The 71841-nt window shown below is 36.9% G+C and overlaps 6 protein-coding genes across 16 annotated transcripts in view; 2 read left to right on the top strand and 4 right to left on the bottom strand.

Moving 5' to 3' along the window:
* The window catches only part of tn (tripartite motif containing protein thin), a 30759-nt gene extending 11258 nt beyond the window's left edge, over positions 1-19501 (bottom strand). For 2 of the 11 annotated variants that reach the window (XM_068288921.1, XM_068288923.1), the window contains exons 1-7: positions 19041-19497; positions 17170-17263; positions 9752-9892; positions 7801-7936; positions 5133-5275; positions 3798-5066; positions 1-278 (exon numbers count right to left, since the gene is read on the bottom strand). The exon at positions 1-278 is cut by the window's left edge and continues 435 nt beyond it. In XM_068288921.1, the coding sequence (XP_068145022.1) occupies positions 1-278; positions 3798-5066; positions 5133-5275; positions 7801-7936; positions 9752-9886 (1961 nt within the window). In that variant the 5' untranslated portion in view covers positions 9887-9892; positions 17170-17263; positions 19041-19497. Of the gene's footprint in view, positions 327-1266; positions 1282-3371; positions 5067-5132; positions 5276-7800; positions 7937-9751; positions 9893-13701; positions 14025-17169; positions 17264-19040 lie in introns of those variants that run through there. The other 9 variants (XM_068288919.1, XM_068288927.1, XM_068288924.1 and 6 more) reach the window with 9 other exon arrangements.
* Positions 19502-27917: 8416 nt separating this feature from the next.
* LOC137577670 (E3 ubiquitin-protein ligase Topors) lies at positions 27918-29097 on the bottom strand. The gene is made up of 2 exons (XM_068291211.1): positions 28902-29097; positions 27918-28840 (listed from the first exon to the last, which is right to left on the bottom strand). The coding sequence occupies exons 1-2, from the start codon at positions 29012-29014 to the stop codon at positions 27991-27993; spliced, it is 963 nt and encodes a 320-aa protein (XP_068147312.1). The 5' UTR covers positions 29015-29097; the 3' UTR covers positions 27918-27990.
* A 1162-nt stretch (positions 29098-30259) lies between these two features.
* Positions 30260-35407, bottom strand: Topors (Topoisomerase I-interacting protein). The gene is made up of 4 exons (XM_068289815.1): positions 34492-35407; positions 33957-34426; positions 32394-33889; positions 30260-32257 (listed from the first exon to the last, which is right to left on the bottom strand). The coding sequence occupies exons 1-4, from the start codon at positions 34909-34911 to the stop codon at positions 31380-31382; spliced, it is 3264 nt and encodes a 1087-aa protein (XP_068145916.1). The 5' UTR covers positions 34912-35407; the 3' UTR covers positions 30260-31379.
* Positions 35408-35835: 428 nt separating this feature from the next.
* On the top strand, positions 35836-37041 carry LOC137576849 (uncharacterized). The gene is made up of 3 exons (XM_068290177.1): positions 35836-36177; positions 36242-36665; positions 36732-37041. The coding sequence occupies exons 1-3, from the start codon at positions 35989-35991 to the stop codon at positions 36905-36907; spliced, it is 789 nt and encodes a 262-aa protein (XP_068146278.1). The 5' UTR covers positions 35836-35988; the 3' UTR covers positions 36908-37041.
* A 715-nt stretch (positions 37042-37756) lies between these two features.
* On the top strand, positions 37757-39543 carry prod (proliferation disrupter). The gene is made up of 3 exons (XM_068289250.1): positions 37757-38089; positions 38173-38800; positions 38873-39543. Exons 1-3 carry the CDS (start codon positions 37877-37879, stop codon positions 39124-39126), a joined length of 1095 nt encoding a protein of 364 aa, XP_068145351.1. The 5' UTR covers positions 37757-37876; the 3' UTR covers positions 39127-39543.
* Positions 39544-53853: 14310 nt separating this feature from the next.
* On the bottom strand, positions 53854-69419 carry sano (serrano). Its single transcript, XM_068290276.1, is given in 7 exon segments — positions 53854-55329; positions 55589-56287; positions 56289-56343; positions 56427-57412; positions 57414-57699; positions 57801-58966; positions 68860-69419. Coding segments are annotated over 5 exon segments (2808 nt in total). The 5' UTR covers positions 58832-58966; positions 68860-69419; the 3' UTR covers positions 53854-55329; positions 55589-55837.
* Between the last annotated feature and the right edge of the window lie 2422 nt (positions 69420-71841).

Below are 71841 nucleotides of genomic sequence, written 5' to 3'. Positions count from 1 at the left end.
TGACTATGCTGTGGCAGGAAGCGGCTTACAAATGGCTTCTTCTCTGGTGTGGCTGGTGTTGCTGCAGCTGCTGTTGACTCGCGCGCTGTGGAGTAACGATTCGTGCTGGCGGCCTTTTGTTGATTGCTGCTGCTGCTACTTGGCGCCGCTGCTGTTGCAGCTGCTGCTGCTGCTGTTGCCGAACTGGCAGAGCTTTCGGTTGAGGCACTGCTATCGCTGCTGCCGGAACGCTGAGTTTTCTTCACGGCTGCCACGGGAGCCGCAACGGGCGGTTTAGACTGTTGGGTAGGAGTAGGAGTTGCATCAGAGTCTGTGGCGCTGGCTGTCTGTTAGTTTGTTTGTTTGGTATTGATATTGGTTTGGCAAGCATCGAAAAGAGAAAAAAAGACTTTTGTATGTATGGGCAAAATGATGATGTTGCTGATGATAAATGAACAGAAATATGCATGGCATGGACATGTAACATATGGGAACAAAGGTTGGGGAGTGGGCGGAGGGCCAAGGGTCTATGCAAATGTCATATGCAGATGCACATGTGCAACATGACGTTCAATAACAAGCACTTGGCATAGCTTAAGTGCTCCGAGGGTTGCTCCATTAACTCTTAAATGGTAAAACAAAAAGCTTCTTCAATAATGTTTTCTAATTAATCGAGCTTCCACAAACAGAAAAAATGGCCAAAAGCCACTCGACAAATATGCAGCAAAGATGTGTGCCCATGTCACACAGCACAAAACAAAGAGAGGGTGCGATAGGATAGGAGATTGAAACATTGTTAAAATGACGGAAGTAACCTCGTTGCTGACAGTCTCATGATTGAAATGTTCGCCATCGAATCTCAACCCTCAAAAAAAAAAAAAAAACAAAAACAGGACAGGGACAGGAAGATATGGAGGAAGCAACGTCGGCGAATGGGCAGGAACAGGACAAGCAACAATGTTGTTAATACTGGCACGATGGGTGGCTACTTGAGCTGGCTTTGGCTGTTAATGGGAGGAGAGGAAATCTCCAACCCAAATAAAATTTATATTTATATGTACATACACAACAGAAATATACTATATATATTTACAACGGACATCAGAAATTTGCGAAAAAAAACTTCAACAAGAGCGACAGTGAGAAAGAAAGTGATAGCAAGAGAGAAAATGTCACTTTTTTTTATGTATCTTTTTTTCTTCTTCTGATTTATTTGTCAGTTGGCTGATGTCGAGAACCAAAGCCAAATAAATATTTAGTTAGTTTTAAGCAAATTAACATCAATACCACATCGTTTGTCCACTTGCATATAAAATAAAAGAGAAAACATTGATGAGACATAGAGAGAGAGAGAGAGAGAGAAACAAAAAGAGAGAAAATACTACAGATATATACAGATTTATATATATTTCAAAATATAAATTTCGATTTATTTGTTTCATACACATAACTAAACACAGACAAAAAATTTGTATCATTTTTTTCTTTCAGTCTCTAACTAACGATAAGGTAATGGATGTTAAATTACTAATCAAAAGAATCAAAAAGGTCTGCAATATTGTACAATACACAAAAAAAGAGAAAGAAAAAAAATACAATAAAGACAAATTTTCTGATGTCCATGTTTTGGGTCAAAACTTTTTACACTTATTCCATTTGATATAAAATTTACTAAACAAATTATCCATATACCCTTGCAGAGGGAGAGAGATGTGTTCAAAAAGTACATACATATATTATGAGATTTATGTTAATTCTATAAAGTTTAAAATAATAAATAACTGAGAGCTCATTGAATTTGAACCTCTTTTCGAATTGTCCCGCCATGTCGTGCCCTCCATGAGATATATGGAGGTGAATCTATATTTATTTTCACTTTCTACAATCGATGGTTCACACTATTAATATTTCGCCTAAAATTAAAAAAAAAGTAACCTACGACTAAAGAAACTTTAGTAACTTCATAATACAGCAGGCTGAAACTAATTTCCTTTATTACTACTTGAATGAACCCTAAAATTAGTATTTTATATTGTTGGGACTATAGTGGTTAGCTATCCAACAAAAAAGGAAGCGTTTAGATAGATAGATCAGCTTGAAATAGAACAAGTTCGAATTGATAGTCAAAATTTGTAGACTCAGTAGATAAATATGGAACATAAAAAATTATAGACTCATTCTAAGCATATTGATTTGAAGATTATAATAGATCTGGAAATAACCTTAGAGAGTTATGCAAATGGGCGTTGAAAATTGAAAACATATTTAAAGAAAGATATAAAAATATAGAAAATAGTACGTAAGTAGTAGATAAGGAAATATGACCGATCTAGATCATAATTTTTGGAGAGAAATTGTGCTCTTTAATGGAAATTTTAAACCTTGTATAGTTTTAGAGTTAAAACCTCTAGTTTTACCCCCAAAAGATAGTATATTTTGAAACTAAAAGAAGTCTCGGTTGAATAACAAGAAAACATAGAATATTTTAAAATGTTTTCAAAGATATCTCAGCTCATATTTACTCCAACTTTGTGAGTTTGGAGCTCTATAACGTAAATCGTTTCCATCGAAGTTGTTTCTAGTCTAAACTCTGCAAGGGCATAAAACCTTCGATTCGCCGATAATACAATGTTATTTTATGTATATATATGTACCTATGTATGTATATATATTTTTCTTTTTGACGCGCATTAGTCGATTAGGTTTGATTTTTTGTTTGGCATTCTGTTTTTGTAATGTTTATTTATTATTTCAAAAAAGGTTTGGACCCAAAACAGCATTAAGTGAAAGGCGCTCACAAGACATTTAAAATAAAAATCAAATAATGAAAATGAAAACAAAGGAAAACGAAACGAAAAAAAAAGAAACATAAATAAATGGAGACAAACTTAACGTACACATAAAACAAAAAAGAAAAGTTCCAATACAGTGGGCGGGGGTGTGGAGTAAAAGGAAAATAAGTTTTTTTTTTTTGTTTTGTTGGTATTTCCAAGGAAATGTGTTTGTTAGGGCAGAAAATGATAAGATTAAGTTAAGTAAAGGTAAAGGTAACGATAACGATAACAGTTAACGGTTAACAGTAAGTAAAATTTTTGGTATCTTAGGTTTTTTTTTGGTTTTTTGTTTTGCTTCATATACAAATAAGAAATAAGTGGTAAGACTTACGGAGCGGAGGGGAAGTGTGAACGATGGAACACAAATAAAGAAGTTTTTTTTTTACAGGACAGAATTATGTTTCTTTTTATAGACTACAACAAGAAAATACTGTGCAGCAACAGTGGCAGTGATGGGAACTAATCCTGATCATCCTTATCCTCATTCTGATTCTCCTCCTCATCTTCATCTTCATCCTCATCCTCATCCTCGTCTTCATCGTCTTCATAGTCAGTTACCTCTATCTCTATCTCTGTATATTCACTACCACTAGCATCTTCGTCTGCTGTTATGAGATTAGGATTGATCAATTCTGCCTCTTCTCGAGATTCATCTGATTTGACTACTAGTTCTTGCTCAGGTGGGAAGACATTAATCACTGGCATAGCTGGAGGAGGAACATCTTCCACTTGCTCCTCCTCTGACTCACTCTCAGTGGCTGTAACCTCTTCGTATTCATACTCTGATGAGGATGTTGAAGCTTCCTCCTCATTTTCCTTTTCCTCCTCTTGTACCTTTGGCACTTCTACATTCTGTTCATCTACTGCATTATCTTCCTCTTCGTCGTCTTCCTCCTCGCTGCCACTGTCACTGGACAGATCTTCTTCTTCATTTGCCTCATTCACACTTACCTCGGCCCGCGCGCTTGTCGTGGCTGTACGCACTGGAGATGCTGCCTGGTTTGTGCTGCTATCGCTATCCTCTCCGCCACGGCTCGAGGCTGCACCACTCTTAAGGGCTGCCACTCGCTGATCACTGGCTGTCGTTTCACTGCCACCGGCTCCCGAAGATGATGGTCCAGCATTTTTACGCTTCTGGCGGGCTAGTTCATCCTCATCTGCAGTTGCCGCCGCTGCTGCCTGTTGATTCTTTTGCTGTTGTCGTTGCATGGCTGCCTTTTGTGCTTGGATTGCTGCCTGAACAGCTGCCTTGGCTGCCTCGGCGGCATCGGATTTCTTCTCCTTTTTCTCCTTGCCTATGTCGGCCAGACGTTGAACGACACGGGAACAATCACTGAGTCGAATGATGCCACTTAATTGACCACGAGACACATCTTCGCTATCCAGCACGCGATCTTTGCGTTCCTTCATCTCTTGCTGGCGCTGTTGTTGCTGCTGCTCGCTGTCCGAGTCATCGTTCTGATGTGAACGCACAAAGCGGGAACGGAAACGGGAAGATTTACCAGCACGTCCAGCCGGTTCGTTTTCATAATTGTCATTGTCGTACTCATAGTCAGAGCGACCATAACGACTACTCTCGCCATAGCGATCATTGTTAGCTGTGCGCTGAGGACGCTCACCGAACTTTCGGCCACCCAGAACGGGCTCATCGTTGTAGCCACTACGTTCCTCCTGTTGCCTGAATTGTGTGGCTAGGCGATGATCACTCTTGGAACGCATCAGACCCGGTTGAAGGGCTGTTGGTGGTGCCAAATGGGAACTGCTCACTGAGCCACCAGGTGTCGAATGCGGCGCAATGTTAAGATCACCAAATGTAGCCAGATTCATGACCAACTGATTAGGATCAATGGAGACCAAAAACCGCACACGACGACTGTAATCATTATTCTCATATTCAAAGTGACGCAGAAATTCCACTGTCTTTAGGAAGATCTCTTTGGTGTCCATTAGCTCACAATCATCCCATTCGACAGTCTCATTCATGTATTTGTCAACAATGTCACAATTACTCGAGATATTTGTAATCTCCAGATCCAGATTCTCCTTCAAGGTGGTCAAATTACGTAGCTCCACAGCCAAATAGCGATCAATTTCACCCTTCAGCTGATCTGAACGATCTTTGATGGCCTTGGTAATGCGACGATAGATCTCATCGATTTCCTCTGTCACACTGATGGCATTCGTTTGTAGACTCATTGTGTTCTTTTCGATAATGGCCAACGAATCTTGCAGACGATGTAAACTGCGGCGGATCTGAGAGTTAAGAGAGTTAAGAATGAATATAACAGTTGAATTTTTAATAAAACGAAGTAAAATTACTTGTGAATTGAAGCGGGTAATCTCGCGACGCAAAATGTCCATATGGGCACTTTTGCAGTCCTCGCAAATCTTCTTCTCACAATGGGCACAATGCGAGAGATAAGCCTTTTCCGAACACACACCGCAACGTTCCATTATTTGACCTATGTGGTAAGAAGGATAATTGAAACAGTTTTAAAAAACAAGCTTTGATGATAAATATTCAAAAGTTTCTAATTCTTGATTATAATCTTTCAAAGCTTTGGGCAACAATAAATATCAAGAGACTGGAATTAAATACTTTATTTAAAACTAAACTTCAAGTGTTCTAAGATAAGCTAAAATTTTGCCTCAATGTCTCTATGTTTTCTTTCTCTTTATGTTGCCCACCGTACTCAGTTGTAATGAGATAAAAGTCGCTCCCCTTTTCAAAAAAAAAAATTGGCTTTTTGGTGGTAATATCCTATCTACTGTCACTCTGATTGTTTTTGGCACTGTGCACTCAATGCAATGCAATGTCAAACGAATGGAGATTGACAAGCCGCTAGCTCATCAACTGGCACTCTCGGTGACAATGCAACCAAGCATTGCCACACTTAAAAACGCATAACATGCTGCTGATGCTGCTTGTGATGCTGCTCCTGTTGCAGGCGACTAATGCGATTTCGAGAGCAACGCCAAATGCAAGAAATCAGCTGCATCTAAGTATGTACATATGTATGTACAACGGTGTGAGTGTGAACATATTTCTGTTTATGTGTCGATGGCAGGCACACATCCTGCTGGCATCCTGGCATGCTTTCATACTGACATGCTGGCATCCTGGCAATGCAAATAACGAGCCGCTAGTTGCCGTTGCCGTTGCCAACAATGCAAACATTTCGAAGATGTCGCTGTTACAGCAGTCACAGCTTGAAAAGTAAACTTTTCTGCATCAATTGCTGATGAACCCGACCGCCCTTTTCGTTTCTAGTCTCTTTCTCTTTCTTTTTCTGCTTTGCTTTTTTTTCTCTTGTCTCCATGCCACATGACTACAATAAAACCTTCCTTCACACAGGCAGACAGACCCACTGATAGGGCACGGGGTGTATAGCATGCCAAAAGAGATCCGACTGCCAATAGTTGGCTTCTGTACTTTGTGTATTTTCTTGTGTAATCATATGGAAAAGTGAATTTGCAAATACTTATATACATAAGAGTTGGTCTAGCATGGAGTCCTTCATAGTTCCTTTAAGCATGCCGTGCTATGGTTTATACCCAAGCATATCCATAACACAACTGGCAATTCTGCTCTGCTCCTTCTATGTGTACATACTCTTGCCAATTGGTGGTGTACACTTAATTCAGTCAGTAGTTTGCCAAGGCATCAGACCAAGTTGGCAAGTTAACAAAATATTAATATGGCAATATCAATAAATATAAATTATAGAGTAAAGATAATCTCACGCAGCTTAACATATTTGACAGCTGCATTTTGCTTTATATCTTATTTTTATCCTGCACTTTTCTTTATGAACAAGATAAGTAAATTTTTCTACTTTACATATTTGAAGTTTTATCCACAAGTTCCTGTACTATTCTTGTGAGTTTCTTAATCTACGCAAAAGTAACCAAGAACTTACTAATTTCAATCAATAACTAAAACGAAACTATGACTAGAAAAAGGGATTTGCATCGTGAAATGGAAAGAGTACATAAATATCGTTGGAGTCCAATTCGCATAAGTTTCTCAGCACTTGGTTTTAAAATTTACATAGCCGATTGTCAAATAAAAATAAAAGCATCCAAAAAGAAAAAAAAAACAAACTTAACTTAAACCTTTGTCTGCTTATTAACTCTGATTGCAAAATGAAAGGAATTTGAGCAAGTTTTCGCTTTTATTTTTTTTTTTTTTTTCGTTACTCCTTCAGCCTTAGCTCGTTTCGGTTATTTGCATTCACTGATGAGTCTATAGTTGGTTGGTTTATAGTTGGTACACATTTGCAATTTACCATCTGACTATCAACTTTGGCAAGCTATTTGCATAGTCATGCTTACAACCTGGTCGAATGCAAATTATTCAAATTGCAAAAAACAAAAAAGTGAAATATTTTTGTGAACTGAAATCAATTTGCTTTTGCTTAGTTTTAATTGCTGTCTCGAAAGGACTTCTCTCTTCCACGCCCCCTCTGCCAGTTTCTCTATCGTAATTGGATAGCAAATATTTTCGCTTTTGTGATCAAATATTTGTTTTTTTTTTTGTGTATGTTTACGTATTTTGTCGAGAGGAATTTAATTACAATATATAAATTTTATTAATATCATTACGGTCAAAGAATGTTGTTTTTTCGTTTGTTGCTGTTGTTTTACAAAAAATATATATTTGTTCAGTCGTAAAAACTGAAAGGCTGGAAAGGATAAAGGATAAACTGGGCTACCCCCAATCTCTCGACTGGGCTGAACTGAACTGGGATAGAGTTTGCTTTGTTTGTGTGCAAATTGCAATTTTATATTCATGGCCATTGCACAGAATATTAAATAGCGACAGAGGCAAAGATTCAGTGAATCAAAATTCATTTGTTCTACAACGACTCTCAGATTTCAATACTCAATTCGTAGTTTCAAGTTCCGCCCTTTCCCCGATTTTTCTCTAGATAAGCAGAGCCAACAATTGCAATATTGAAATTTTAATCAAGCATTTCAATCTTACCTGATGTTGGATCTGGCAATTCGCCGGTAATTTCGATATGCAATTCGAGAAAACGCTGCAGGGTGACATTGGTGGGAAAGGCTTGAACTCCATTGTAGGGTATGCGATGTTCGGCACGGCATTCGGGACATTTGACCTGTAATCAATTGATAATTTAATTCAAATTTAGTTAATGGTTAAACAGAAATTCTCGTAGAGTGCTTTGTTCTTTGTTCCATAATTATTTCATTTCTAAACTAGACAAATATTTTAATGAATGAAATTGATTAATTTAAGGTCTTATCTAGTGCTATAAAATGTAGTGATAGGCTTGAATAGTTTTCCTTCGGCTTCACCGACATTTTAAATGAAAAACTTAAATATATAAGTATTAATTTTTGTTTTACCCACAAGGATTCTCAAAATTTTATGATTTGTTTGATTATTTAACAACAAAAACACCATTAAAAAAGTCTACACTGAGCTTCCTTAGTATTTCGAATGTAATAATTGCAATACTTTCTTAAAATAAGACTTTAAAATGACACTCTCATTTGAGTAAAATTTGATTTACATAAAGTATTTCAACAACTTAAGGCTAACACCGTCTACGATTATCATAAATCAGTGATTAAATGACTCTAATAGGAGTCGACAATGATTAAAAGAAGGGATCATTTGGACCTCATCAAAAGGCGTCGGATACTAGAGTCAGAATATAAACTCATTGATGTCCATTTTGATCAATTAATCATTAGATAATTAAAAAATATTCATATATAAATGAATTCGTATTTACGATGAACTTTTGGTATGATTGATTGGCTGATTCTTGCATAATTTAGAAGGCAATCCCACAATATCACAGATCCGTCACTAGTCTAAAGAAAGAAGCAAGACTTCTTTTGAATATTCCTGGAATTTCGATTTCGATAATTGTTTGTTTTTTAAGTTTTTGGCATTAAATAGTTGTCAAGTTAAATACATAAGCAGTTTCATCATGTTTTTATACATGTTTTCTTACTCTACTTAAAAAAAAATATTAATGAAAAATAAGATAAGAGGATAAGAGATCATGTTCTTAATATACATATATAAAGAAAATACATAAATTTGTCAACTGATATTTCTAAGGCCATTAATATTATTTTTTTGTTTAAAATGGGTTAATGAAAAAAATGTTTAACAATAAAAATTGTTTAATTGCCAATGGACCATTCTCTTCCAGCAGAATCCAAATTTTATGTTTCAAAATTAATTACAAACAAAAAGTAGTCCAATTTAAATTTTTACATATTTTTACTAAAATATACGCAACTCTAAAAACCAATTCACATTTGGCAATATCACGTGAAGGCATCTTGAGGGCGCAATCAGTTTAATCTCTGTCATGGATTTTCCAACCAATGATAGTGCTTTGGCTGATTTTTCTCGGATATTCGCATGACAGTTATTGAAAGGGACTCGCGATTTGATCATTGTTTTCTTGGCTCTACGCCTATTTATACTCAATTTTTGTATGTGATGGGATGAATACAATGAAAATGCTTACAAATTATTTGCGTGGTGTTGGCTTTGGGCCAAAAGAAATCTTTATAAATACACACAGACACAGAGTCATACATATACTTATACATACATATGTAGGTAGGTACGTATGAGTGTTGATATATATATTTTAGCTATAAAATTCTTCTACGCAAATGGGCCTCAAGCAACAACAAGAAAGATTTTCAACTCAATGTTTTCGGCAATTTGTATATATATATATGTACACATGCAATATAGATGAGTATATAGGTGTATATGTTTATGTATATATATAATTTTTTTCGTTTTTATATTTTGGAGGCGCCTTTTGTTTTCATTTCCCTCAAGCAATTTTTGTCTTTTGCTTCTTTCTTCTTGTGTCGATGTGTGACGTAGTCTTAAGTAAGAGATTTCGGCTCATGCATTATGATTTATGGCTTACCTGACGTCGCACATAGTCGACCAGACCCTCCATGCAGGGCTCCATGCAGAAAGAGTGCTGGCATGGTAGCAATTTTGGTATGCGATACCTATCCAGGCATACGCAGCATGTCAACAACTGTTCAAATTGTTCCATGGCTTACTGAAAGGACAGAATGAAGAAAAAAAAAACGAAGCAATCATTAGACTTGATTTGATTAGACTCCGACAAGGCGGTGCAGCAGCGGCAGCATCTCCTGTCAATTTGATATTCATATCATTATAAATTCGCATCTTCCATTGCCAGCGTCTAAGCTCATCATAAGTCGCCAGCCAGTCAGTCAGCCCACCCGCCATCTAGTCAGTGTATCGTTCCGTCGTTCGTTTACTTCACCAAGTCTCTTCTTGAAGTATAATCCCACCCAAAAGCAAAATAAGAGGAAGCAAAACGTAACGAAACGAAGGAAAAAAAATCGGATTGCCGCATAACAAGCTAAGTAGGAGTTTCTTGCATTTGAATGAACACGGACCGAAAAGTCAGGCAATAAATTGACCATTTCGTTTTTGGTAAGTCGCGATACGCCTCCCTCCCCGTCCCATACCAGCAGCATCTCCCACCTACACACCTGCTTCGTCCCCACTGCTCATCCGCAATCCTCCCGCCATCTCCCTGCGCTTCATCGGCCATGCGCTTCATTTGTCCTGGGCAAATATACTAAGCCACAAATCTGCTTATGGCTGCTGCTTCATTAAAAGCGGCTCGAAAGCTCAGTTTATTTAAAGAATGAACTCGAAATGTTACTGAAAATGAGCCACTCACATGTACCTACAGATAGAACCAGAAAATGCTCTACTTATCCAATCATCTGTATTTGTTGACTCTATTATAGATCTTCTATATATGCCCTAAATGTTTAAAGTTTTGGGTTGGGAGCACTTTCTCCTCTTGATCTAGATTCGCTCTAATGATGCTCTACGAATTATAAATGCAAATAAAATGAAATTTATTTGACATCTGTTTAGCAATTTTTGTTGGCAAAATCTATTAGCAATCAAGTTTTTCTTTTATTTTCCAAAACTGTGTATACTATTCAAATTAGAATTATTATGTTGCATTATTGCATATATTTCCGATTTATTAATGCTTATTACATTATTCAATGTTTCAATTGTTTATGGATTCTGAATTTGATATACTTAGAGTTTAACATTTCACATTTAATGTTTCAAAAGTCTAGAAAGATACATATACAAAATGATAGAGTTGGAGACGGTAAACTAGATAGAATTCATCATATAATTGATATAGCAAATCAAAGTCTAAAAGAGTGTTAATTTTCTTCTATGTTTGGTCTACATTTCGAAATTCTGCTTAATCTACATGTTGTCATATTCAGTTTAGTTTTAGCTTTAGTTTAATTAGCTCAACTATTAAAGTAAGCTTATGATTAATTAACTCTCCCATTTTCTATAAAAAATTTACTATAGACAATTTGAGTAATCAAATGTAATTATACATATATATTTTTATCATTTTTACTAAGAAGGGCAACCTCAAAACGCGACTATTAAATCTCAAAAATTCTTAGGACTTAACTAAAGCTATTAAAGTACTTGCTTCTTATTTTTCGGGAATAGCGAATATGATAAAACATTTCTAAAAGTCTTTATGGTTTTTTTTTCAGATTTTCCCCCTAATTATTTATAAACTTTTGCATTCTATTGATCTATTCGGGTTTCCAAAAGATTGTTATTGATCTCTTGCCTCGCATTTTCAGCTTTTTTTCTTTTTTCTATCAATTGTTAGTAATTCTCAACTTGTTTTAGCATAAAAACCATGGTTTGGTAATTGTGATTCTAAAATTTTCAATAGAGTCTGTTGATAATAAAAGTTCTTTAATTGGCCATATGGACAACGTGGTCACCATCTGTGATAGTTAAAATTTTCTAATGTTATTCATAAGATATCCAATTAAAACTGCAGACTTTTAATTAACTTTCACTTTGACTTTAAACTGTAGATAAAAATTTAAATTTTTGAGGAATTTTCAAGAACATTTGCCTTTAAACATGTAAGCAATATTACGATGACAAAGGAAACTCTAACAATAAGAAAAAATTGAACTAAATAACATCTAATGGATAAAATAAGAGATGAATCGAACTAAAACCTATTTACGTATAACAATGTCAAAATAATAAATTATAAAAAAGAAATATTAATGAAATAAAATAGTCGAATATGAGCTTTCACATTGCCCAAGTCAATCTTGGCTTAAATAAACTACTCCTTTTGGGTAAAATCATTCGATTGATTTATTTATAAAATCATTTGCAAAGCTTTTATTAATTCCACGGAAATTATATTCTATTGAAAAAGTAATAATATATAAATATTTTTGACAAAATTTCTCAACGGAATGTTGTTCACACGAATAAAAATGACACAGATTTCCTACAAGATGAGAAAAGCCAAAAAGTACAATTTCATCGTGTGTGCATATAAATAGAAAGATACATTCAATTTTCGCCGCTGCTGCATCTTTTGCTATCGCCTACACCCTGTGCTCGAGTGTAGCCCCCCTGTGTTTTTTTTTTTTTGGTAGTGCGCACTTCCTGCTCGTAAATAATCAGCCAGCCCCACCATACAGAAATTGTATAGATACATTTTTGTCTATATATGTATGTATGTATGTATCTGTTTCTGTATCATCGTCAACATGGCCTATGGTATACCGCTAATTGTCGTATGCCTGTCTGCCATTATTGCTTTCGGTCTACATACATATATTTAAAGCGTTGCTTTAATGCGGCCAAAAGTTCACACAATGTGCGACACACCCACACGCCCATTTATATATATGTATATACATATATAAATTTATATGTATGTATGGATATGTAATGCGAATGGCAGGCAATTAACTGGAAAATGCGCTTAAAAAACAAATTGAATAGAAATTTTGTCGCACGCTCAAATTGTGTGTACTCGAAAATCTACGGAAGGCTAAGAAGGTGAAGGAGAAATAGGAGGAGGACAAAGTATGTATGCCCTGGTATAGAAAAGGTGGTGTGAGTGAGTGTGTGTGTGTGTGTGTGTGTTGGAAACTAATTTCGCAATTGCATTTCTGAATTGCCAGTGAAAGGGATTAAAATTGAAAAGCTTCGCTTCAACGAGCAAACCAAACTACCTTTCCTTTCACTCCAAACTGGTTAAATTTTTGCACAAACATATGTATATATATATATATACTTATACATACATATACCTAGTATATTCTGGCCATTGAAAACCAATTGCAGACCATCAGTGGCATCCCAATGGCATTTAATTCCATTTAATTTTGCTAACTAATATGCCAAATTAAGTGGAAAATTGTATGAATGAGCGAAACAAAAAACCAAAAAATAGGGAAAAAAAATAAAATTGGCAATATATATTAGCATTCTATTATTTATCTTATTTCGTCAGAGACAAATCAAGATTGATGCCGACAGTTGTTCAATGTTTTGTTTATAAAACACACACACACACACAAACAACAACAAAACGAAATCATTAACCTTGAATCTTAATTTTAGCCAATTATGTGACAGACAAGAGCATGGCTTTGGCTAACTTAACAGGAAACAGTAAAGGAAACGCATAAGAAGCAATGTCTGGCCAAGTGCAACTGCAACTCAAGATCATTATGACGATGACCGTACATCATTATCATCATCAGCAAACAAACTATCCATCAATTTACTCAAGAAAAAACACACACATTTTAAAGACTAGGATAGAATAAAATCTAGGTCACACTTTTTAGCAATGGACAAAAAAAAAAAATAAATAAAACTGACAAAGTGACGAAAAATGCCGGATAAAAGCATTTGCCAAAAAAGAAAAGGGAAAAAACCACAAACTAAACGCAAGTCAAAGATTGAAAAATAAATACAAATCGATTGAATTTGGGTCAAATGTCTTACCAATATAGAAATCGGAAACTATGGTATTTGCCCAATGTTGTTGCTGCTGCTTTTCTTGTTGTTGCCGTTGCTGCTGCTGTTGCTGTGGGATGTGTTGTTGCAATCATAAAAATGCAATTGGTTTGAAACTTGACTAGACTAAGAATTGGTAAAAAAAAAATCTATGACAATTTTTCACAAAACACACACACACACAGACACACAGAGAGAGATAAAGCGAGAAAAATGAACACAATTCTCCTTTAAAGATATTAATTTCCGATCGGGCACTTTATAGGAGTAGATTCAATTCATATAACTCTTTTTTATATATATTTTTTCTTTTTGTTTTGTCGAATTTATAGTAGAGAAATAAGTTTTTTAGTTCGTTGCCGTCTCGTAGAATACGATTGGAAATGTAAAAACCGACTGAAAACTCAAGTGAAAATTGCCAAGCACATGAGGCGAAAATACAAAAAAAAAAAAATAAAATAAAATAAAACGGAACACACACATACACACACACACACGAGAAGAAGCAGTGTATAATATTTTAAATATATACAAAAAAGAAATCTTGTGCTGTGTGTATCCAAAGATATATGCCCCTACATATATTTATATATTTGTTTCTATGTGTAAGTGAATGAGAGAGAGAGAGAGAAAAAGAGAGCCGCTATATAAGATACAAACAAACAAAATACGCGATCGAAATACAAACGCAAAAGATATATTCTTGGCATCAAGCAGTTTCTTTGTATATGTGAGCTACATGCACACACACACATAATATATAACTATATACATACATACATAGGTATATACACAGGCCATTAATGAGTTACCAAATATATGTAGTTGCCTTTGTGTGCTTGTGTGCGTGCGTGTGTTTTTGGGAAATGAAGTTTTCACATTGTTTGCTATAACTTCAGGCCACAAGCAAAGCATTTCCCATTGCCGTTAGCAGCCACAAAGTAATTTGCTTATCTGACAGATACATTTAACACACACACACCCATATACATACACATGCTCACACTCAACTCTTTGACGTCATTAAATGACTTGGTATTAATATAGACACACGCCGGCATTTTCCATCTAATTCTAAGCATCATGGCATAGGGCCTAAAAATAAAATTCATTGAAAATTGGAGCGTTTGGCTGAAATTACATTTCATTTACAATTTTTACTTGTTCACATTCCATTTTGATGGCCCGAAAGAAAAAACCAAGTACAAAAGGGCCTTATTAAGTGCCTTCGATTGGCCAAGCAACCAAAAAAAAAAAAAGCAGAAAACAAAAAGGAGTACTTCAAATTGGCCCTCTCACAACTTCTTCTTGTTCATTCTCAAGGTCGTATCTCTTGCCCTGCTCTCTTACTCTCTGGGAGTCGAGATGTAAGCTAAATATAATGCTATAGCCCAGGAATTCACTGGCAGACTGCAATGATCTAAAGATAGAATTGCAAATGCTTCATCCCGAAATAAAAACAGAGAAAATGCAAATCGAAACTTCGCCAGGGGAAAAATTGTGTTTACTTTCGTTTTTTTTTCTTTTTTGAAGACTTTGCATTTGAAGTAGAACGATCTAAAATTGATATCTTTAAAGTGGGCTAAACGTATACTAAAGATACTAGAATATTACATTTCAATTAGCGGCAGTTGAATTATTCAAATACTGACTTAAGCCATTTTTGTATGAATTTAGATTTGCCTTGAATTGTTTATGCTAATTATTCTCTTCAAGTTTGTTTGCATTAGCATAATACATAGGTATATTTACTTATATCTGCAAATAATTTGTTTATTTTTCTATTTATGACTTTAATTACTTTTTCTTTACCTATCATAATAATAATTATGGTTTATCTTTTAAATTCACTTTAGTAAGAGGGCAATATGAATATGATCTCAAATCATAATTAGTTCTTATTTATGTATGAAGTCCCTTTCAAATTTTCAAAATAACTGGTTTGGAAAACATCATCATTGCGGTTTTTACTTTTTCTATGTAAGAATGTTTTTATATTTTTTCGTTTTTAAATGTCAACTTTAAGTTTTTAAAAGATCATCGAACTAGAGTTAGATTTTGTCTTTAATCCGTAGTTTATATCAAGGACCACGAACTTTTTTCATGGGCAACAAAATAAGAGTAGGATGTCGGCATAACAAAGGCTATAGAGTTGTTACAAGAACATCTTCATCATTTTGTTTGTCATTATAATTAGTGCAGACCTTTCGTTGTCTTTAACACCCTGTTTTCATTTATTGGAGACGAGAAATACTTTTCTTCGAAAAGCGGAAAAGTTCCTATAAACTCTTTATTCACTTTTGCTTGTAAAAAATTGTTTTATGGATGATAGAACTTAAGTATATATCGATTAAAAACTTCGCAAAAAGCAACCAAATTATACGCAACGGTCATTTCCGACAATATTAAATATATATATTCTAGTCGAGTCGATCTAGCCATGTGCGTTTGTATAAACGTAACTCATAACACTTGGATTGCCTTCCAGAATTTTTGAACTATTGCAAACAAATTGAAAACACTAAATACTGTTATTAACAGGCATACCAAATTGAAGTTCGACAAGAAATAGCCAATTGAATTAGTCTTTACTAGGTCTATAAAGACGTAGTTAACAGTTGATTAGGTGCGACGCTGCACATCTAATAGTGTGAAAGATAACATGTCCTTGCTAAGTAAGTATAAAGAATCTTCTATACACTCATCTCATCGTATAAATTTCAAATATTTGCTTCACTTAGTTAAAGAAAGTCGGCCAGGCGACTTATTTAAGCTTTTTTTCTTTCTTCACTGATTATAACAACTATAATAATAATAGAATATAACAAAAATATAATATAAAAATATTCGTACTATTATAAGAAAACTACTTAAAAGTGATTCGAATATTTTAAAATTTCTGATTGACCCTAATTAAGTATATAAATATTGCTACATACATATGTATATAACAGAATAGAGATACATTTATGTATATATAATAAATGTGAATCGACTTGTCGATAGAAATGTTAAGTAAAAATTTATTTATATAGGGTTTGCATAAATATTTGTGTTGCTAATACTTTAATCTTTATGAACAAAAAACAATTGTAAGAAGTGACCAAATAAACATTGTTTTAACCTCTTTCATTTAGTGTAGTTTTAGTTTTGTCATTTGCTAATCTCAGAGTAGGTAATCCAAACGTTGTTAACCCAAATCCTATCGAATCGCTGACCTGTATTACGCACATTGAGTTAATTGCCATAAATTATTACATTGCTTTGGATGGATATTGATTTTGTGGTTACATGTTCAAATAATTCACAGTGGAAATGAACTGAAATGCATGTACATTATGTTTGTCTAATCTTTGATTATAATCGCAATCCGCTTAAGGTTGGAGAGGGACATAAGTCAAAGACCTGAAAACTAAGTCACAAAAGGTCCGGGGAAAATAATAATAAAATACTTACAGGTTTTCTCTTGAGACGTCTGTTGGTTGCTTTTCGTAGATATCCGAGGCACCCTTTCCGGGGCCTTATCTATTTGCTCTGTTAACTGCGTTGCCTGTAAGTAAATGTATAGAAACAATAAGCCAAATGATTACATTGACAATGCCAAATTGAATGATTAATCAATTGAATTCGCATGCGTTTATTTTGTTTTTTTCTTGGCTAATGCCCCAAAATCAAATGTTGCATTCAGGAAACAGACAACAAGGCTCCGTGCGAATAAGTAAATACCTACTTAAGAGGTAAGCAGTCAAGCGAAATAATGCCATAATATATATATTGCGCCTTGGATGAGAAGAGATATCTTTGACTAGCCAGGCATTAATTCATTGTTCAACACCTGAAGAAATGTAGCGATGCATTGTCCATTACCATTATGACATTAAGCCACAAGATGAGAACTTAATTATATTGCAATAAAGGAAACCGCATTGACTAACAAAGAGTCCGATGCGTCCGTATGTATGTATGTTTGTGTGTACATAATGAGAGTAAATGTGAATGGGTGAAATAAGTTAAGCTTCAATGCGTTTTTGGCCTGCGTTGTGTATGTGGGCAGATAAATGGTAAGACTTAATTAAAATCAACTGCAATTCCATTACACTTCTTCCTCATTCTTTATGTGTGTATGTGTGTGAGTGTGAGTGCATAAAGAACTTGTTGAGTAATTTATAATTAACTTGGCAAATTACAGGAAAGTATCTACAGTCTGTTTTTCCTTTGTAAATTAACTCAAAAAGTTGCACTTTGCTTTAACACCTGGCAGCGACCTTGAACTTCCTAGCCATACGTTGCTTTTCATTGAAAACACACACACCCCCACACACACACACACACATAAACACACACAATCCCACCCACCATCTCGAAAAACACACATTTACTCACACTATTTATCTGGCAAGTGAAAAATCATTGCCTACTTTCAGGCGAAACACACAAAATCCTCCTCATAAATTTTCATGCTAAAAACAAGCAGAAAAAAACCAAAAACCGCAGGGGGAAGGAAAATTGAAATGGCATTTTAATCTTTTGCATTTAATTTTGCACAACAAACAACAACAACAACAGAAAGATGAAATGAGAAATGAAATGAAAATGAATTGAAAATTAAATGAATGTATTCAGAATAAACATTCAGGTGTGAAAATAAAAATAAATGGCCAAATAGAAAAGAATTTTAATGGCCGACGGGAAACCAACTCAAAAAAAAAACTGAATAATCGCAATGAAAAAGCACAAAACATAGCAAACCAAAAAAAAAAAAAGACGAGAAGAAAAGAAACAAAGCGCAAGTCAAATATGCAAGAAAATCCGAAAATTAGTGGAATGAGGCAAAGCAAATGAAGAGCTTGGCAGCAAACAAGCAAGAAAGAAGGGGAAAAGCAAAGAATAACAAGCAAAGAAAATGTCGCTGATTGAATAGAACTAAAAATAAGGCAACAACGCGGCGTATGAGCAATGCCAATGTGTGTGAGATTTGAGTGTGTGAAATTATTGCCATGCTTTTTGATGACTATCTACATATAAAAAATAGAAAGCACAGAAGAAAAAAAAAGAATATCTAAATCTGAGCAACAACTTTTGTGTGTGTGTGTGTGTGTGTGTTAATAAAATGTTGTATCTATATGCATAAATTTCAACAGCAACAACAAATGCCACCAAGATGAAAATAATTTTGACAGCTCTTGGCAATAGGTGGGCGTTAACGATGGGCGGGCTACGTGGGTATGAGTTTTGTCAACCAGATGACATTTTCAGTTTTTGACATTTTACATAATCAGGCGAAAACCAAGAAAGGTGAGGGCGAAAAAAGAAAACTCTTCACTCACTTGAGGATTTCACTGCAATTCGAGGATAATTGTTGTAGCCGTGGCAAATTTATTCGCATGCCTCGGCGGTTGGCAGAGCAACACCACCAACTTTTCTTTTATTTTGCTCTCTCTCTCTCTCTCTCTCTCTCTTTCGAACTATGCAAATTTTGTTGCCTTATTTATTATTATAATTTATGGCTTTTTTATATTTGATTTTGTTTGAGGCACACACACGAGGGCAGAGTTCATGCGATGAACCCTTTTCACCTTTTGTCGACACCCAACGCACAGGTGTAAAGACCCGATCACGTCAACTCTCTCGCTCGCTCGCTCGTTCTTGTATACGTTCTCGTTTGATCTATATGTGTTTTTATTTTTCTATTTTTTTATCGAACTAAAAGGCTATTTGCTTAATTGGTCGGTTGCGTATACGTCCACTCGCGAGCATGCCAGAAATGAAAATGAATGTGGGGCTCTCCGTTGGACGACAATGATCAGCCGTTCTTCCTTGAGGTGAATTTTATAAAAATAATCTTTTGCCAAGCAACCAACAAATAAATATTTCTGTTTTGTCTGTTCGCATTCCCTCTCGAAAGAAGAAAAAAATCAATCTCCCCCGTTAGTCCCCCTCTCCTTTTTTTTCACTTTCACAGAAGCTTTCTTCTTTCGCCCGACCCCAATGAACCTGAATGTGTGGAAATTGTCTACATATTTGCATCTCACTCTCCCTATCTCTCTCTCTCACACTATATATAAATATATGCATAAATACTCTTGTATAGATGCAAAAAGAATTTAACAATAAATGCCATTTACCAATTTTTTTGTCGCGTAGAAAACTGAAAAGAAAATTATGCGTATTACCTGCAAGGTTTTTCCTTATTCCGCAGTTACTTTTCATTCGAATGATCTTTTTACTTTCTCTCTCTCTCTCTCTTTCCAGTTCACTTGTTGAGGTGGAAAAGTAACCCACGCATTTAATTTAATGAATCATTTTCGTTTCTTCATCGTTCATAACTATTTATAACAACAATTTTTAGGTATTTATTGATCTAGTATATAGCTAAAAATATCCAATGTGTGAAAATGTTTAGTGTTGATTTCTGTTTTTAAATTAATTTACTATGTTGTCTGTTGCAAAAAGATGCAAATTGAATTTCCTTTGTGGCAATGGCCTTTCGTCTGCATTTGGTTTTTTCTTCTTTTGTTTTGTTTGGACTGACTATTAGACTGTTTGTCTTTTGTCTAGCCACACATGACAGACTGACAGAATGCCTGACTGACAGCCCAGTCTATTGTCAATCCCAAAGATGATGAATTTATGGTTCTGTATTGTGACTTTTTCCGCACATCCAAAACAAAAAGCCACTGCAATTTCTGACAATGACATCCAAGGCATAAAGTTTTCATCAGCTGAATTGTCAACGCCTGCAAAAACCAAAAACAACAAAAAAAAAAAACCCGTTGATGGACTAGGTCATCCTCAGGCTGAGGAAAGAAAGCACTTCCCATTCTCCGTTTGAAAAAAATAAGTGCAACATGTGACAATTATCTCACATTCTCAGAAGCAGCATTAATTTATTGCACATTTGAAGTGAAATCATTAAGCAAGTAGCATGATTAATTACAACTGATGGATGGTTGGATAGATGGATGGATTGATGGGTTTGCCAATTGGCAGGAGGCACAAATAGGCAGTATTGATGGGCACCACTCATCCCTACAATTCGTACATACATACATATGTACATACATCCAGTTGAAGCTAATTGTTCAAGGAGCAACAGCAAGGATAAGCTGTATATTCTGGACATGGCAATATGCTTAAAGTGGCAATAATAATGAATTAGTAAACAATTTCAAGTATTAGGCAAGCACAACAGGCCAAGTAATAACTAACCAAGAGGGTAGATATAACAGTTATCAGTAATGTCACTGACTGACAATCTTTACGTTCTTACAGTGATCATTGCTTAGTGGCGCAACGAATGATGGTATCGGTAATGAAAATTCTAGACTCAATCAACAAAGAATTCCTGAAACGATAACAGTAACAAAAACAATCGATAAATTGTCATCTCTAAGCTAAGACATTAATCTAAAGCTTTATTTACGCAATTACCAATTATATATGATCGGTAAATATCGTTTAAGAATCGAATATAAACTATGATATCGTTAGACTATCGATAAGTTCCACAAAGAAGTTACATATAGCATTGCAGAAAAAAGGGTTTAATTTAATATATGTATATTATATAGCCACAATGCGTAGTACTAGGCGAATAAAGAAAACTATGGTTAACTTTTGCCAAAATTGCCTTACCAATAAATAGACACTGTTAACAAGCTACGTTTATCCCATAAGAAGTGAAAAGTTCAAGCTTTGGCAACTTTGTATGTGGGCCCTCGTTACTTGGCAAGGCAAAGACAAACTATTTCCAGTCAGACACATGGCGTTAAGCACATAATAACCAATTTCTCTAAATACGGCCATAATTATGAACGCCTACACACACTCGCACACACAAACACACAGAGACAGAGAGAGAGAGAGATAGAGAAAGAGTATCCTATTTGTGTTTTCTTGTTGCTGTTGTGCTTCATTTAGGCGCGTTTGTTCTCGCGGACTTTTGGTGTGGGGAAAAGGATGTTTTGCTGGGGAAAGCTATGCGAATGGCCAAAATGGTAGGGGATGTGGTGTGGTGACTGGGAGGGGTTGCTTTTTGGGCAAGGATTTGTCGTAATTAGCCATGCATAAGCATATGCTGTCGTCTGAGCTCAAGGCTGACTGCCTTTCTCTCCTTCTATCGCTCGTATCCTTTTGTACTTCTTTTTGGCAAACATAGACAGAAGCAAACACTAAGCAAAATGTACATAATTAATTGTTTTCGGTGTGTATCTGAGTGAGTGAGTGTGTGTGTGTGTGTGGCATGTAGGCAACCGTAGGAGCTGCCATAATTGATTGCCCCTTGCACGTCACAGGCTGAAGCCAAAATGTTTATTTCGGTACAAGTATTTTTAAATGAATATTTCTTTAATTAGTTTGCTCTGCCGCTACTTTCCAAGCAGCAGCCTTTTCACTGCCTTTCAGTCCACTCCTTTACACCAAATCAGTCTCAGAATCGTCGTCAAGGGGATTGGCTTGTGAAAACTAAATGTCTAAAGCCTTGACCGCAAATAATATTTACCCCAAATGTTGCCCGACCGCAAGTGTTTCCGTCTCGCCTCCCTATACCACGCATGTACGTATGTATGTATGGTTTTTCGGGCCTAGAAATATTTTCTTAAATTAACATTAGCAGCATTTGCAGTTGCCATTAAGGCCAAAGCCAGAGAGCCAGACCCGAAGCCGATGCCACAAAATCACCTTGGTTTGTGTTTTCTGCCATTTATGCGCCTTCGCTCAGCCATAATGGCCAACAACTGCCACAAATAATGTCCTGTGTCCTTTGCTGGTTTTTTGTTTTTTTGTTTCTGTTTATTTTAGTCGGTTCTTCTTTTTAAATTATGAGCCAGAGCAACCTAAGCAAACTAACTATAACAGTTAGTTCTTGTTTCAGCCAGCCAAACCAGCCAGTCAAATTAGCAAGACCGTAAAAATTACGTATACGCACCATTTGGCCGACACCGGGCAACCACCTTTGTTGTTGTTGCACGTGTTCATAACCCGTTTACTGCGTTCTTCTTCGCTTCTTTTTTTTGGCCATGACAAATGTTTTGTAATGTCGGACATTAACATTTAACCTTGAAGGTACAAATTACCAGATTTTTGTTGCTGTTGCTGCCCCCAAAGTGACATGCATGCACGCAACACCAAGAGAGGGAGACAGCGAAGGAGAGTGAAAGTGACAGAATGGCAGCGTAAAGTTTGTGGCAAACAAACTTTACCTCCATAAAAAATCCTGCGGCGAAACATATGAGCCCATACCGCCAAAGGCGTTACCAACTTCCAATGATGATAAGACCCACGCAGAAAACTGAGACGGGAGATGGAGATGGAGCTGGAGCTGAGGCACCACATGACGTCTCTGTCGTCGTCGTCGTCGACGCGTTTTTTTGATAAATAGCTTGATTCTTAACGGCAACAGCGGAAGCTAAGGCGCGGGAGCAGATTTATGACACATGCCAAACGAAAGCACAAAGTCACATGAAAAACGAGCCTAACAGGGAAATGCCGAAACCATTCAGTTCAGACTTAAAAATACCCTTTTAGCAAGTAGTAATTATTTTCAATTAAACTAACAATGCATCTTCAATCATCCTGGTAAAAAAAAAATGTTGTTTATTCGACTTTTAAGAAATTTATTTGATATATTAAACTTTAAGTACCGAATAAATTTTGCGAAAATACAACTTTAACAGTTTCCGGCCATAAACATAACTCATCATTAAATCCTATCTCCCACAAACATTTTTAAGAGCTTTAAATACCATTCTACCCTCTGACTTTATAGAGTATTAATAGGACAAACTGAAGAGGCCATAAGCAAAAAAATATAACAACGACTTATGTAGATGTTCTAAAAATCTTGATAGACTTATTGAAAATTCGTTAATTGCTTTAAGTTTGAAAACATTTTCTTACCCACTATACAAAAAATATTTTTTTGTCACTTTGCAAAAATTATAGAAGAAGCTTCACACTTCCAGCACATAATTTAAAATTATGGAAAACCTATGAAAAATTCTTCAACCTAAATATAGGTTTCAATTAGCCTTAAAATTTATATTTTAATGACGTTAAAATTTCTTTAATTTCCAAAAATTTGCCAAAATTTCTGAACAATAAAAACAATGAACTTTTAGCCAATATGCAGAAAATAAAATTCTTAAAATTAATTAATCAAATAATACTTAAAAATGACGACAGAATGAAGAAAATAATTAAAGAAGACAGTTTAACTAATTATGAGTGGATTTTTCTATTAAATCATAAGAAACTTTTATGCCATACTAAAAATGTCTAGCTTCTTAATTTATAATTAATGCCAAAATATTGGCATTTTATTGCTCTACTGTTTACGAATAAACAAAGTTTTGTTTATCAAAACACAAATTGAAATATAAACATTGATCGAGAAACAAATATATTTGTTTACTAAAGAAATATTTGGAGTAAGTATTCCAAACAGTGATGGATCCAGGGGAGTATTACAGAGAGTCCGGAGCCTTTCCTAGATCCGTCCCTGATATAAAAATATTAGAAAATCGTGTCAATTCGAATTTCCCGTTAAAAGATTAATCAATGAGATATTTTCGATTTGACTATTTTGTTATATTTCAGTTCAAAAATATGCTATCTTCTATAATATTGTGAGATCTTAGTTCTTAGGCGATTTAAATGAGAAATTTCATAAAATGTTTATTAAGTTTTTAAATGTTTCTATAGTGAACTCAAACAAATAAACTGCGCACCACTGTGCCTAAGCAGGTTGAGCTATCTTTAAGCCTCTTCACGTCAAATTGTGCTCACATTTTAGCCAATACTTTGTAGGGGTCTCAAAAAGAAGTTAAATGGCTTCCCGATCACAATTCGTTTAGAGTTACGACCCTAAAAAGATGCCAACGTCAGGGTTTATGTGAGTTTTTGCAGCGGTAATGTTTATCGATTTTATTCCGCAACTTAATTTATTTTCCTGATTATCAATTGGCCAACACTTGAGTCATTCGAGTTTGTCTTTATCGTTTACCCCCACCGAAAAAAAAACGACAGCAACTATTTTGAGTGCTCCAAGCCAATTCAAAGGCAAGTGCAATCGAATCCAAGCATTAAATCGCCAGGCACACGCAATTTACGACCCCCTGCAAATACTTTTTCCTACACCCACCCACACACACACACACACACACAAATGTATATTCAGTATATAGAAAATGTGTATATATAGCGTATTATTCTTTAAACTTTCTGGCGCTTCTCCTCGGGCTTGAGTTTGTGCGTAAATTGAGTCATTGCTGGCTGATTTCTTTCTCCCCTCCCCCTCTCCTTCCATAACCATCCCAAATCAAGTTTGCACATTTATAGCGATGCTACGCAAAGGATTCAGTTTTCTTACCTGCTGAATGCTGAATGGATACTTTATAGAATTTTTTAAGGTTTTGAAGATGGAGTATACATTCGATCTGCTTAGGATGGGTGACAGGTGGCCAAACATTTTCTGGCAACATAAATCAGTGGCTGCCTTCATTAGGGTTAAATGCTCACTCTCATTCATTCATAATTCCATCGGACCGCAATATCATTTGGGGCTGGCTTTGATTAATTGCTTGGCAGCGGCAAATGTGGCAATTATTTAAATTTCTTATTTCGGTTTTTTTTTTTCTCCTCCTCATACTCACTCTCCTAGTATGTTTGTGTGTGTGTGTGTGAAGCATTGCGCATAATTTTTGAGATAAGCCAGAAAGCTGAGAAATAAACATTTATGCGCGAACTAAGAGATCAAAATCAGCCTCATGGGTAGGTCTCATTTTCATAAAATTCTCATAAAAGTCTCAGATTTTTTGGGGTGAGGAGTGTGGATTGGGGTGCGTATACTTGATATCTGACTGCTTTAATTTGTTGGCTGGATAATTTACAACTCAAACTGAAAATCTGCAGCGGTCATGAGTCGCCAATTGTCAGATTGTCAAAAATGTTCTCCTACCACTTCATCCACCCAAGCCAATCGTCTCTCCGCCTGCATTTTGGGTAAAATGCAAGGAAAAACTGCGAAAGGCAAGAAAATAAAGTTTAGAGCTCCATCGTGCTTTTATTTCTTTGCCTTGCAACTTACGAATACCCTGGGCGTGTTTGAGTGGGCGTTGAGGAAGGAGCAAACTCAGCTCAACTCAAGTCAAGCCAAGTTAAATAAAAAGTTTTTCGTCAACATTACGCAAATTAGTTTGTCAGCCCAAGCGAATGCAACCCAACATAGCCCTAATGACATCTAGACTGTTGGCCAAGTTTCAAAAGATGTTTAAGCCCTAAGCTTCACCCCCCGTCTCCCTTCCCACCTTGCTCCCACTGGCATACCCAACTCATTTGCAGGGCATTAGCTTGGAATATGAAATCAAAACCACTAATAACAATTTTTCTACTCGCCGTTCTTCTATTCTATGAGTATTTAAGATAATAAACTTCAATTGTTTTGTTTAAAGTGTTGACAGCCTTTGTTTACAGACAAACTAGTATTCAATTTCCTCGGAAATCTCAGTTAATTATCGTCTTCATGGGGCTCCTTTTATGAAACTTGAGAAATTTTTCGCTCCCAACTTGTCAAAATCAAAAAAAAAAAAAATTACTACTTATAAGTAAACAGAAAACTTTACATAATAATTTTTCTTCTTTTGTTTGGATTATTAACACTTAGAAGTTATTTTTGGCTTAACATTTTATATGCAATTAAATTATAAATAAAAAATTTGAAACTAAGCTTCAGTAAAGTTTTGAGTTAGAGAGTTTATTAAACTGAAATATTATGCTTTCCCAACAAATCGATTTAAAAATGTTCAACCTCTTGTATCACATAAACTACAATAAGTCGACTTAAAATTTTAACTCTTGCACGTAATGCCCGACGGCCATAAAGTATTCACTTGAAACTCGATACAGTACTTAAAAACTAATGGCCATCAAATTCGAACTAACTTCTATATGCAGGAAGCAAAGTATATAATGAAATCCTTTTTGATATACTCAACTGAAGACCTAAAGGCTGAAAGGAATTAAGCCCATAATGCCAACTAAAAATAAATAATTAAATTTTCGACTTTTTAAATTTAAATTTAAAGTTCGTCAGGTAAATGAATATTTTTATGTAGTCGAGGGAACCAAACAGGGAAATCCGGTTCCGTTTCACCTAAATCTGAAATATTCCAAATCTAAGGAAAGCAAAATGAATCCCTTCTGAAGAATATTTACAGATGCTCCAAGTTCTTTTGTCTGTCATATTCAATATAATAGAAGTTGGTTAGTTTAGTAGAAGAAAAAAAAACCCTACTTAAGTCTAATTCAATTGAAAACCACAATTTCAATTTACTTGATATTCAAACCCAAAACTGTTCTTTTACTTCATTTGGGCCATTCATTTGATATGCATTAATGCCTTCTTTTGTTTCCTTCGCAAAATCATAAAATCAAATATGCATTGAATTACCGTGTACAGCAGGACAATTATATTATATACCTTTTGGCAAAAACAAAAAAAAAAAAAAAAGGAGGCTAAAAGAAAGGGAACTTAACTCAATTTGCTGGCCATAAATTTGCTACCACAAGCAGCTGCCCCCCGTCCACCCACTCATGAGGCACCTCCACTCCTCACTCCCCTCTCTTCTATACTCGAATCATCAAACCCTAAATCGGCCGCATTTTTCACTCGACATTTTTGCTCATCTTATTGTTGTTGTTGCTGTTCAATTTTATTTTGCTCTCGTTTATGCGCAAAAGTGCGTGTAATTCAATTTTTCATGCCCTGCCAGGCCGAGAGGCAGGCGTTAGGACAGGAAGGCCAGCGTCAGTGGCCCCATGTGACAGTGGAGGGTAAGATGCCTCCCCTTTGACGCTCGGTTACCTTTTCTCGGCAAAATTAAGACAAAAACCCAAACCAAAAACAAAAAAAAAAAGGACTGCACACAGGACAACAAGCGAAATATGCGTCAAAGGCATATTTGGCACGCAATTTTAACGTCATGTCCTTATTGATGAGCGATCCCTTTTCAGTTATTTGCCAACCGTTCCACCTTCCGACCCACCCAGTTTTGCGTTTACGTCAAAAGTACCAACTACCTTTATCAATATTTGATGCCTGCTCTTGGAACCTTTTATTATCTTCTGTCTTCTCTGCTTTTCTCCCTCAACTCGCATACATTTTTTTGTTCATTCCTTTGTTGAGCGCATTAAAAAGTTAGTTTAAATTCGTTGTAGAAATGTTTTATACATGTTCATGAAATGAAATTATAATCACAAAGGCTGATGACTAAATGAGGACTAGCCCATTGGCCAATTAAAAGTACCAGTCGGACGATCACGACGATTGCCTCGTCTGCCCATTTGAGGGCGACGTACAGTAATAGTCCTCGACGGTGGTATAGGCGGAGCTGACATGACATCTGCTACAGGAGCTGCTCCAGCTCCAGCTCCAACACCAACACCAGCACCATTAGTAGCTACTCCTGCAAGACTTAAATTTGGCATATATACACCATTCAACTCATCATTTGCACGCGATGCCTGCTGCAATCTGGCTTGTTCGATAAACATTTCATATTCAAGATTGTCTGTATATGTTGGTGGTGTTTGTGGTACCATCACTTGAGGTGTTATTTGGGGCACCTGTTGACTTGCTGCTGCAGCGGATGCTGCTGCTGCTGCTGCCGCCGCTGCTAACATTCGCGTTTGGTGAATAACCCATTCATCGTTGTCGTCATCCGGTTCCTCCAGATCGGCCTCAAAGCCGCTGCAATCATCATCATTAATTCGACGTGAGAATTCTACAAAACTATGCAGATCGCCCAAGGTCTCACTGATTTCATCAATTCCCGCCATCTTTGGGCTAAACTTAATTAAAGTGCAATACTGAACGTTGCATTCGTAGGAGATGACGTCATCATAGGGTGACCGAGCAAAGTTAATAAGCTCATGGATAAAATGATTGGTCTTGTCGTCCAAGTAAACAGATAGACTTCTGCTAAACTCTTCATCCTTCATGCTATACAGAGGCAAAAGTTCAAAAATGGTGTCATAGGCATACTTCATTTTCCTTTTAGAGTTACGTAAAAGCACGGAGAGATCACGATATACCCAAACCATGATGCGATGCAATTCAAAAGAACCGCGCCTTAAATGAGTGAACACGTGTTTATGGGTTCCAAGAAAAAGAGGAAAAGCTTAAATCTTACCTGTACACCAAAGGAGTCCATTCGCGATAGTCGCACGTGCTGCGAGATGGTAGGGAATACAAGGAATTGGCATAGATATAGACCCGCCAGTAAATCTTATAACGTGAACTCATGATCGTTCCACAATACTCCAAACCGGTCTCACTGAAACTGCAAACGAAACTGATGCCTTCTGATATGGGACAAATGACAAATTGGTTTGACAGCTGCAAAAAGTGTGGCAACCCTGTGATTAGTTTCACATTTATTTAAACATAAACAAACAACGCGACACCCGCTCAAATTGATATAAACAATTATTGCTAATACTTTAAACACAATTCTTATCAAATTGCCAGACAAAATTTATACACAAAGCCGATCCGGAGCCAAAAGGGAGAGCCCAAAGATTCAAAGTTCACTCGGCACGTGGCAATAAAAAAAAGGGCCTTTCTACACGATGACTCAGTCAAACTTGTAGCATTTACCTGCACGAGTTTAAGTTTTGTTTAAGCGGTTTTTGTATACCCTTTAAGTCTATTTAATAACTCGATCTGCACTTATAAATGTAATGTAATAAGATTTTATATTTGGAAAAAGTCCTATCTAGGCGAGAGAGTGACCTAAAATTTAAAAGGAATGTTTCGTCAGCCCTGGACTTACAAAAATGTCCGGGAAGGGCAACAACTTTCCAATAATGGAAAATTCAAATTTTAATAACTTTTTTACATGGCAGTAAAAATTTAAATAAATTGTAGTACTTTGTCGGTGATCATTTAAATTTCATCACAGTAAAAATAGACACCAAAAGTATTCAAATACATATAAAGATAACATGAACAGATATCGGAAATACTTCTGGGGTATTCGACTCAAATAATTTGGTAATATTTGTACACTACGAAAACTCACTTGTTAAGCATAAAAAGAGGCTCGAAAATCATAAATTATTTGATAATCAAATATTTTGGGCTGTCTTTACCCTGGATAACCCCCTGGATCCGTTTGTGGTAGCAGATCTGATAAAATAGTTTGGATTATAATGGTAGCCTTCCTTTTTTCTCGACGCTACTATATTTAATTATCCGATATTGATCAAGTTTGACAAAGTCACAGTAAAATATTGTAAATTCACGACAATTTTGCTACACCTTTATATCTTTTTATAGTTGAAACGCTCATTAATAAGTCTATTAAATTAACTAATTATTAAATAAATTATTTTACAGTTCCTGATCCAAAAGAGAATTCTCAACTCACAACACGTATAAGATATTAGCAGGCTGATACGGACTGAAGTAAGTAAGTAAGGTAAGAAGAAAATTTTAAAATATATATCCGACAAGGTGATAATGAATAAAGAGAAGTAGATATGTATATTAAATTTACCATAAATCTTTACATTTATTTAGTTTTTGTAATTTTTTATCTCATGTGTCGCTTTTCTTTAGCTGCTGAGTGTTAAGAACCAATTAGCTCAGCTCTATTGATCGGGCTCAACAATGTTTGCTTGTGAAAAAAATGTTTTGCCTGAGCAACTTTTAAATCTATTTTTTTGTTTAAACTATAAACTTTAATATATTCCATGTATATATTGTTATATATAATTTTGTATAGTTATATTAACTTAATTTTAAATACATTTACAATGATTATGATAAAGGGAGAAGTGGGGGATCTTTGAGGGAATCACATGTATTTAGAATTTGGCTAAAAATGCGATGCGATTTTGTGTATAATAGGGGGAGAGGGGGGTCGAATGAGTTCATGCTGGGACATTTATTATTAACTACAGGTATGTATATAGTAAATATTTAGTTGGTATTGAATTTGTTTTTTTAGTGTTACATATATGTATATACAACTTAAAATGGCAATCCTAGATCTTATTACAATTGAAATTGATTTTCTTTTTTTTGGCAAATCATTTTGTGATTTGTAGTATAAGTTTACATTGATCGATTGGGTGTAAAATGGAACTTATTAACAAATTACAATTATAAGAATTAAAAAAATGTTTCATTCACTTACGATTTATAATCTTACATAACTTATGGTGCAAATAATGATAATAAACTTAACTTAAACTTTAAAAACATTTATAACGCTTTTGCCGACATTTAAAAAGAACTCACAAGAGATTTGGGATTTTTTTTAACTTATCGTCTAATTGAAATCTTTCATTGGATCAAAGTGTGAAGTTATATTATTTCATTCAATCAACTGACTCTGAATAAAACCCGGAAGTTAAGTTGTGACATGATCATCTTACAATTCATTGTCTTTTGGAGTCTCTGCAAGACACTCAGTTAAGGCATCCAAAATAGAGCCACAGGGGAGAGCGCAAAATTATGTGCGTTATAAACATTAGATCATTATCCTTTTGAAGAGGGCATTTTGATCTTATAAAGCTATTGTGAATAAATTAATTTGAATGGTCCAAACAATGTTGTTGAAAAAATTAGTTTTGTATAGATAGAAAATTAAAAACTTGAATGCTTAATTAAGAGACGTCAAAGACATGACAGCCTCATCATCTGCCTCATTACTTTCATTGCCACCCAGTTCTAGTTCCAGCTCCTCTTCCTCTCCATCGTCTTCGTCATCTGTGTCAGCTTCCTCAGCCTCTGCCTCACCATCAACATCAGCATCAGCCTCAACCTCAACCCCAACATCCGCTTCAGCCTCGCCATCGGCATTGACATCAGTCTCACCCACAACATCAATGGTCACATCAAGTGGAAATTGCTGGCTTGTTTCGGCATCTGAATAAATACCCAAATGTGCCTCCTCTTCTAAGGTATTTGTATTGCTGCTTGGCAGTGTATGGCCGAGAAAACTAATTGCATCTTCTACACCGCCATCGGAACGATCATTGAAGAGACTAGGCTCATTTCTCTGATGCGTTAAAGTGGATAATTCAATTAGAGAATTTGCAATATCCCGTACCTCAGTTGGGGTGGCAAGACCACGCATCAGAGGATCACTAACTTCGGTAGCCACCATCCATTTAAATGGACTTGGAGCGGAACCAGTGGCTGCCGAGGATGTGGCTGTAGTTGTATTGCTGGCTAAACTAGCGCTATGATTGGATAGATTGCTGCTACTGCCACTACGACGTCTACGTTTGGACTGCAATGTCGCCAAATCGGGTTGCGTATTCTCATCTCCTTCATCTGCCACTGGCTGTTCGTCCGCCGTCTGAAGATACTTTGCAGGTAGCTCCAATTTCAGCGGCTTGCGATCCTCCAAAGCGGCCTCCGCTTTAAGGGTTGCCCGGAGAGCACTAAGTTGTAGATTCTCACTGCTATTATCGACATCATCGTCGTCGTCATCATCGCAGGTGCTGGTGTTGTTGATATTTGTGTTCTTCTTGCCTGTATGATTATAGAGATATTGATTAATGAAAGTTTCCATTATAAATACCATTAAATACACTGCTTTGGCACAAAATAAAAAACGAGTAGTTTTGTTTCTTCTTTTGTGCCATCCACAGTGAATTGAAGAACCTACCACTCCCTTCAGTGCTATCACTATTATCACTACTCGAGCTACTACTAGAGCTGGTGCTCTCCTTCTGATCTATTAGGGGCTCATCCTCTTCTTCCTGTTCCTGCTCCTCCGGTTGTGGCGGCACTTGCCGTTTACTGCGTTTTCTTGGCGTTTTGCTGATCTTCTCTTTGGATGCTCGTTTGCGTGCATTACGTTTTCGCTCCATGCGTTGTTTTCTTCGGGCAGCCTCTTTATCCGATTCACTATCGTCTTCACTGCTCGTCGAGCTGTAGTTGCTTGAGGTGCTACTGCTGTCACTACTACTGCTGCTGCTGGTTACATTGAGGCTCCGGCGGGATGCACGCTTGCGGCGTGCTTTACCGCGCAACTCATCCTCTCGCCGTGCCATCTCTAGCACCTTTCTCCAATTCTTGCCTGTGCCGGAGCAAACACCCGAACTGGTGCTTGGGCCCATAAAGAGTTCACTGGCCACATGGGCAGCCTCTTCCTCCAAGTCATCAACATTCCTTGAGTTGGTGGTGGCTGAAGGATTCGTAGCATTTGCCCCTCCACTGCTATTGGCCGCCTTTTGTTCATCGACAAAAACCACATCCGAGTCCGAATTGGAATCCAGACTCACCAATTCAGGGGTACGCAAATGAGGAGGTTTGCGCTCCAAGACAAAGACGCATTCATCATCATCCGATGTGGAAGAGGAGCTGTTGCTGCTATCGCTGCTCTGTAACTCAATGTGGGCACTCACTGGTAAGCTGGCACCGGCATGACGACGACTACTGCTGCCATCATTAATGGCGGCCACCTCGGCATTGGCTGCCGCATCACCATCATCGATCTCTATGACTTCCTCCTCGTCGATGTCGTTGGATGTGGCAGTCGTTGCCGTTGGACGGCGCATGCTTAAATTAATGGCAACTGTCTGGGAGCCAACCGTTGACGTGGTTGTTCTTCTTATGGAAATGCCTGGTAGTTCACTGCCATCACTGGCCATGGTAACGCTGAAGGAATGTGTAGCACTAGGATTGGTTACAATTACACTGGTTGAGGGCCGGGCAGGTGCAGTTCTATTGTGTGAATTCCCGGTCCCAAAATCACTGGTATCGTTTTCAGCAATATTTGGTAAGCCAGCGACTTCTCCATCGCCAACCAAATCCAAATGAACATCACTTTCATTCGATGATTCCGGTGAGCCCATATCGAGCAGATCAATTTCAACCTCTTCGGCCACACGAGCCGAATACTGGACTACACGATCATAGCCTATCATATCGAATGGCGATCGCGCAAAGTTAAAGAGCTCGTGAATGAAGTGAGCTGTACGCTCACCCAAATACGGAGTCAAACGTATACGGAATAAGGCTCCCAAGATGTTATTCATAGTCAGAAGCTGATGCAAAACATGCATCACGGCACTAATTGTATGTGACATATTTCTTAGCAGGCAGACAAGGTCACGATGAATCCAGGGCATTAGTCGATGCATTTGAGCAGGATTGTTTCTACAACAAAACGCAAAAGGATTGTAAGATTTCCATAAGGATAATAGCAAAACATGAAATTACTCACCTGTAGAAACGGGCGGTCCACTCACGAAACTGGCCGGTGAGATTATCTCTAACAGGCAGGGCATACAATTTTCGATCGTAGACATAACGTCGCCAAAGCTGACTCAGGGAACTGCTCGAGGCGAGGGCATCCTGGTCGTTACGATAGAAATTCATTAGTTCCATGCGATAAGGCTCGAAGCGATTTAAGGATGGATTTACACGCATTCCATCAGCATCGTCCCCATCTCCGGCACCAATTATACCAACGCCACCACCACCATCTACATCGTTTGTCATTACAGACTGATTCTGGAGGAGCGGCATGAATCTTTGCCGCCGTATATTGACAATGTGAAAGCGTAGTGATGAGTGCTCCGCAACGGGAGGTGTGGAACTCTGCACTGGATACCTGTCATAGTCATCCAGGGTGCGAACGTTGTGAATGATAGTTTTGAAGGGCTGCTTGCATAGTGGACACTCCGGCTTAACCTGCGAAAGGAAGATGAAATGTGATTAATTAAATTAGTCTAGTCGATCGCCGCCCTCTGACTCACCTTGCTCCACTCGCAGAGACACTTGAAACAGAACTGATGCATACATGAGTCCGTAAAGCATTTGCGTCTGCATCGTGATAAACAGATGGCGCAATTCGGGGGTGGCGAGGAACGGGCTGCAGCCGACGTTCCTGGCTCTGCATCCGGCTCACCATCGCCACTTTCGCTTCCGCTTTCGGTGAGATCGGCGAATTTCATAGCTGCCGCTGGCAGGGTTAAAGTACCTCCTCCTCCGGCACCACCTCCACCTGGGCCACCGCCAGAGCCATCTGTTCTATTACCTTCAATTTCAGCAGCTGATCCAGTTCTTGCTGCCTCATCAACTGCCTCCATTATAGAGGGAGATACATGGGCAAATGATGTTGGTTCCGATACCGCAGCCATTGCTGCTGGCTCCTCTATCAGATACGGCTCAGCCATTTCAACAACAAAATTATTTTTGTTTTTTTTTTATGTGTTGTTTGTGTGATTTTCTTTTTTTTAAAGTTCTCCTGGAACTGGAAATTCAATTCGGAACGGAGCTCGGGCAAATTGAGTTTCTGCTTCGTGTGTTTCTCTACTCTCCGTTACCGCCTCGCCTTGCTTCTTCTCCCTTCCGTTCACCCTCACCTTCACACACACACACACAGTCAAACTCTGGCACCCTCTCTCTCTCCCCCACTCCCACACGCGCTAGTCTATCATCTGGTCCAAAGAAATGTATGTGAATTTTTGATGGAAGTGGGGTGAAAAAATGGCTATTTTCACGCCTTTGAGCAATTTTTCTAATCTATGGGCTTGCTTTATAGATGCCCAATGATATCAACATCTTCTTACCACTTTTATTGGTTGTTCAATTTCACAATAAAGTAAAATTATAATCACATGAAAAATTAGTTTAATTCGTTCTGGAAAACTATGAGGAACAATTGGCCCAGAGAGAGAGAGGGTCATACTAATTTGGTATTTTGTTACCAAGTTAGAGCAGGCACACACCCCCACGCTATTTCAAAATTAGTAATGGACCTTTTATTCATAATAAGAAAACAAATTTAAAATGTCTTATTCACATTTAAATTATGTACTAATATTTTTTGAATTGCCATAAAAGCACGAGCTTAAATAAAGATTTTGCATATAAAAGGTATTTTTCTTGTTTTATTAAATTTTATATAGTGGTGCTTACAGTGAGTGTTTTATATTGTGTCATTGCTTTACTTTAAAAAATACTTTAAAACAATATTCCATAGTCTACACTGTTATCATATACTTAGCGTTGTAAAGTTTGTATGCTTTTTTTGCCAACACAATAATATTCTCAGTATTATTTCGTAATTGACTTGATTAAGTTGTTTTGCGGTTTTTTTTTTTTGGCCAAAATTAAATTTGAATATAGCTTTTATCGGAGCACGCGCTCATCTCTAATTCACGGTTATAACGCATCCCTGGTTGCCACCTGAAGTTGGTGGCGTCTTTTTTAATTTCCATTGTTTTTATGGTTTAAATAGCAATGCCATTATGAATCGACGCAACAAACGCACTTCTTGGCTCCAATATGAGGTATATTTGGATGCGATGGAGAACAGTCCAGCACTATCATCAGGACGACTATCACGTCACGAAGATCTAGTGAGATGGAAATCATTGGCTGGCGATTTAAATAAATGCAGATCGGGACCGCACCTATCAGCAGAGGAATGGCGAAAAGTAAACAGTTTAGTGCAAGCGGCTATAATTTATTAATACTAATTAATTTACTCATCCCCGACAGCGTTTAAATGATTGGAAAAGCACCACACGGTGTAAATACAGAAAAAGCCTCCAGTCCAATGATATTACAATGACAGAGATTGAGACCAGGGCTCTTAGAGTCTTTGGTGCAATGCCGAATGCAGAACGAGATTATACTGTATGGAAGGAAGAAACCGAAGAAGTAGTCGAGGAAGAGCAGGAGGAGGAAGAAACAGAGGAGGAACTAGTAGAGGAGGATCTGACCGATGCCGAGAACGAGATATTTTTGGAGGATAATATACAGCGTCCCAATAAGATAGAAACTACTTATCGGACTATTTTACTGGAAGATGATGATGCGCCGGCCGTGGAATATATAACAACAACCACAGATACAAATGGACACCAACAGGCGGCCAAGAGAATTCGGTTACCGTCTGGAAATGCATCAGTCATCTACGACGGTAAGTCCTCTAATCAGTTCGACAAATAAACAATTTCACAATTGTTCTTACATTTTCTTCCTTTAGTCGAACGCACGCCGTACATCACTACAGAATTAAGTGACCCTATACCAAATTTCGCCCAGCAGATTGAGCAACAGTTAAAGCGAATTTCTGATATCCAATATGAGTCCCTGCAATTCAAGATAGCCCGATTTAAGTTCAATAATCCCGGGTTTGAGTACGAACCGTCGGAGGAATAGATAGAGATTGGTAATCCCAAGCGGAAGATATAAAATTAGCAGACCTGACCAGATCAATCGAGCTGTATATTTTTCGAAATCAATTTTAATGTTAAGTTTAACTAGACTCTAATTAAATAAATTATAGAAAACAATTGAATGACTCCATCACTTGATGAATGCTGATTAAAGACTGTTCCAAATGGTCACTCTTTGCTCTTTGAATTGTATTTTCATTGTTAAATGAAGTTAAGCAAAGTTAATATCTTAAAATCTTAAAAAGTGTTTAAATTCTTATCAGTTCATTTGTTTTTATTTGACTTCCTGTAATTCAAGCATTCTTGGCAGAGAGAAGATCAAAGCGTATCTCCGCAGAAGAGGAAGGAAGGAAAACCACTTGGGAACGGCGGATCTTTCCTACAAATCTTCAAACTAGAGAATATATTTTTGTCTTACATACATTCATATATGTACATACGTATGTACATATTTTAAAACATTTGATATTATTCACATAATCCAAAGACCCCACTTTTCTAGGTGCGCCACTGCATATGTTGACTAAACTTTCTTTGCCTTGTGTTTCGGTAAGTAGAGGCAACTTACACAGATGAGTTCTGATGTACGAGTTATTGGAAAATGTCAATGGAAAATAAGCGTATAAATTTTTAGGACATTTCTAATAATATTTACCCATATCATGAGGGCACACTGTACTTAAATATGCGTTGCCATATGGTCCCAAAAAAAGTGTTGAAGAGTTCGATAACTTTTAAAAATATCGATATCTGGTCGAAATTCGATATATTTATCTATAGAATTTATGCCAGCCCTGGATCTATTTTATAGCGTTGCCAGATACACCACTTTGTTCTTGTGGCAACTGCAACACTGTTTTGTGTTTGTGTTTTTTTTATGCAGGCGTCGGCGTCGATTTTACCCTAAATTCAAGTGCAAATTAAATACTTTTATAAGATTCAGCGGTACGAAATGGACTGCAAGATGGACAGGCGAAAGAAACGCACTTCTTCGGAGCAATATCAAATGTACATAGATATGATGGAATCAGATTCAATTTTTGCCACTGGCCGAGTGCCGCGCGATTATGATCTAAATTATTTGACGAAAAAATGGAAAGAGCTGTCCGATCGTCTAAACAAATGCAGTTCCGGTCCCACGCTAACGCCAGAGGAATGGCGCAAGGTAAGTTCCATTTGCTTACAAAGCAATTGCTTAGAGGATGGGATTAAGCGACTAAGTTCCCGCCACTTCTTATTTGTATGCAGCGCCTTAACGATTGGAAAAACACAACCCGCTGCAAATACAGACGCAGTTTGATGTCGACGGAGAAGGACATCTCAATGACCACATTGGAGACACGGGCTCTGGATCTTTTTGGCAAAGTTCCCAGCGTCACGAATGACTCGATTCTGAATTTGAAGTCAGAAAAACAAGAATTGGAAGATGATCTGGATGAGCTAGGCCAACGTACATGCACATCGGCCTCGTTTCAAAAGGAACTTCAAGCTGCCGTCGAAGAAGCCATTAACGATGAGGTCGACGATGATGAAATGGTCGAAGAGCATGTTGAGCAAGAGGATTTGCTTGAGGAAAATTTGGGCGACAATGGCGATGGATTGGATACCACAGATGAAGCAACAACAGCTGTTAACACAGGCGGTGGTACATATCGCACAATTGTGGTAGACAATACAGCGTACGAGCAGGTGGATGATGATCAACAACAGCAAACCGTGCTGCAGTCTCATCCTGTGGAGTACGTTACCACCACACAGCGGCCAGTCAGGCAGGTCATCAACACTTCCACTGGCGGCACCACCCAGAAACTAATCAACGGAGAACTGCCAGTTAAGCGTATGCGCACCCAGCCCAGAGATCAAATCATCTACGAGGGTGAGTCTCACGCAATTACATTACCACAAATCGAATTATCAACCATAAATTTATCTAACTCTTGGCTTGCAGTTAAAAATGCAACACGGTGTATTACCAATATACAAGCTGCCCCTCTGCATAATTCCAAACTGGAAAGGGATACCACTACGACCAGCACCACTATCACACCATCTCTGGGCTCAGTTCTGAGTAGTCATGATGCTCAGCAAATAGCTCAGCAGCTCAAGCGTTTGGCCGACATCAACTATGAGACACTGCAGTTCGAGATTGCGCGCTTCAAGTTTAACAATCCAGGATTTCAGTATAATCCACCGTCCTTATAGTGTACCAGGCAGCAACAGCATGAGCAGGATCAGCTGCAGCAGCAACAACAACAACAGCACCATCAGCAGAGTCATCAGTAGAAGCATTAGCGGCATTTCTCGCATCACCATCCGCCATTATAGCCGGAATAGTAGCAATATGTTTTAATTTCTCGGGGTACTTGGCCAACTTTGTATTGTACATTTGCAACTCGCCCCCGCCCCCTACCAACAACAACAAAAGAAAAACCCATCATAAATTATAGTAGCCAGTTTAGTGTAAAATTTAAATAGATTTTTATTGAATCAACACAAAAAACAAAAACTCCAAAAAAAAAGATCAGAACAAAACAAAAAAGTTATACAAACAAACAAAAAAATATATATAAAATTATTTCAATTACAAATTAACCCTATTTGTATATTTAATAAACAATTTGTCATGATTATACATACTTATACATACTTAGTTAAAATTAAGTAAACACAAAATCCAGACAAAAAAAAAAAAACAAAAAACAAGAATTGTAAAAGTAATTTTAAAGAGATCAAGTTGTATGTAAAATGTAAAGAATAAAAATTTACCAAATGATAAATAAGCTAAAGTCGTGCTCAACCTTTCGCCTGATATACATAGATATATCGCATCGCATATGGTGTTGGAGTCTCTCTAGATTTCGATTTTATGCAATCCTATCGAATGCCAACACGAAAAATCCATTAATCATTTTTAACAAAATCCTGCCACAAATTTAGGGTATATGCGTTTTATATGCAATTTTGACCCACCAAAGACAAGAAAACCAGTTTAATTAGTAGCAACTAAATTTAATCTCAACCTCTGCTTTAAGAAAAAAAAAGAAGTAGACTGGTATGTAAAATTTAAAGAGATTTAATAGTTGCACTTTTTCTTACTCTAAACTATGTAACTACTAAATAAGTATTCTATTATCTATATATAGAATCGAAATCTACAGAGATTTAATATGCTTTATCTTTACAGCACTTCAAATTCTTATACAACTTGTATTCAAATTTCTAGATTGCTTTACCATTTTTTAACCATGAGTCTTAACGTGTTAACTTCTTGGCTATTTTAGCCCTTTTGCTCATTGGTATAACAAATTGTGTAAATTGTAAAAAATGTGTAAATTTTAAATTATATTAAAGTGTGTTTACCGCTATGTCTCTAATATTTTTAGATATCCTTAAATGCATAAGCATTAAAGAGTCCTTTTTTAATTTCAGGGCGGCGCTTTTTTGGAAAATTTTAAACTGAATATGAATCTGTATGATATATAGACACGTGTTTTGAATACTTTTTCAAGGTGAGTGCATATAAAAATAAGAAATATCTAAAATCTTTTTTGTGGCTTTCCAATCGGAAGCTGAGTAATAAAACTAAATCAAAATTGCCCAATTATAGTTCGATAAGGATAAGAAAATATTGATGTATGATCCCTAATTTGTTGTCCTCCACGGAGTCTGAAGTTTTGAAAGGACTCTTCGGACTACTTCCCGGATCTGTCCCTGAATATCTTTTATAGGATTGTTCAATGGAAATTTATAGATTAAAGCATATAAGATGATATTTTGATAATTTCAAGGAGTTTTGGCATCCAGAATACGGTTTCTCTATAAAGATTCAATCCAATGTTAAGGATTAAGAAATATCAAAAGGGTTTCTACATAACTACAACCTTCTTGAACTTTAATCAAGGTTAAGTTGGTTCTAAAATAAAAATTAGATTGTCTTTTTGTTAACCAGGTTAACTGAGAATTCAAATTTACTGTTCTGATCTCTGAATGTTTGTTTTGAATACCTAAGAATTGTTGTTGAGTCCTCGCACATTAGGGATTAGGAAAGGGTATAACATAAAGTGGGTTATTCTCTTGTTCTCCCTCATAGACCGGCACTTAAAGTATTTTTTTTTTTTGCGTGTGGTAAGATGCATTGGCTGGTTGCATATTCATTGTGTGTTTGGGTCATTCCCTGGACTTGTGGGCGCACTTTATAACTGTCAGGCCAGGGATCGGACTGAGGCGGTGATGATGTGACCCTCTGGGCAAGAGATGCATACGAAAAATAAAAAGCAAAAACAGAGCTCAGACTTGTATAAAGAACAACGACCACAAAAAAAAAATCACTTTTAACTGTTAGCTGTTCTGGGTGATGCAACAAGTGCTGTCTGGCCTAAGAATATAACTGCAATGGGCAATAGATCATTTGTTCGCCGTGCGCTACGAATCATAAATTACTTGAGACGCCAAGTCTCATGAGAGAGACTGGGTCTGAGACTGAGACGCATGCCGTTCCGTTAGGAATCATTGCCATCATTTCGGGTCGATGTCGATGATAACTGCACAACACGTCGTATGCTTAATCTGTTTCGTTTACACTCCCCCTTTTATTTTTTTTCTTTGCGCCCGCCTGCTTCATGTTTCAGTCTGGTTTTTATGTGTGTGTGTGTGTGTGTGTGGGTGCCGCTTGGCCTTTGATGAAAAGCCTGCTGGCAAAGCTGATTAACGTACACACTCACACACACACACACACTTGAATTGGATGGGATGGCCAGATGTCTTCTTCTCACATGGCCCATAGAGGAGTGCATGCCAAGTCCATTAAATAGTTCGTGTTGCACTCGTTTCGCGACTCTCAGACATTGGAGCTAGAGCTAGGTTTGGTCTAGGTCTGGGTCTGGGTCTGGGTCTCGGACAGGCAACCACACATGACAGTGTATGGAATTGACCCTTAGGCGGGTGCCATAAAAGAAACAAAAAAACTAAACTATAGAAATGAAATAAAAAGGCGATTTTTTTTGTGTGTTGTCTGAAGCAGTTATAAAAGCAATCGATATTCTGTTAACCAATGTAATGTGCATACATCCACACATACATAGATAGATGTATTTATATGTAAGTAAGTTGTAATTTTTTCCATCTATTTTTTGCTCATAGATAAATCTTCAAACTGCACTAAATTAAGCTTTAAGGTTTTTAGTTTATTTGATGTTTTCTATTAATTAATACAGATTTTTCTTTCAACAAAACGTCTCTTTATAGTTATTTTGCCTAAAATCGTGTAAATAAGAAATTGGAAAAAAAAAATTATTAATTTTTTAAGATTTTCCTTTTTTTTTGATTTTCATTTGTTTTTAAATGGGATTAATTTCATATTTTGTTTCAGTTTTTACTGAAAAGTTGTTCTTTTTTTTACCACCTTTAGTAAGTGAAAAGGTATTTTCCAAAGTAATTCGGACTAAATGTTATAAAACTTAATAACTTATCCGAAGCTAATAAAATAAACTTAATTTTTGCATTCTTACTCTTCTGTAATTATTATTAACTTATTAATTATTATTACAAGATGTTTTAAGCCTTCGCATATTGTAGATAATTTATTTATATATTTACTTTATCAAATCTTGCCTTTAGGCTGGCTCTTGCACAATCTCAAGAATTGAACCACTAAAACTAGTTGAGAATTGCATCTCCATGAAGCGATAAAAGATTGACAGTATAAGACTATGAAAAGTTTCAAGACTTAAGGGATAACAGCTTAGTTTAGTAGAGAGACTTTTCTTTAATGAGCAAATTAGAAAAATTTCTGAATTACTACGACAACTTTATGTGAAATTCAAATCTGATAAAGTGAGCATAGATTTTTCTTTTAAACTATTACTTTACTTGCTTTGAATACTTTTATTCACTTGCTTTCTACTTCATTTTGTGTAGACATCAATTTTTGATTTTGAGAAATCGAGAAATCAATACATATTTTCCTTAATAAAAGATTCATTGTTTCAAGCTTCCAATGGTTAAAGTTAAAGTTTGTTGTCCCGGAAAAAAGCATATGACGTTTGTCATACCATTGCATATGCGTATGGAGAAGCTAAGGATTGTCTATGCCGATTTCATGCGATTCGGCCGAACAGATTTCACACTGGCCCTGGACAATGGTCAGTTGATCCAGGACTCAGATACTGTTGAGGAGTTATCGCTGAAGAAAAATGATATCATTAAAGCACAACTCAAGTACTAAACAAAATAAATAACTTGTATAGAAATATTAAAATGTTGCTGTTGCCTGCTCTAAGAATTTTTCATGTGGAATAGTTCACTATCCACTGGAACACCGTGGGGGCCAGCTAGAAAAAAGTGCAAAGCGTTTTTATGTTGGCGATTATTACGCTTGATCCTAAAGCACTAAAGGGTCAATTGATGTTTGTGATGACGCTGAATGTTGTGGCTGTAGCGACCCGTAGCAACAGCAACAACAATATTGCAATGCCCGCAATTTGCTTTGGCTTTTGGAATTTTAAGCAGCGTTGCCATCGCCATCGTCATCACCATCATCGCCATCGTCGTCGTCATAGACGAATGTTGCCTTTTGCCGAAAATTGCATTTCTTTTGCTTGCAGCCATAAAGCATCAACATCAGCATCAACGTTTTGTGGTCGTCTCTAACCACCCCCTGAACCCGTTTTCCCCCGCTTGATATATCACTGTTGATATTCTTTTTGAAAACCCACTCGCATTCAGCCCTAGCTCCACGCTCTAGCTCTAGCTTCAATTGGCTTTAGGGCTTTTCTTTTTTGTTTTCCGTTTTTTAGTGGCCACAAAAATTGCTGTCAAATTGTTCACCCACAAAATCAAAACCAAAAAAAGTTGTTCTCATGCCTCGTTTAATATAGAAATTATTCAAAGTAATTTTTTTCTTCTGCTTTGCTTTTTTTTTAGGCTGGGAAAACACTAAATTGTCGGCAATGTTTAACCCACATTTTGAGAGAGAGAGAGCGCGAAACACAAAAGGATATTTATATGGAATTTAGAATCCAGTATAAACAATAAGGAAATTTTGGATTTTTTTTTCTTGTTCTTTAAAGCCATAACTATAAAATGCTTTTTTACTTAAAAGCTTCATTTTGAGCAATTATTATCTCTTCCTTATTTCATATTTGATGGCTTAAGCCTGAAATAACCGGGCATATATAATTATATTAGCATGATCTATGCCATTATGCACATACACATCGATATAGTGCAATTAGTGCAGCAGCAGCAACATCAACACTGGCAGCAACATAGATACATAGATATGGGAGGCAGCAGCAGCAACAAGAAGAACAAGAAATATCGACAATATGACCGGCGGGCGTTTATGGTCAACGACAGGCCATTATTGACGCCACTGCCACTCAGCTGGAGCAAATGGATGGACTACTGACTGGTCTGGCTAGCCGGGCTGCCTGGCTGCCTGGACATTGGCCATCATCAGAGTTTTGCATGCAAATTGTCGGTGTGCTAAACATGCTGAAATTGCCTAACAGATCGACTAAACTAAAATACAAAATATTGAGCGTTGAAATGGCGCCCCCTTTGCAGTCATAAACACACACTAATTGCATCCATGATTTGTTGTTGTACATAGCATTAATGGTACTCGCAGGACTACCCCAGCAACATCATCCTCACAAAGTCGTAGCCTAATTGCCAATAAATGGCAGCCTACTACAAAATGTGGCGACATCAAACGCAAAAGTTCTCTGCTGCCCATCATAAACAAAACAAAAAAAAGCAAAATAAAACCCCTGAAAAGGAAAATCACAACTGCATTGGCAACATGTTGGTCTGGCGACACCGCAGCAACATGCAATGCAACATACATAGAGCAGGGGTAAGAGACATTGACCGACAATGTTGGGTGAATTACCAGGCATTAGGCCTTTTGATTTATAAACAAAATTTAAACACAGCAAAAAAAGAGAGAACCAAACCAAAATGGCATTAAGAATCCGACTGTTGCTGCCGGCCATGTAATTAGGCTCGATGGATGGATGATTGGATGTCTGCTTGGGGTGGTTTTCTAGGTGGGGTGGTCCAGTGTGTCGCCGATCAATCGATTGAAACGATCGATCGATCGATCGAACGAATGGTCGTTCCGATCAATATACAAATCGTTTGCTTGATCTCTCACTTGCAGCATCAGCATCAGCCACGTTGCTCGCGTGGTCAGCGCCAATTACTTAGAGCATATCAATTATATACCTACCAATATATATTGCCGAGACAAGAGAGAGAGAGAGTGAGGAAAGGCAAAGAACAAGAAGTGAAGTTCATTCTCCATTCGAGTAGTTCGTCTGCGATTCAAAGTTGTAATTGAACTGCGCGTATTGCGAAATTATTATTTTGTGCATTTGCAATTGCCATTGCCTACTGGAAATGGTCTCTGGCTGCCTCCCTCTCCCCCCCTGCTGCTGTTGGCCGACTCTGTCTGGCCCTGCGTGCCTGTTCATATGTTTTCATTACATTTGCCCATTATGCGTGTACGTGACGCACAATTTGAAATTGCCAGCTCCAGCAGCTTATAAGCCGGATACCAGGCGCACAATTGCAACATTGCAACAGCGATGTTGCTGGTGCTGCTACCTTTTGCTGTGGCCTGCGGCAATGGGCAATCGAACAAACCGAAAGAGTCCCATAGTTGGGTCCATCCTATATGTACGTCTGCCCATCCCCATTCCATTACAAGCTAAAAGTAAGCGTAGAGCAGTCTGTTTGTGGCTTTTGTTTGTTGTTCAAGTTTACAATTTTAATGCACTGCCACTTGACTGTTGACAGTGCAACACGCCAAGTTCTTCACTCCTCCTCCTCGCCCCCTCTGAGTGTGTATGCCGCATTATTGATTTTATGCTGTGTGTATGTGTGTGTGTGTGGGGGGTACAGAACCTTGCTGTAGTCATCATCACACTAAATGAAACAAAATGAAATTTTTCGCGTTCAAAATTAAATTGATATCAACAGTTACGAGTAAATCATCAGCAATTGAACCAGACAGCTGAATACTGATTCAAGCTGAATCATTGTGTCAAAATATTTCACTTTACTTAAAGAGAATAAGCCATTGAATGAATACTTAAAGTGTTTCACTTAAAAAAATCAAGGATAAGTCGACTACTGAGAGCCAACAGCATTTAAAATCTTTCACAATAAGTCACAAACTCAACCGGATCAGCCAATCCATCAAGGGTAGTCCACCTTTTGTAGAGGCTACAATAAATCTTAATAAAGTATGGTCTAGCTGGTCAATCCTTTATAGGGGATGGCCTTGTATAGGAAATGATACATCTAACTTAATATTTTTTTGGCAGTTTTGAAGTGAAATGTTTACATTGTATTAAAGATTCCAGAAGACACCTTTTAAGCCATTTAACTAAGTTGTGTTTTCATTAATCTGATGATATTTTACCTGATTTATTGATTGATATATGTATATATATTCTTGATTAGCAAACTCGTATCGTCGAGTCCATTCGTCTGGATCAACAAGATTAATAAACGATTTGCATACTAAAGGCAATTTTCTATGAAAAGGATGTCATTGTTCTTACTCTCAGTTATCCTTCTGTCACCCAAGTGTTGGCCCATTTTTCAGGCCAACTTAATGGGCTCTTGTATTGAAATTCCTTTGCCCATTGCGGCAATCGGTAATGAGGGAAACCCAAATTCGCATCTGGTAACGCATCTGTTCGTGTTTTGTCTCTCTCGCTCAGGCCCTGTCGCTGAATATGATCGAAGTACTAGTAACGAGCAAACATCTATCATGGCCTCCATATCAAACTGGGCATCAAACAATTTCAAATGGATCGAATGAAAAATCAACTGGCGTTGAAAATGGCTCAGGCCAATTGTGGATGGCTTCCTTAGTTTCCTTTCGACTAGATGACGATGACGATGACGATGAACAGATGACTGGGTGCCTAAGTGCCTACTAGCCTGCTTTGTATGCAATGCCATGAACGTGATCGAGCTGCAATCGTTCTAATACAAAGTGGCCACTAGCCACCAGACGCACAGAAGCCATCGACGATGATTGAAATTCCAAGTCCGAGATCAAGTCCAAAGTCAGAGCTGTACATAGTCAGAATCAGAGTTAGAAGCTAGCCACTCAGTATCCAAGTGGTTCGTTGTTGACCTTTTCGCATGAGAATCGGATGCCGGATGATGGATTCACTGCCAGTTCAACTGAAAAGCAATCTCTGGCAAAGGAACAGACGCAAGGGGCGAGGCAAAGACATGTCAGCTTCATCTACAGCTGTCAGTAAGTTTAGCTCGTCATGGGCAATTTAAGTGGAAGGTGAGTTTTTTGGCACATGTGTATGTACAGTGATCTATGACTAAAAGGTTTCAACTTAAAATCAATTAGCATTTCTTCGGTAAGCACTTCTTTATTGAAAATGGTCCTTCGTTAAAGGGTTTCTACTGTACCTACATGCCGACTGGTTAATAATCACGCACAACAGTGATGCCAACAGGACAGCGGGATCTGAGGAATTAATATTGGATGATATCAAATTCTATCTAAAGGAATATTGCACATTTTTCAATTTTCAAAAAAACACAAAACTTAGTGGATCCTCAAAGATCCTCTTACTACAATAAGGCAACTTGAGTGGCTAAAGTTAATGAATCTAATACAATAATCTGTCGGCTTTCTATATAGTCATCGCATTCAGATCATCACAGTTGTTGTTATAGAATTAGTTGTGGGCCAAATATCATTTACGAAGAATCTTTTGAAACTTACGGTGAAATTCTTATAATTGGGGTTTAGATAGAGGAAATATCCCCCCCAACAAACAAAGTAATCCTTGTGACCTCCGTCCATGACAAGAGAATAGATATACGAAAAAGAAAAGTTATATATACATTTGTAGTACATGCTTAGCAAGGACAGGATCTGTCTATAAAAAGGCTAAAATAACAAACCTGATCCAAAGACTTGAAAAATATACTACATAGAACGAGCGAAGACACAATCACTTGGCAACTTGGCAACCTGGAAGATCCCAGGTTCTTCCTCAAGTTGACGTCGTCGTCGTCATCACATTGCGGAATTTCACAGCCGCATGGAAATTTGTTCGATGCCTTGTCGCGCTACTCCTTCTCACTCTCCTCTCTAGCTCTTTTTACCCTTTCTCAATGTTTTGTTTGTGTGTTTGATTTGGATTTGATTTGATTTCGCCAACCAAACGGCAACCAGCAATGGCCACAGCAACAGCAGCAACATTAGTTCTTTTGCTGGGCTAACATCAGTTTCTTGACCTCTCTCTCTGTCTCTCTCCCTCTTCTGGCTTCAACCGAAAAAAAAGAAGAAAAAACCTTGTGACGCAGTAACTGCACATGCGCGCCCGCCTTCTGACTAACCCTGCCTCCTGGCCGGGTCTCTTCTCATGGGCCAAGCGTTTGGCAATTTTGCAGCTTTTTCTGCAAACGTCTCCCGTCTCCGTTTGCGAGAAATGCGATTGACGGTAATTGGTTGACGTTTGTCTTATTTAAATTTGTTTTCTTTGGGATTTTTCTTTGCCGCTGCTGTGTCTTTTTCCTTTTCTCTCAGTATTTTGTTACTACTCCCGCCTGATTCTTGCACGCTTCCATGCCTGAGTTACCTTGTATTTTTGAATATCTTAGAGGTTCTATTGGCACTTTCGAGTTATTGGTTGACATCATTAGACTCTATAGATTTTCTATTCTTAAATCGATTGATTCCAATTTGAATCTGCTTATAATTTTGGTGGAGACTTCTGGGGGTATAGTCTGATTATATTAATGGGTATGATTAAAGTCGCTGCTTTTTTCTTATTTGTATTTTCCCCTATTGAATTAACATTGGTTTTCTCAAGCTCAAGTTGAAGTTGTTGTTGATGTTGATGTTGAAACTGAAGCTCTTCTTCTTCCCTATCGTAAGCCATCCTGTTGTTAAGGCATATTCAAGCCGGCGTGCAACTTTAATTGAAATGAAATGAGTTTCGTCGATTTGTGTTCTAGGAATTTGTTTTTGATTGTTTTCTTGTAAATTTGAATGATTATCGAAGTAGCAGCAGCAGCAGCAGCAGCAGCAGCAGTTGTTGCTGTTGTTGTTATTGTTGCAACAGTTCCATCAGTTGCAACAGTTGCGCAATTGCCATAGAACAACAAAATAAACAAGTCGTCGACCCGTGTAATTGCAGATCAAAGACCCTATACATATACACTCCTTCTTTATAGTGAGCTGCGGATCAGATAGATCAACTTGTTTAAAGGGGGGTAATTGAGCTGCGAGCACTTTTAATTGTATTTGCTATGTATTTTGCGGAAGCGTCTAAAGAACTGGGCCAGAATTCAAAACCAAAGAGGGGTTCAAGAGAAAGAAAGAGAGAGAGAGAGAGAGAGCCAATGAAGGCAATTTGTTACCGCTATATCAACATATCTCGCGTATATCGCGATAAACTTGCACGCTAAACGAACACCACTTCCTCAAAATAAAAAATAAACATTCAGGAGGATGCGAAAAATGATGCTGGGTTGCTGGCTGGCTGGCTGGCTGTCTGTCTGTCTGCCTGGATGGAGTCCAGCTAAAGTGAAGGGGCAAGCCATAGTTGCAGCAAGTTCAAGATTGAAACCGAAACTGATGCGTAGTTTAGGGCGATTTACACAGTTTAAACAGACAGGGCGATACAAATCGCTGGCACATGAGAGAGCCCCTGTCTCTCAGTCTCAGTCTCTCAGTGTTCGTCTCCATCAAGTCAGTCTTCCTGGTGCCATAACTGTAGCAAATGGCTGAGGAACATGAACGCAAAAGATCTACGTTCAAAAAATTGGCGTAGGCGGCAGAGTTTGGTTTTACTTTGGTTCTGCCAGGGTAAAATGTTATAAATTGCACATTTGATGAGCAGAGAAACGTTTATGATTCTAACCAAAAGAAATAGGCAGAGAAAGAGAAAACAGAGAAGAACCATTTGGTCTTTGCAGCTGCAGTGCGTTAGCCTGGCCTGAGCTGGATTCGGTCTTGGACTGGCCAAAGAAGTGCCTTTTAGCGCTTGCATGTCGGCTGATTAATTGTGCCAGCGTCATAAACGTGATGATATCGCAATGGAAGCGCATTTTTCATGTTATTCAATTCGTTGCCGCCAGCTTCAGGTCCAACAGCAGCAGCAACAATAACAACAGTTTCTGTGTGTGTGTGTATTTGCATAGCTTCAACCGATACAAAAGAGTTAAGCAACAAACTTGCCCGCTTTTGGGCCGCAGCGCAAATTAAATCTTTCGATATATATTGGCCATACACTAATTACAAACATTAACGCAATTTAGCCTTGTTTTTCCGCATTTCGCTGCCAAATGCGAAATGCACCTAATGCAATTTCGAGATTTAATTCTTCTTGCCCAAATGGGTTTTCACCTATCTAACCATTGTGGCAGGTGTTTAATGCCAGGAAGTATTTGCCATGCGTTCGTTCGTCCGTTGATTCGTTCATTATTAACTATTAAATATCAAATGTTCGTAGAGCAATGGAGAAATCGCACGTTTTGTTCACCGAAGGTGATATAATGCGCAGTATTTTACAGTTTTGGTCATAGCCAGTTGTAAAAGTTGCTAGTGCCTGTCACAAGATATATGGGAGGAGTTCCTCGATCATGTCTAGAATCTATAATTTCAAATATGCCTACAACACTTAACGATTGGTTCAACATTCTTTAAATATTTGCAATACTTTTTTTCGGCCACAAGATAGATATCAATGTCTGCCTGATTTGAATTTGAATATTTGGTCATCATTCCATTGTTTGGTTTTTCATTCACTTTGTAAACAGGAAATATAATCAATTGTTCCATTTAGATCATCTCAAGGTTAGCTTTGCTATTGTTTCTTTTCCCATAGTTTGGCTCTAATCTAATATAATAATCTGCCTTATTTAGATTTAAAGAAGCAATGTTAAGATGAGATCATTACCCAATTTAATATATTTAAATTTTTGATTTCAATTTTTGGTTCTTCAGATAACAATGATAATGCTTTTTTTCCTCTCTTATCTTCTTTAGTTACTGTATTATGTACTATACTCTATTGTGTATTTTAAACAAGGCCTTGCAAAAGTGAGAGAAAGTAAGCTGAAATGTAGACCCGAAGAAATCATGTACTCAGAAACTAAAGTGGAAGTCCCGTTTCAAAATTTATTAAACCACACAGTGGATCGTATTCTGGAGATGCAGCAAGACGTTCTTGAAATATCCAATTCTTCACGTTGTACATTGATGTTAAGCTACGGCTTCGATGGTTCTACTGGACAAGGCATTTACAAACAGAAATTTCAGGAAAATGACCTTATCGGATTAGACCATTCACTATTTGTTACAACGATGATCCCATTACAATTGGTTGATGAGTTCAATGAAGTCATTTGGCGTAATTCTACTCCACAATCTGTAAGATTTTGTCGGCCATTAAAACTTCAGTTTATTAAGGAAACAACCGAACTCATACTACAAGAAAAATCTAATTTGGATGAACAGATAAAAAATCTTCAAAGTCATTTGTATATTTTCAAAGAAAAAAGGATCCTCGTTGATTATAAGCCCCACATGACGTTAATTGACGGAAAAGTTTTAAACGTGTTAACTGGTACGAATTCATGCCAAGTATGCCCATTATGTGGAGCAAAGCCAAGTCAAGTGCTAAAGACCTTTGACTTCAAATCAGGAATATTTGCTGTTAATTCCAAAAGTCTGCAATATGGAATTAGCCCTCTACATGCATGGATTAGATTTCTGGAGTTTGTATTGAAAATATCATACCGATTAGAAATAAAAAAATGGCGTGTTAAGGGATCTGAAAAGGAAGAAATAAGTCAACGAAAACAGTACATCCAAAAAAGGCTTTGGAATGAAATGGGTCTTAATGTGGACAGTCCCAAACAAAATGGAAGTGGGAATACAAATGATGGCAATACAGCACGAAGAGCTTTTGAAAATGTTAATACTTTCTCAAGCATTTTAAGTTTTGATAAGGAAATTCTTAAAAACTTTTATATAATATTAATTGCTATCTCTTGCGAGTATAAAGTGAACTCCAGAAAGTTTAAGGATCTATGTGAGAAGACATTTAACATGTATTTAGGCAAATATTTTTGGTATCCAATGCCTCCAACTATACACAAAATTTTGGTGCATGGTCATCAAATAATGGACACCTGTATACTTCCGGTTGGAGTTTTGGGAGAAAACGCTTCTGAAGCTCGAAATAAAATTTATAAAAACGATCGAAAATCACATGCTAGAAAGTGCAGCCGGTTGGAAAATATAAGTGATGTATTCAACAGAGCACTTGACTCATCTGACCCACTTATTTCAAGCCTTAATTTAAAAGCACGAGCTAAAGCAAATAGGAAGAAGAAAATACCCACAGAAGTTCTTGAACTTTTAGAGGAACATTCTTACGAATCTTCTAAGACACTTGGAAAGAATGCTGTTTCAACAGAAAGCCAAGAAGAGGAATATGATTCCCAGGATGATGAAGACATTGAAGTTAATTGTATTGAGTTGGAAGAAGAAGAATCAGAAGAAGAAGATAATGAATAAGTTGAAGCATTTGCCCAGGTAAGAAAAGCAAATTGAAAAAATATTTCATTGACCTCTGCTAATCTATTTTGTTTTTTCTAGCAATCTAAATGAATCAAAACTAGCCTTAAACATCTAAGTACATAAATATATTTAATGTTTAATAAAATATATATATAATATATATATAGGTTATAATATAATTAACATAGCATATACACAACGAATATGTAAGCAACAATATTAATTTTAATATTAAAATAAATTTTTAAAAAAGGGCGGAGGTGTGGGCGTGGCCAATTTCAAAATCCGAAATTACTAAAAACTCATACTAATATACATAATAAATTTCAGGCTTCTATCTCTTCAGGGACAATTAATGCCGAAAATTCGGCATTTTTACCCATAGTGCAAGGGTCAAAACCCAGATTTTATTGTTGGTATAGTGAAATATTTTGGAAATCATTTTAGAATTGCTAAATAAGAAAGATCTTTTAGCTTGCCAATATTTTGCTTGCTATTACGAGATCCATCTGACCCAATGTTATAAATGCTGATATAACTTAAAATTTGTATAAATTTTCTTAATTTTCATGCTGTTTTACTTCACTAATTCATATTGGCCACTTAAATTATTGTTACCCTAGAAGAAGGTATAGAGATTTAGTTGTTGAAACTATAAAGATCAGTTTAAATACTTTAAAGATATTCTTTGAATATTCTTAATCAATTTTCAGCTTCGTTATCTCAACTAAGTGAAACAAGAAATAGATATTGCGATATCATCATACATTTGTATTGATTGGAAAAAGCGAATTCTTTGATGCTTTTCCCCATTTTCGTGTCATGAATGAAGTTGATGAATTTCCCAAATGTAAATACAAAATGCTGATCATAAGCCATAAGTTTCGTTTTATTGCTTTTCTCATGTACAGTCTATACCGAATTGGAATCACTTTTCTTATTTTATGTGCGCAGTTTTCACAAATTTGCTCTCATTCCATTTATGGTTTGATCAAGTAATTGTTATTGTTATTCCAACAGGTGTCCGGAGGTGACGTAAATTTGTACATACTTACATATATGAATCTTATTCCCCCTGTAGCTCTCAATTAAGATGGAAACATTGTTAAGTTAGTTGCAAGTTTTAACGCCCCCACAGATATTAAATAACAATAATAATCAGAGCAGGTCAACTGGTTAGTTTTATATTTTGCATATGCATTTATATATTTTTCTGAGACATTTATTTAGACACAAATACAGTAATATATATGTATTATAATTATATATATATATATATATTTATATGTATGTATAGTTGAATACTCTCTAAATTGTATGCCATAGGTTAAGCAATAAAATATTAACTAAAATGTACAGACTAAACGACTAAGACCAATGCATACACTGCAAAAGGAGGAGAAGAGTACGGGGAAGGGGGAGTTGCACTTAACTCCTGGCTCTGAGCAAATTAAATACTAACAAGATTTAATAATATTACAATAGTTTAATTGCATTTTGCATAATTTTACACAGTTTTAGACACAATTGACAAACAACATTTAAAAATATGAGGAGAATAATTAATAAATTCATTTTAGCTATTTAATATGCATAGTTGTTGTTGTTGTTGTTTTTCTATTTGTTGTTGCTGTTGTTGTTGTTGTTTTTTGTAGGTTGCTGTAATTGCATAACATCCTATATATATCTGCATATATATGTATAAATGTGATTTGCGTAATATATTGCTTACTCTTTAGATAGGCTTAGGTTTTTAATATATGTAGGTATGCATATATTATATATAGCTAATGTTTATATATATATATATGTATACGTAAATTTGATATAAATTTTCTGTTGATTTTGGATTTTCGTTTTCATTTGAAATGTTTGTTTGTTTTTTTTTTTTTTTTTTGACTGCAACAAAAATGGCTTTTCGTCTATTTAGTTATTTAGTTCTAAATGATTTTCGATAGAATTAAATTAAAAACATAAAATTAAAATCACAATTTTATAGACTTGATGTGTAATATATGTATGTATGTGTTTGCATGTGTATATATGTATGTATGTGTAAGTGTGTGTGAGCAGGCCCGGCATTAAAAAGAATTCCCCCAAAGTGTGTCACAAGGGAATTCATCCCCAACGACAATGATGAATCATCGTCAATATTTTTTTATAGATTTTTGTTCTTCTTTCTTTTCACAAGAAGTCATATGGAAATAATTTAAATGGAATTAAAGTCTGCACTTGCTAGTTAATATATAAAAAGTTGTAAAAGTTTAATTCTCCTAGATGGAAACCCATGAGCTTGAAGGCAATGAGAAATGAGAAATGTCTCTTCATTAGTCCAATTTTTAAGATATACTTATTAAAAACATTCTTTATGTCCAAAAGTAAACTGTATGAAAAGACTTCTTCTTAGAAATTAATTTCCTGTTGCAACACTTTTAATTTCATTAATGTTAATTTTCAATTATTTTGGTATTTAAAGAAAGCAATAAATTAATAAACCTTTACGAAATGTGGAAGTAAATCACGATGGGTTCTATATCTATTCTTATTACCGGGCCTGATTGCATGTAATTACTGCTGTTGTTGTTGTTGTTGTTGTAGATGTTGCTGCTGCTGTTGCTGTGTGTTTATCATTCCTTGTCATCGTTAACATCATTCCGTATCATAATCATTATTAATCCAGGCAAAATATTCATGGAAAATATTTCATTGGAATTTATTAAAGCATATTTTTGGGGAGGGGTTTGACGATTGGCGGGAAAGCGCAGGGAAAGGCACAATTCAATATTAATTAAAAATTGTTGCTGCAAGCTAAACGGTGAAAGCTGCAACAGAAAGGGTGAAATAGAGAGGGAGAGAGAGAGAAAGAGACAGGAAGAAATGAATAAAATTAGCTAAATCATGATTATTTCGTTTATTTTGCTGTTGTTGTTGTTGTTGATTTCTTTTATTTATTTTTAATATTTTTTGTGTTGACTGCACGAATTTAATAAGGAAAACAATCAAAACGCAGCACGATTTGCATGGGCCACGCCCCCCACTGACTGCCTCCCCCAAAAGTCTCATCATTCCAGCAAAACTCACCTGCAGGAACACACACAGCGTGCAAAATGTTGTTGTTGTTGTTGTAGTAGATGTTTGTGTTGTTGTTTGTTGCTTGGATTATGTTGTTGTTGTTGTTGTTGCTGCTGCTGTTGTAGATGCGGGGTCGATGGCAACTGGAAACAAGTTGGAGTTGAATTTGGCTTTGGCCTCTTCTTTACTCATCGTCATCATCTTCATCATCATCATCATAATCATCATCATCATCATCATCTTTCTTTCTATGCTATCCTACAGATACAGCGTCGCCTGTTGCCGCTGATCAAAATGATGTATATAGAGCTTCTTCTTCGACTTCTCTTTGGATGGCCGCAAATCCCAGACCAGATTGGATAGGCTACGCGGTCGCGACAAGCGCCGTGTTTTCTTTTCGGGTAGCTTATTGGAATCGCCCGAAGTGCGTCCACCGCTGCGCGATGAGTCCAATGTACCCTCACGTGGATTGTGGCTACTGTTGTTGTTGTTGTTGTTGTGGCTATTGTTATTACTGCTGGAGCTACGACTGTGACTATGACTGTGAGGATGCGAATGCGAATGTGGAGCAGCCGCAGCAGCCAAATAGCCATGCGAATTAAGGATGCTACCACATTTGAGCACCACATCCGGTGGTGTGCCCGGAGAGGCAGCTACTCCTGACGCCGCCTTGTTAGTATGGCCTGAGATCGCAGGGGGGCGTATTGGCTGCTCCAGGATTGTTGTTATCCGGTGTTAATTGTAAACTACTGAGACTTTTGTATCTGCAAGGAGAGGGAGAATACACATAGATATGCATTAGCTTTCGATCTTCAATCGCCGGGAAATTCCCTCGATTTGATCTTACCTAATGTGAAACAGCGGTGACTGCGGCTCCAGCAGTGATTCCTTAGATGGCAAATGGTTATTGGGTGTCAGCACCTTGCCATGATGGGGATGAGGATTCGGATGCGGATGTGGATGTGAATGTGAATGCGTGTGGGAGGAATTACTATGGCCATGGCTATGGGAATGGGCATTGTGTGAGGCGGCAATTGCAGCAGCTGCCGCATTGGCCACAGCTACAGCTGTGTTGCCGTTGGGAGTTGTTGCTGCTGCTGTTGGCTGACCGTGTCCATGACTGTGACTGTTGTGGCTGTGGCTGTGACTGTGAATGTGACTGTGACTATGGCTGTGACTGGTGCCGGTGGAATTGCCATTGCTGCTACTGCCAGCACTATGGGCATTGGCATTCTTGATATAAAGCTTTGGTAGTGTGGGACGTTGACGTTTCTCCGCCGGTTTCTTGCCCGGTATGGTCTCAATTGGCGGCGGCACTGGCTTAATATCCTCCTGTATATGGCTATGATGATAATGATTGACCAGGTGATGCGAATGATGTGGCTGCGAGTGTCCACCATTGCTGCTGCTATGCTTATTCGATTCCAAACTGCTGTAATTGTTCATCTGTTGCTGTTGCTGGTGTTGATGTTGTTGCTGCTGCTGCTGATGAATCGGGGCCCTAATTAAACTACAGTAATTGCCACTGCCGCTATCCGTGTGATGTGACTTCAGTGTGGGTGACTCACAGATCGGTTCGAAACGTGCCAAACCCTTTGAGAGGGGGGTTAGGCCGCGTACATAATCATAAATGTGATCAATTTCATTATACTCCTCGGCAATTTCTGTACTATTCATAACCTGTTGCTGTTGTTTGGACCAGGAATCACAACTGGCACTCTTACGCAATACATAGCCACTTTCCGCCAGGCCACTGGCCATTCCGGCAGCCGAGGGTAACATCACAATGGGCAACCGCTGGCCATTGCGACTACTGAACTTGGAGTCCTTTTTTCTCCTTTTCGCTCAGCTTGAGATCAACAATCTGCAGGCGATCCCTGGCATCGGACAACAGACGTTGGGCCTTATCCAGGAAACGTGTATATTCAATAAAATGCTCCAATTGCTCCATATTCTTGGCCCGCTGTAGCTTGATCTTGGAATTAAGGGGAACTGGCACCAAATCTGTATCCTTCTGCAAAGGCAGAGCAAATATACGATCGATTTCCACACAGCCCAAAAGACGAAGTTCGGGTACAAAGGGTTGTTTCAGGCCCTTGGGTGCACTGCCATGGACCAATCTAACCAATGGAAGAACAGGGAGAAAGAGAATAACCGGAAATATAGCGGATAACCTATGTATTTATAAAAAAGTATGCAAACAGTTCGTCCCGAAACTTACCTCACAATGACTGGCATTCGTTTGAGTAGCAAATTCTTAACGGTATGCACACCGCTAATGCTATCCTCTCGTGCTATGGGTGAGAATTTTGCTTTGGTATCGAGGGGCAGATTGATAATCTCATCCTTAATGTTCCGGCACTGCAGGTACTTGCCATTGTCGTTCATGGTTGTGAGCAGTTCACCGGCATGTATGGTGCGATTCATTTGTTGGCAGCGAAACGTCTCCCGTACGAGGACGCGGGCATTGCGTCGTCGTGCCAGCTCGAGCACTGAATCAATGCAACGTGTCGAACGGCCATCCTCGCTGAGTAACTCAAAATAACCGCCATAGGTCTCGGGTATGAGCACCTTGGCACCCACATTGGTGGGTTTGCGACCCTCTTTGATCTTGATGGGTTGCGCTAGGATTTGATATTTTTTACCAGCGCTCAGAAATAATGCCGTACTTTGGAGCGATGGGGCCGACAAGGTGGGAACACCCAGTGCCTGATGTTGGCCCTTAAGGATTTTGGCCACCGCCGGCAATGGTTGTTTGGAAAAGTCGCGCAAATAGACGGGCGAGGCATCGCCAAAGCGAGAGGCGGCCAATATGATTTGACCATCGGTGGCGGCCATATCGCGATTGAAGAAAGAGAGCAGTTTGCTGCGCGCCAATTGCACATTAAATGATAGTAAATTTCATTGGACTGGCTGTGGTGTGGGCAAATGCTCCCCGCCAACGGCTCCCTCCTCGCTCTCACTCTCCTCACTGTCGTCGCTATTCTCTTGTGCCTGCTCTGCTGCGTAAACGTCCTTGTTGGCGTTGAGCTGATCTTCGAGAGCTCGACGCTTGGCCAACTCCTGTTGGCGCTGTCTCAATAGCTGGGCACCGCGTCTACAGCAGGCGTGTGCTAATTCCTCCTCCTCACTGGGCGTGGCTCCGGCCGCCGACGCCGCTGCTGCCTCCTGGCAGTAACCGCTGCTCGTCAAATTAGTGTGCTGGGTCAGCAGTCGCGTGGATGTCTGCAGTGCGTAGTTAAGATACTGCATTCGGTTTGCTTTACTCTTCTCCTCCTGGCCACAGTGTGCGAATTGTATATTCTAAATCTTTGTCTCTGATCTCTCACTTAATCTCTCTCTTTCTCTCTCTCTCTCTGTCACTCAGTCACTAGTTAAATACTCGCTCTGCAAATAAAAAGAAATGATAAAGGTTTATTAAATATAAGCAATGAGAATCTTAACTTTAGATAATAAATTAAGTAACTTTTAACTTTTATAGAATATTTTGTTAATTTTACGACCAACAGCCAATCACAAAACTATAGCATACTTCGGGGAGCTTTTAAGGTAATTCATTGTTGATGCCCAAGTAACTTAAGTTATAAGACTGAATACCAAATTTACAAGTTAAATTCTATTTATCATTGCCACAAAGTCTTAGAGTGACTCCTCTTTGAGTGCCAAGAGTTTGACATTCTCTAAAACCTATTAGAGTCATAACTTTTGGATTCCCAAGAAGTTTGTAAGTGTGTGACCCATTCTAAAACATATGCCAAGTCAAAGCCATATTTCATGATTTCGTAGCACTGTGTAAATTGTATGAGAGGGCTAAATAATAAGACCATTCCTCTTGCTATTTATTCTTCACACACACACATATATATACATAAATGTATATACAAGGTGTTATTTATGAGCTCCATAAACTGCATAGGAATGAAGAAGAAAATATCAAAAAGAGGAGATGGCAAAAATGGCAAAGTGCAGAAAACGAAAATGCAGACCACAAACATGCATATAAATAGACAAGAGATGACTCCAACGGCGTTCAGAAAAATATTCTTGGAGACGTTGTTGGCCATGGCGACAATGCCAAAAGATGCCATTAAGAGGACTATGGAGGAGTATGGATCGACATCGGGATTCGGACTTTGGGGGCCAACAAATGGCAAGACATTAAAAGTACTTAAAGGATATTTGCATATTTTATGGACAAACATAAATGCGGCTGATTACAAGAACAAGAAAAAGGCAATGGGTTGGGAGATTTTTGCCATGGCCATCACCTTTGCCTTTGCCTTTGCATTGGCATTGATTTTCTACACACTCAGACACTCACACACACGAGTGAGAAAGATGGAGATGGAAAGAGCCCCCAAAGCAGCTACTATCCCCTGGGCATCCTATCTTGGAATTTGCATATGGTTCCCGTAGTTTAGAGATTCCATAAACTAGGAAGGAGTTTTGCTCGGCTTAGTAAATTAGTTGGCAATTAGTAAAGTGGCCACAGCTGCTGACCAATTGACTTACACCACTACAAACCACTCTCCGTTCTCCCTAACTGCATACATGCGTGCAGAAATGGAAATTTTGTAATTGCTTTTCTATTTAAACTGGTGCAAGAACAACTGTTTGTATGTTGTTGCTTGTTGGCTGCTGCTGTTGCTGCAGTTGCATTTAAGCCTCGTTAAAAGATGACCATAAAACATTTTACGACCATTGCATTGCTCTTTGGCTTACTAAATCTTGTTGGTTTTGGCTTTAAGGCTTTAAAATTTAATAAAATTTCCAATGTTTTCATTACTTAGGATATAAATTGGTTAAAAATGGAGTGGGCATAGCTTTCCTGCTGCTGGTAAGGAACAGTGTCTCACCGGCAATCATTAGGAAAGCTTAAAAATGTCGCAACTCGTTGGTGAATTTAGATGGACAAAAGTAGGAAGTTAGTGTTGACAAACATCTTGTTCACACACTATTAAGTTCCGGTTAGAAAGACTTTCTTGTTTCTCACAAATCATCCCTCCGCACTTGTCAGAGAGAAACTTTCTTATCATGTGGAAATCAGTTTACTGTATAAATCAAATTCAATTCCAACAAATTCTTCAAAATTGTTTAAAGTTTATATAGTTATTAAAATATCCTAAATATTTGCTTCAACTAAAGGGGGCTAAATAAATATTTAAACTATTTAATTAAGGGTTAACTTAATAGTTGTGGGGTCCTTGGCTTTTCATTCTTAGCAGATTATTCAGCAGCTCATCGGTTAATGAATCTAAAGTAAAGTTTTACAATACGTTGTTAACCTAGTCTGGAATTACTTTTAGTACATACTAAAATTTGGCAATTTCTATTAGCATGAAATTGGCAGAAAATTAGCGAGAATTTCCTTTTGTTTTGTTTGTCTGAGAGTGAAAATTTGAAAAGCAAATGAAAATGAAGTTTGCTTGTCGAAATCTTATGTATCAATCAATTTGCAATTTAAATAAAAGAAAAATGGCAAACAATAAAGTTAACAAAATTTATGTATGTATATATATATATGTATGTGTATATTCAAGAGTGAAATTACTTTGGCCAATTAACTCTCTCAGACTTATTGGCAATTAATTTTCACCAATGGAAAGTACCTTTTCTTTTGCAAAACCAGAGGCAGACAGTGGGTAAATACTAAATACTAAAAAACCAAATACTGGGAGAAGGAGCTGTAGATGGGGAATCGTCGGGGAATTCTCACGCTCAACGTGGCTCGACGTTTGTTGTTGTTGTTGTTGTTTGTAACTTATGTGGAAACGTGACATTTTCTTGGCTACTGGACAAAAATTGATGCCACCAGAGACTCTTTTTCCTCTCTCTCGCTCTGAGGCTCTGGTTGTAGCAGCAGCAGCAGCAGGAGGAGACAGAAGAGGATTGGTCCAGTCAACGACAGCGACATCGACTTGTTTCCTGGCTTGTACGTGTCTGGGGGTTTTTTATTTGCTGTTGTTGTTTTTGCTTTTGATGTCACACAATGACACAGTTTCAAGTGCTGAGCCATCGTAATTTGTATTTGGCCTCGTCCGCCTTATTTCTTTTTTTTTTGTTCAGAAAAGATCTCATCGAAAATGTCTTAATTAATTTGCACTGGCGCTCCGCCCCCAACCCCTAGTTACATGACAACCCCGTGCTCTCAATTCTCATTTTGACTGAAAAGTGGCCCTAACTAGTCTAGTCCAGTCCACCACTTCACTTCAAGTAACCCGGGCAAGCACTTCCTTTAGGCATCGAAACTCATTTAATTTATGACTGACATGAAATGAGATGACTTGGCTTGAAGCCACACAAAAGGCTTGCATTACTTTTTTTCCCTTTTTAATAAGCAAACAAGCAGCAGAAAGAGAAAAAAACGAGAAGAGATATAAACATGTATGAATCCTTTTCAACATCCTGTTGCCTGTTGCTAGTTCCCCTCCTTGGGCCATGTTAGGAAACAAAGACATCAGGCCCAGGGGCTAAAACACTTGAACAAATGAAGCCCCCAAAGAGTCAATATGCGAAGCACTGAGAATGAGGTGAATGATGCACCGACTACTCATACAGGAAAAGGCGACAAGGAGTTATGCTCCTATGGCAAAAAAAATATGTAACCCAAGACGCAGGCCAAGCACATAATGAGAATATGCCATAAAAAAAGCAAAAAATAAGTTAAAATACAGGAAAAAAATCAAGCTAAAAAGGAAGGGGAACCAAGTTAGAAAAAAAGAACGAAACGGAAAGCTATGCAAGGGAAATGTAAATATGCGACCAAAGTATACCCTTTCAAGAATCACAGTTGGGCCAAGAACTGTAGCCGAATTCAAACCAAAGTAGGCATAAAACCTGCTTGATCTTTTCAGAATTACTAAACTGAAATATTTATCATCCTTACCAAATGTTAATCTGAAAGAATAGAATTTTTCATCGACTCTTAGTTATTTCAGACAGATAAGAAAAAATAATGTAACAGGAAGGTTATAATTAGAATAAGAAAACGATTTTCAGAAGTTAAAATAATTAAGAAAGTTGAATTATTTTTAACTTAGGATCTTGTAAAAGTCTTGTAGCCCTTTTTTCAAAGAGTATTAGGTAAAGGCAAAGTGCGATAAATGCAATGCCAAAAGGATTAGGGCAGCTATGTACAACACGGCCCAAAACATACATATATATATATATGTATATACATATGTATTCCACAAAGAAATGTGTGTGTGTGTGTGTGTTAGCTGAATGTCTGTGCATAGGTGGGTGGCCTTTGTTTGATCCAACAAAAGCGGCAGCAACGGAGCTCTAGCAAAAAAAAGGGAAAGTGTAAGGAGCATATCCCGGTCGCAGACCAGAAACAGCTCATAAAGGGAAACACACCCACAGAAACTCAGGGTGTTTGTGTATGTGTGTGTGTGTTGGACTGGCACATTAATCACACTAAAGAGTTTTACAAAATGCAACTCAACTCCAGGCTGACAACATTGGGCTAAAGCCAAAGCCAAATCCAGTTGCCGAGTTTCTGTAGTTGCAGTTGTTGTCACCACTTTAAGCTGCGGCTTAAAAAAAATTGCGGCACGACGGGATTGGGTGGGAAATCAGCTTAGAATCCGCGTCCGCCCACGCAGCTAGCACTTGACTCTCTCAGTCTCTGCATATCTCACTCCAACTCCATCTCGCTTACTGTCTCTGCATCTTGGCTATATGGTTATAAACGCAATATTCCTATTTTTTTGCCATGGATACGCCAAGAGAAAGAGAAAGAGAGAGAGAGAGAGAGATAAAGAGACTCCTTTTTATACACTTTTTCATTATTTGATTTCATTTCCTTTGCTTTTTGTCAAGCACGCCAGAAGGAACACCTTCAACTTCAGCTGTGCTGCAGCTTCGGTTCCCCCTCAGTTCTCCGCTTCCCTCAGTTGAATCCTTCTTCCACTGGCTCACTCACAAGTTGCCTTATTATGTCGTTCTTAGCGCTTTTGATTACTTTTTATCCGCTTTTGGCCGCGGGTTTTCATAGCACAGAGCTTTTGTTGTTGCTTGGTTGTTGGTTGGTGCTGGTTGTTGGTTTCTCTCCCTCCCCAGCACTTCAAACAGTCACCCTGTCAACCCCTCCCCCTTCCACTTGTGGTGTGACTAATGACGTGCCGGCCAATGGACAGCATTGCGTTTGTTTAGTCTCTATCCCCCTCATCCCATTCCCCAACCATGATGATGTAAATAAATGAAATAATATGGTTTTTCTGTTGTCTGGCATGAAAAATTAACGCTGACCATTCTTGACTTCTTTTTATTTACCCCCCCAAACCCAAACCCAAACCAACAATGGGAGGGTAAATGGGTATATTAAGCTAGACAATATATTTGTACAATTATTGAGTACACAAACTAAATAAATTTCTAATCACGACAAATAACCAAAATTATATAGTTCATGACACACTTGTACAAATGTTATTAAAAATACATTTATCTATATTCATAGATATATCTATCAGATATATCCTATCCCACATTTCATAGACATATTAACGATATTGACTTACTTACGATATTACTTAAGATCATTAAGATATTAACAATTTAGAACTAAAGCATTTGGAAAAGTCTTAAATTAGATAAAAGGTTAACTAACAAATATTTATGTCCAGAATTTTGTAAGATTTCTCAGATAGATCTTATTACTTTTGGCATATCATATACAATCTAAAGGCTCTTTCTTATTCAGAAAACCAAATCTCTGCTTTTTAAAAGGTTTACAATCTGAAAACGAAATGTAATGCCATGGGTTTGGTTTCTCAAAGATATTTACAAATATATTTTTGGAAATTTTGATAACTTTTTTGAAATTACTTATGTTCTTTGAAATATAGATAAAATTTTTAAAGATGTCTCAATACGACATTAGTCTCCCTTTAAGAAGAGTGCAAATAAGAAAAAGATATAAAAAGTATTAAAAAAATTGGTTTAAAATTTCAGAAAGAACGTTTAAGTTATTGAAAAGTATAAATGACTTAAAACTATAATGGCACTATTTATTATCTAAATCTATATAAAGTAAGCATATTTTTTGGCCAAATACAACTACAGTTTATGGTTATAGCCATTACAATTTAGATTTCAAATGTTTGTTGCAGATTTTTATATTTTACATCAATAGGCCTAAAGGGTATTTTTACGTCCATATTAAAACAAATTTTCTATTATTAGGTTGGGGTCTTTTTCCTTTTTTGTTTTTTGCACGCTTTTGGTTTTTTATTGTGGACAGTTCGGGTTTTTGCTTTCATTTGTCAAGTTGCTGAATGTTTTGTGAACCGGAGGGAGAATCTCTGTTGAATTTGTTATTGTTGTGTTTCGCCTCCCCCCGCAATCTTCATCTTTATATGAGGAAAAGTTTGTTTTTTGGTTGTTGAAAATTAATCATTAAAAAAAGGGAAGTGAGAAAAACAAAAAGACCAAACCAAATAATAACACCAACATTGGCTAAAACAATTACATTTTATTTACTTTATAATTATAATTACTGAAGAGAGACAATTTAACAAGTTTTTTTTTTAATATCAGATCTTAATCTGTTTTATAGATATTTTTTAGATGGTCCTTACAATTGCTGAAGTAGCAGAATTAATTTGGTTTAATTAGTTCTGAATGGACTTTATGGACTTTAAAATTGTTTGTATATTGTTATAACAAATCAGAAATCAGAATTAGATTATAATTAAAAGAGTTAATGAAGGTACTTAGATCACTGATCTACTAGATTTTTAAACCAATTATTTAAGCTTGAATTCCAGCTTATAAATAGATCAATCTTTTATATGGTTCGAGTTGTAGTTCCCCATTGAAATGTATTTTGTCAGGGACATAACTAATAGTAGCTGGAATTATGGATTTCAATCTTGTTTTCTCATTCAATTTAATACATATTTCTAGTACACCCTTCAACGGAAATCATATGCCAGGGTCAATCCATTCAAACGTAGCCATTTAAATGGTTAATATTAAACCTCAAAAATAAGTCAACCTGCTCTATAGATATATATATGTGAATTAGTTGTTGTTATTGTAATTTATTTCATGCTAAATTTAACAATTGGAACGCGCCCCATAACCGCCAATTTTTGAATCATAAATGGCGGGGGCAGGCAGCAAACAAAATCAAAAGCAATTAAAATGCAAAGCCACAAAAACGACAAAGGGTAAAGTTATTTGTATATTTCTTTTGATTGTTTCTGTGTGTAATTTTTTTTATTGAAATGTTGATGTGCTTACTAATCAGCCAAGTCCGAGTCCGACTTGTCTGTCTGACTGTCTGTTTAGGTCAGAGAGTGGGAAATAACGTAGAATTTTTCATTTTGGTTCTTTTTATTAATCATGCGCTGAATGCACAAACAGGCTAATGAATGAAATCAATAGAAGACGAAGAAAGAGTGGAAGTGGAATGGAATGGAATGGATTGGTTTGGAGTTTGATGATGGAGAACCACCAAACCAAATGGGGATATGTCACAGGAAATCGAAACCGAAATGCAGTGACATTTGCTCGAGCATAATATGATATTCTTTTGCTTTTTTTGGGTTGCGCCACCTTCAGATGGCTGCTACTTCCACTCCCTCTCCTTGGTCTCCGCCTCCTGCTGTCAATAAGAACCGTTGCCTTTTGAAGTTGGCCAGTGGAGCGTTGTGTCTCAAAAAGTTCATTGAGCATTCAATGTTTGACTTTAATTTATGCTTTACGAGTGTTTATTGTTTAGGTCTTCCATTTCCATTTTACCTTTGCTCTGGCACTTTTTTCCTCATTCGAACTGTTCTTCATTCTGTTTGCCTTTTTGAACGAAAGTTGTTACTTTTTTTTCTTATGTTTTTCTTCTCTCTATTTTTTATGTCACTTTGATTGAGTTCTTTTCTTTGACTCTGGGTTTAAGAAAGGGAAATCCCTTTTTTTGGTTAAACCATTCTCTCTCATCTCATCCCACCTATTTGTAGGTAAATGTTGCAGCTTTTTGGACTGACAAATAGAGAATTAACCATAGGCTGGGCCCATTTTGCCACATTGGGCTTGGCCTATCTATCCTCATTGAGGATGGGCCATATACTTTTGACCCAGAAAACAAGAAAAATACAATAAGAAAATGAAAATGTCTTGCTGATGCCCGCCTTATTTTTTCTTTTATACTTTTTGTAAGTGAAATTTTCCAACGCTATCAAAAGGGGCAAAATGTCTTTTAAAGTCAATATTATATGTATGTATGTTGTATGCATTTGACATAGAAGATGAAGTTTTTTTTTTAATGTTGTTTGTTGCGTTGGTGTTGCGGCACACTAAGAGAAGATAGAGACAGTTGGAAAGACAGTCAGTCAGTGAGAGAGAAAGAGAGAGAGGGAAGTGAGAGGTCCATTAAGTTGTCAATCTAAACTGAGTGGGTTGGTTAATGATCACTGATAATGAATAGCTTGAAATATTTCCATACTTTCCTTTAACACAATGGGCATTAGGTAAATTCCCATAAAAAAATATTACAAATAACAAGTATATTCAATTAAAGATCGCTTACAATATTCAAAAAGAGGTGCATCGATCATGAGAGTATATATTTAACCCATTATGCATAAGGAAAGGGCTTAATTTAACATTTTGATTGACATTCAAAAAAAAAGAACTGCAATTAGTTGGAATTCTATGTAAAAACGATTCTCTATTATCACATCATTCAGATCTAGGTGAACGCAATTAAAGTTGAATTCAAAAGAATACCGAAAATATAAACAAATGAATGTAGAGAAAACTTTAAGCCCATAACTGAGGGCTAAACAATTTATGTTCAAGTTCATCAACTAATCCATTTGCAGCCCTGATTCAAAGTGCAATAGTTCTCTCTAATCAACACACACATTTGCCACTTGCTTGATCTATAATTAAATAACAATAACTACGCTATGGGAGTTTGTATTCCAATGTGTAGAAAAAAATCAGCAAAAAATATGCAAAAGTTTCAAACACATATTGAACTTCAATGAAATACAAATTGCGGAATTTCATGGAAATTTATGTGAGAATTATACAGAAATTTATGATTAATAAATTGCTTAATAGGCATAAACCTTTTTCAAGTTAAAAATAAAAGGTTTTTTATGAGCTAAAATTAAAAGGCATTTGGGATTGAACGCAGCTTGAAGTGCATTTTGTAGTTCTGATTCAGATAATTAATGAGCGGGTATCATTAATTTATCGTTAACGTTTTTGATTAATACATTTCTTCAGATTTGTGTTTCTCTTTCTTTTGGTATATGTAAATTGAGTTAACTTACTTTTAGACTAAGAAAACTTAATTATTGTGGTACAACAATTATTCTTAAGGCAAAGAACTTTAATTTCAAACATTTTTTTTTATCTTTAGCCGACAATTTTGGGCTTCTTTTTTTTAATATTTATAGTTTGAAATAGTTTCTTGATATAGGCCGATTATTAGCATCTTTCCATTTCCATTAAGATTAAGTTTTTTTTTCTTCTTCTCTTTATTTCAATTCTATAAAATGTTTAGTTTTTTTAGCCTCTAAATTTATTTTGGGTTTTATACAATCGTTTCCAAAATTATGTAAATTATATAAAAATATTGAAACTTATATGCTTTGCATGTTTTTTTTTTAACATTTTCTTTGTCATTTTCAATTCCAAACTTCTAAGATGTCTAAAACCTAAAAACAATTTCATAAATATGTAAAATTTACAATGTTTTCTAACTAGTTGTGTGACATTTCTTCCCAATTACTATTTGTTGAAAAATAATTGTATTATTTGGAAATGAAATTTGAAAAACAAAGTTTCAAATAAACTACGGAAGGGAAGAATTTAAGAGACAGTTCTTCAGTTTTTTTTTTTTTTGGCAAATAGTTTACATTAATTAAATTAGTTTTCAAAGTTTCACAAGTAAGTTTAACAAATCGAAAGGTGAAGCAAATGAAAAACATTTTGAATATTATCAAAATGGCAATCCAAATGATATTTAATTATTATATATTTTCTGGTATATCCAGTTAGCAATAGTTAAACACAATACGAGTTGACTTTAAGCTGATTTGTCGAATATATTAAATCGATAGATGCCAAAAAAAAAGGTGAGTATATATATTTATATAGTATATATACTTTCTGTGTGTGGTTTGGTTTGAAAACTTTCTTTTCACACGATATCGCACACATTAATAATATTCATATTTAACCCAATTTTCAGAGCATGACGCTAATTACAAAGGGAATTGAAAAGAAATATGTATCTATATTCCAATATTCAGATATCTCACCTATGAATATCCAAATAAATAAAATGTGTGACTGCTTTTCTTGCAAAATGATTGTTTAGGTAGCTGCTCCTGCTCTACATAAATTGCCGTTAAATTTTGTTAACACTTTTTGTTGTTGTTGTCGTTGTTGGCAATCAATTAACACCACAAATCACATACACATGGGCACAACAAACACACACACACACACAAATACAGATTACTCATTGAACTTTGTTGCTGTTGTTGTTGTTGGTTTCTATTTGACTTTTTCTTTTACTTCTTTTGTGCTTAACAACTTATTTCGTAATATTTCATTTATTTTGCCAAAGATTGATGAATTTCTTTTGTGTGGTTAACTGTATTTTTTTTTTTTGTTGAACAAAGAATTATATATTTTTGTTGTTGTTGGTTTTTTCTTCTTTGTTTTACTTTCACACTATGACGAAATTTTTACCTTTTTTTTGTTAACAATAATTTGCATTAGAAAAAATCTCGCGTGGGTTGCCGCGCACGCGCAAATGTTTTGGCCGAAACGATCGAGTGGAACGAGAGAACTGAACCGATGAACCGGTCGGAGCGACGAGCTCCAAGCTAATGAATTGTATTTTTTTGAGGGTTCTGAGCCTCCAGTCAGGTTGAGTGGTCAGAACGCTGCGAACTGTTAGTTAACAGCGGCTTAACAGATCAGGCCAGGTAAAAACCAGTCTCAATCAATTCTCTCTCTCTCCCTCTGTCTCTTATTTTGTATTGGCCACTATCACATAATCTCTCTGGCTCTCTCCTTTTTTGTGTTTTTCTCTACCTGATTCTCTCTGTGTCTCAGGTTTTTTTTTTGCGGCATTTGTTTTGGGCTCTAATTTCTAAGCAAATGTTCCCTATTTTTTTGTTTGTGAGAGATTTTGTTTGTTGTTGTTGCTGTCGGAGATTTTTGGGGAGATTCTTTTGAGATACTTCTTTGTGGAGGATAAACGTGGCCCAGCATTTGTGTTTAATAGTTTTCCATTGAATTTTGACCACTCTTTGTGTGTGTGTTTGATGAGAAAAACAGATGCTGATATAACTCCAACTACTTTTTTAAGCTGTTGATTTTGTTTGTTAGCGCGTATTTAAATTTCATTAAAGAAAGGTCTCCCTCGAATGGGAATGAGAATTGGTAAGAGGTCTGTGTCACCTTTATTTGGTAGAAGTCGTAATATTTTCTTTCTCTGCTTGTGGCCTTTGTCGTGCGTGTGAATTTTTATGGTTCATTAAAATTAAGAGCAACGTTGCCTTATTTCTTCTCCTCATTTTGTTTATTTATAGCCAGGTCTTGAATTGGCATTTAGAATGTGTGTATAGAGGTGATTTGGGAGTTGACTGAACTGAAATGAACTAAAACTAAACCAAAACCAAATTCTTTAAGAATTGTGGGACTCTGGCTGGCTGATGCGATGAATAAAGAGAATCTGGCGAAACGTAGTTGATGTAATAATACCCATGGAGTGCATAAACTGTCACCAAAATGATTTACGATACCGCCAACAGCAAGTGGACGACGTCGCGTCGTTGTCTTTCTCTCGCTGGCTCCCTCTCTCTCTCTCTCTCTCTCTCTAGGCGTATTCAATACCGAAAAATGCAACAACAACATCAAGAGAACCTTTCAAAAATGCCGCAAGGCCAAAGCCATCAAAAATCATGAAAAAAAAAACATGCAAACAAGAAATAAAGGGCCAGCACATGAAATATGAGCGCAAATTATGAGCAGACATCACGTCAAAGGATTAACAAGTCTAAAAGAATCAAACCAAGTTTGATTTCAAGGAAGTCCAAGTCAAAATCGTTTCGGGCTTTGACTCAACATCAACCTCAACCTGGGTATTGGCCACTTGCCAGGTTTCTTTTCATATGAAAAGACGATAAAAATCTAACAACATTTTTCTGTTTTTCTTTTATTTTTTTGCTTAGAGTTTTTGTTGTTGCTGCTGTTCCCAGCGCGTTAAATGGTCAACACCCATCCGCAGTGATTCCAACCCTTTTTTTTAAGTTTACACCATGCGAAGGGGCCATTGAGGGGCGGGCGGGGAAAGTCAATTTTAAAATGCAGATTATGTGCGTAGATTAAATATTGTTTTTTAATTTCTTTTGCTTTGCGTCTTTTCTAAATTAAAAATGCATAGCAAATGCATGGCAAATGCAAGCCAGATTTATATATGTACATACTCACATGGCTTATGCCAAGCACGTCTCGCTTAATAATAAAAAACATTTATAAAATTGAAAAATATTACCATGAAATAGAATTCGAAGTGGGAATACCCATTTATATTTCTATCGAAGTTCAAATGCAAAATGATTGCCTACATTTAAGTCTATAAACTCTTCAAAAATTCTGCAAAATACTTTAAAAATGTGTAGTTAAATATTGTTTGTAAATTTTAGCGTTCACCTAGAAATTTAAATCCAACCTGGATCGAGGTTGTTTCTGACCAAGATATGTAATTTCATGTAACAAACATTGTAAATGCTTTTAAAATGAAAACTTACTGAGTTTATATTGACAGAAAACTGTTATCCGTTTTATCTTAGATTCTGGACTTAACTCAATGGCAGACAAAGACATAATGTTGAGTCACCATGCAAGTATTTGTCTCTTTAGACATAGAAACGAACAAAAGCAGATTCCAAGAAAAGGTATTAAGGAAATTGAACAAAAGAACCAATACGTGCCAATTCTTTAAGAGACCATTCCCAAGGCAATGTAAAGGATCATAACGACCATTCCAGTGTCAAATCAGGTTGACATTCTTTGGTATATTTTTAGTTTGCAAATATTCTTTGCCATCGTTAATACCCTTTTGTCTGTGTTATGCAGGGTATCAAAATGATGGGAAAGCAACATGGAACGCAACATACTCGGTGTAACATTTTAGCTGCGGGTCAAAGGCGTATCCAAAGCAGAGACGCCTATCATTCGCTTTATTGCTCTTGTTCTTGCTCTCTGTCTTTTACCATCTGACTATA

The sequence above is a fragment of the Drosophila tropicalis genome, unplaced genomic scaffold (assembly GCF_018151085.1).
Source record: "Drosophila tropicalis isolate 14030-0801.00 unplaced genomic scaffold, ASM1815108v1 contig_593, whole genome shotgun sequence".
Classification (NCBI taxonomy): Eukaryota; Metazoa; Arthropoda; class Insecta; order Diptera; family Drosophilidae; genus Drosophila; species Drosophila tropicalis.
The sequence above is the reverse complement of the archived record's forward strand: the minus strand, read 5'-3'. Positions and strand labels throughout refer to the sequence as shown.

Coding starts and splice junctions, on each gene's coding strand:
- prod (XM_068289250.1), top strand. CDS start 37,877: ATGGACTGCAAGATGGACAGGCGAAAGAAACGCACTTCTTCGGAGCAA. Junction 38,090..38,172: donor CGCCAGAGGAATGGCGCAAG/GTAAGTTCCATT, acceptor ATTTGTATGCAG/CGCCTTAACGATTGGAAAAA. Junction 38,801..38,872: donor AGATCAAATCATCTACGAGG/GTGAGTCTCACG, acceptor CTTGGCTTGCAG/TTAAAAATGCAACACGGTGT.
- LOC137576849 (XM_068290177.1), top strand. CDS start 35,989: ATGAATCGACGCAACAAACGCACTTCTTGGCTCCAATATGAGGTATAT. Junction 36,178..36,241: donor CAGCAGAGGAATGGCGAAAA/GTAAACAGTTTA, acceptor CATCCCCGACAG/CGTTTAAATGATTGGAAAAG. Junction 36,666..36,731: donor TGCATCAGTCATCTACGACG/GTAAGTCCTCTA, acceptor TTCTTCCTTTAG/TCGAACGCACGCCGTACATC.
- LOC137577670 (XM_068291211.1), bottom strand. CDS start 29,014: ATGAGTTCACGTTATAAGATTTACTGGCGGGTCTATATCTATGCCAAT. Junction 28,841..28,901: donor TGGACTCCTTTGGTGTACAG/GTAAGATTTAAG, acceptor CACTCATTTAAG/GCGCGGTTCTTTTGAATTGC.
- Topors (XM_068289815.1), bottom strand. CDS start 34,911: ATGGCTGAGCCGTATCTGATAGAGGAGCCAGCAGCAATGGCTGCGGTA. Junction 33,890..33,956: donor TGGACCGCCCGTTTCTACAG/GTGAGTAATTTC, acceptor GTTTTGTTGTAG/AAACAATCCTGCTCAAATGC. Junction 32,258..32,393: donor TGATAGCACTGAAGGGAGTG/GTAGGTTCTTCA, acceptor ATAATCATACAG/GCAAGAAGAACACAAATATC.